The sequence below is a fragment of the Podarcis cretensis genome (genome assembly GCF_951804945.1).
Source record: "Podarcis cretensis genome assembly, chromosome: 6".
Lineage (NCBI taxonomy): Eukaryota > Metazoa > Chordata > Lepidosauria > Squamata > Lacertidae > Podarcis > Podarcis cretensis.
Genome location: NC_137175.1, coordinates 47,327,297 through 47,399,385, shown reverse-complemented (window position 1 = coordinate 47,399,385; position 72,089 = coordinate 47,327,297). Strand labels below are relative to the sequence as shown.

At 43.8% G+C, this 72,089-nt stretch overlaps 1 protein-coding gene and 1 long non-coding RNA gene across 2 annotated transcripts; one reads left to right on the top strand and one right to left on the bottom strand.

The window, feature by feature from the left end:
• Positions 1–17,296: 17,296 nt before the first annotated feature.
• Positions 17,297–30,467, top strand: LOC307218440 (green-sensitive opsin). Its single transcript, XM_079980701.1, has 5 exons — positions 17,297–17,821; positions 23,472–23,640; positions 27,961–28,126; positions 29,254–29,493; positions 30,016–30,467. The coding sequence occupies exons 1-5, from the start codon at positions 17,461–17,463 to the stop codon at positions 30,145–30,147; spliced, it is 1,068 nt and encodes a 355-aa protein (XP_079836827.1). The 5' UTR covers positions 17,297–17,460; the 3' UTR covers positions 30,148–30,467.
• LOC307218441 lies at positions 28,210–35,713 on the bottom strand. The gene is made up of 3 exons (XR_013839974.1): positions 35,603–35,713; positions 28,896–29,014; positions 28,210–28,298 (listed from the first exon to the last, which is right to left on the bottom strand). It is a non-coding gene; the product is annotated as an uncharacterized lncRNA (long non-coding RNA).
• Between the last annotated feature and the right edge of the window lie 36,376 nt (positions 35,714–72,089).

Below are 72,089 nucleotides of genomic sequence, written 5' to 3'. Positions count from 1 at the left end.
GGCATTTCCATTCAATGCTGACTGCAAGCCCCACTTTGGGCAGGGATCGGCTGCATTCTGGAGCTCCTGATCACAGCTGACCCAAGCAGGTTCCACTTTGGGAAAGAATCCTCTTCACTTGGAACTCCTGAGCGGAGCTAAACCCAGCTGCAGCTGTTCCTGGACTGGGAGAGTCTGACCACAGTAGTTCTGGCACTGGTAACTTCAAGACTGAACTAACAGAATGCACTCTATGCGGGGTTTCCTTTGCAATCAATCTGGAAACTCCCATTAATACAGAATGCTATAGCACGATTGCTGACAGGAGTTAGTTCCTACCAGCATATTGCACATCTGCTCAAAGATCTGTACTGGCTGCCAATTTGTTACTGGTTCAGGGTTTTACTGTTAGTACACAAGGCCCTTAACAGCTTGGGGCCAGCTTACTTGAAGGATTGCCTTGCCCCTTATGTACCAAATCGACAGCTTCCATCTGCAAAATTTGCACTTTTACAAGTGCCATAAAATGTCAGTTCCACATTTTGCTAGGAGCTAGTTTTTCATTGTAGCAGCGCTGTTGCTTTGGAACTCCCTGCTGATTAATATTAGGCAGGTGCCCTGTTTCAGACGCCTGTTAAAAATATTTTATTTCAGGAAGCCTATTTGGACACATAATTTAGTTGTGTACACTTGTTTTTAACTTCTGCTGATTTTTATCTGTGTTTGATTGATGATTGCTTTATGCACAGCCCTTGGAGGTTTTTATTTTTAAATTAAGTGGTTTATACATCTTTTCAAATAAAGCAAAACAAACCCTAGTTTTACCATTATTTTCCTGCAAACTACAGAATGTCACTGCACCAGGTTAGCTTGTCTCCTTTCAAGCTTTCAAGCTGTTGTTTTATTTTTAGTCTTGTGTAAAATTGTCCCTTCCTGTAGCCAGCAGAGGGCTTAGGAGCACAGAGCTGGAACAGCTACCTGAGCTAGAGTTAATCTTGACTCTGAAGGGGAAAAAAACAACAGCACAACACCAACAAACCTAACTGTAAATATATCTGTGTCCTACTTCTTCCCTGTCACACATTTAAATCTATTTGATCCATACTAATGGATTGATCTACAAGTTTGTGCACACACATCCTGCTTGGGGCGGCCCAGCTGACAGCAATGCACAGATCATGACCTGTCACATCCACTCAGGCTCACCTTAGCCAGGAGCTGCTGGGAATGAATCCAATTACAGGATAAAGAGTTTTCTTCCCCTTCCATATGGTCTCTACCACTCTCCAGCTTTATCTCCATTTAACCCCTTTCCCATTGGGTGAGCTCACAAGCCACAGATAAGCAGCTCAGCTCCTCAACAATGCACAACTTGGTCTCTACTGGGGATAGAGAGGGGCAGGCAGGAGGGGTGGAAGTCTGGCTATAATAGGAGATTTCCTTTCTCCTGCTCAGCAGGAAAGCAGCAACCCTTGCCGAGAATTAGGAAACAGGTCAGGACATCATTTAGGGAACTGAGCAAATGTTTAGCCAGCCTGTGAGCTTGCTTGCCTCACTGCTGGTTTCCACTGTGACCTTGGGCAAACCTCATGGTCTTGCCAACTATTCTGTTTCCTGACTCTCCCACCTCATGCACAGGATAAAATTGCTTTTATTGCAGACGAGACAATTTTGTTCCTCTGAAGCTGCAGCCAGTGGGACCTTGTTTTGAAGGTTTTGTTTTGTTTTGAGATGTGGAAACCAACATGCCTGCATCAGTGTGTGGGGAAGTGGAGATAAGAAATGGAACCTCACCCAAGCAAGGCATTGCAAGGGGCAAAATGGTCTAGAGAACAAAATGTACTGGGGTTCAATAGACAGGAAGGATGGGCAGTGTAAGTGGAGAGATCTCATGCGCCAGGTGTCACAAGCACAGCTAATCTGTTCTTCAGGCAAAAATTGGAAAATGACCTGGAAATATTTGTAATGGCCAAGGTCAACAGGCACTAATGATCAGGGAGGGAGACGGAGTTCAAGAAGATATCTAGAGGACAGGAATGCAGTAGGTCTTCCAAGCTGAGACTATAGAGCAGCTGTCACTTATCCCAGAGTTGCTGGAACAAGCCTAACAGCTCCAAGTCTAACATTTATTCTGTACTGCTCATTTTTACATTGATGGTTGTTAACACATGGTATACCTACTATCAAGGCTGGCTCAAGAAATTTTGCTTCCTGAGGTGGAATAGTGAATAGACAGCCCCCACAGAAGCTAAGGAGCATAAGACCCAAGCCCTGATGTCATCATGGCGCACATATCTCCACCCACATCTACGGCACCCTGATGAAGTTGAAAGGGGTGAGAGTAAAGTGAACAGTGTAGTGACTCCTGGGTAACTTGAACTAAATATTACAAGAGAGAAGGAAGGTACTTGGCATGAAGCTGAGTACAACCCATGTTCTTTGTAATGTGTAGTTTTGCCCCCGTCTGGACTAGATTTCTAAGCAAACTGTATTTCACACCTTCAGCTGGCCAGAGGCATTCTTTTCATACCAATATTCCCTCTTTTCCCACTAGCTTTGCTGAGAGTAAGTGTATCATAGCATACAAATGCTGAGTGCTTAATGCCTGTTGCATTATTTATCCCCTGGCACTCTGATCCACAGCCCCTCTTTAATGAAGTACCAGGATTTAACCCAAAGAGATCATTAGTGATTATTTCTAAGGTGAGCACAGGAAGTGACTCTGGTTTTATCCTGTTGAATAAAAATAAGGTTTCCATAGTGTCCCCGTTCCAGAATGAGTAGCTGTGAATTTGAAGCTCTTTGGGACACAGTATATTAATATTGGGGTTTGTTTTCTTTGGAAAGTTGCTTTGAGTTGCCTGTGGCAAGAATACGCACCTAGTAAATTTAACAAATAATAATTCAGATTTTAAAGTGTATATATAATATTGGAGGTCATGGAGAAGCTACCAGGTCCGGTCATCCCCCTTAGTCAGGAAGGAGTGATTCTCTCTTTCAAATGGTGAAAAGAATCTTAATGGGGCTACTAAATCCCCTGCACAGTCTGACAAACTCTCCTCCTTCTCATTTACTGCAACTGAAGGACAGGTCCAATTTGTATAGAAAGCAGGCTCAGGGGAATGGCTGGGAAGTGTTAACAAATCACACTTTTTGTTATTTAAACCCCAGCGCATCTTCTTCAAGTGACTCAGGCCCAGGCCAAAAATAGCATTGTTTTATCACCCCCAGTGAGCGTCCTTGCCAAGAAGCTTTCTGCTTTTCAAACTGTATTGTGCAATCAAAGCTGTCCATTCCCTTCTTGTTCATCCATCCCCCTTCCCTAAGCCATTTCCTCCTTTTTTGCTTCCATCTCCTGGCCTGGGGTTATGCACTGGAGGGAGCATAACCACTGAGCTTGGCAGGCAAACACACTCACCTCCTAAATGAGTATACCAGAACTTGTCACAAAGGTGCATAGATGGCTCAGAGCGATTGCCTTACAGACTGGGAACACAGAGAATCAGAGCTATTTCAGGCCAGGAAGGGGATTCATTCAAGGGTGCTGATTGTAACACTGCAAAGACATCGAAAGTCGTCTCCTTACAATGCTCCTGACCTTTGAAGAAATAAATTGACCCCAATCTCAACAGATCTGTTGTATGTGAGGCTAGGATTTAACAAACTTTAATACTATGAGGTATAATAACTTGTATGTCTAACCCCCACCCCCTTGGGCTTCATTCATGACTGGGCTTGGTAAGCCAACCTATTTTCCCCAAAGACGGGAACAATAGGATGTTTTCAGAGCCCAGTTTCAACTCTAAAAACCCTCTTCCACTCCTGATAACATACGAATGCCCTTGCATCAGGAGCTCCTGATCCCTTTCACTTATCTGTGTCTGCAGCAACACCAGAGAGAGCAGCAGAATGCACCTATAGGGAAAACTCCATCTTTCAAGGCCCTTGGCATGCTGTTTCAGGCACCTGGGAGGTGAGAGGAAGGCCTCCAGGTCTTCCTGTCCACTGTTGCTGCAGTCACCACTTCTGCCATATTTCAAGCTGTGGAAATCTGGACAGAAAAGCTGTCCAAAAGTTGGGCAAAATGGCAAAAAATGCAGTTTTTGAGCTATTTTTATGGGAAAACAACTGCCATGCGTCTGGATTTTCCCTGACATTTCCCAAATTTCCACCTGGACACTGCTCCACTGATGGAAGGCTCCTTTGGATTAAAGATCTTTTCATCAATGGAGGAGCACCAATTGGATGTAATCACAGAGAGCAAGATGCTACCTTGCTTTGAGTTTCCTGCTGCCTTGTTGCCCTGAATCCTTCCTACTTTTCTTGGAGTGTGAAGGCTTAAAGAAAAAGGCGTCATGCAAGTGTGCTTATGTCCAATATTGCACAAGAGGGCAAGGGACAAGGGGCACATTCTGCACCAGTATCATAATAATGGTGGCATCTCATTCAGTATTATAACTGACGTTCATTGAGGCCGAAGTTCACGGTGGTTAAACTCCTTGGAAAATATAACCCAGACAGACGTGAGATTCTAAATGGGAGATAAAGTTCTTTGAAACCTTGGCTGAAAAGTATAGGTTGTAAATTACCAGCATCCAAATTGAGTGCTTGTCATTTATGTTTATGAAATTATTAAGGCTGTATATTTTTCACAGTAAGCAATTGCTTATTTCACGGTACAAGGGGTATTTTTCATGGTATGTTATCCCCTCCTCAAGATTTGTTTCTGAAAATCTTAATACAGGAAAATAAACTGTCTGACATTAGGTGGATTTTAACAGTTAAGCTCTGGTGGTTTCTTTCTTTTAAATGAGATGTAGAAATTCAGGTGGCATGCTTTTGCTCATTGTAACATTTGAAAAGCCAGAAGAAGAAAGACTGGGAGTGACAGGACCATAAAGATCAAAACAGAATGTTCCTTGTTTGAGAGGAATCCTTTAGCTCAATGCAGGTGGTTATCTTGGCCTTTTTTGACCAATGATGGATATTTACACACCATATGGATAGATCTTTCCCATCCCTTCTAAGGCAGAATCCCATGTAGGTTGCCTGAATGGAATCCAAAGATCTTGCTCATGCATTTTAATGCACTAAGGATTTTCACAGAAAATAATAAGGTATACACATATAATAGCCCATAATTAGAATAACAGCATTAGATTTCTGAGGCTTGAGAAAGACTTCCTGGATTTCAGCATGGCACACAGAAATATTATTAGATCTTAATACTTTAATGTGTTTTTAATTGCAATGGCTTATACAACTCTAAGACCCAACTGAAAAGATTGCTGTGAAAGAACTCAGATGAATGAATAAACAAGCATTATTTCAGATTGCTTTTTCTTAACAAGATATAGGGGTGCTATTCTATCTGATATTGGGTCCCCTCCACTATTTTTAATTTTTTTCCTGTTACTGGATTTTATTACTTTAATGATGGTTTGATGTATATATGTTTGATTATGTATATTATATTGTTTTATGGAAGCTTCCAAGGATGTTTTCCATGAAAGATGGTTTCTAGGGACTGCACAGCCTCTCCTGATTCAGATGGAATAGAGGGAGAGAGAGAGAGAGAGAGAGAGAGAGACTGATGACACTGTGCCACAACCCCCTGGATGATTGCTCCCAATGGCTTCATATAGAAGAGCATAGGAGACAGAATGGACCCCACTGCCCAAAAGCCACGAAGCTTTGCAACTGTCTCCTAGTGTTACTTCCTGGTAGTAATACTGCAGGTAGGAGCAGAGCTACTGCAATACAACACCTCCAACTCCCACTTCCCTGGGTCATTCTAGGCTGACACCATGCAGGGCCAATGGTGCCGAAAGCCACTGACAGATCAAGAAGAACCAAAAGAGTTGCCTTCCCATTGTCCCTCTTCCAATGAAGGTCATCAATCAGGGCAACAAAGGCTGTTTCAGGGCTAAACCTGGTCTGAAGCTATTTTGAAATACGAAACCTAGATGATTTGCTTCCTCCAAACATACATGCAGCTGGTTGGCCACCTCTTTATAATCTTACCCATGAAGGGAATATTAGAAACTGGGTGGTAATTTTATACAGGCTTTGGATCTAGGGAGGGCCTTTTCAAGAGGCATTAACCACTTCATGGACCCAGCCAACCAATCACCTCCTACTAGATTTTACCAACCATAGTGGGCAGGGATTGAGACTCCACATATTCAGCCTTAAGGCTGCAAGTGTCTTGTCCACATTATCAGGCTGCAGCAACTGAAACTGATCCCATGGCAGTGCTTCAGGGACTTCCAACAAGCCTGAACTAATTGTGGCATTAAATTTGGCACAGTTCCAAGCAATTTTGTCCTCAAAGTGCTTCTCAAAATCTCTTGCAGCAGGCTATTGAATGGTCCATTGTTAATGATACTGTACTGGTTTGTACTCGAGGCAGTTTACAACCAGTTTTAAAAATAAATAAATGAATGTTTTAATAAGAACCTTCAACATGCAGTTTTTCAAAGTGTTTGTAGTTCTCTCCCTTTTATAGGCAAAGAGGTGTACAGGGTTTGAGTGGGGAGGCAGCAGTTTCAGGCATCTGGATATACCCTAACGAGCTTTGGATTAAATATATCACTTCCCAACTCTATTACTAGTGAAGAGAAAGTTGGGGAGAACCTAGTTCATGTCCAAATATGCACTGGAAAGCCAGTCAATTGACCTGTATCATTTTCCTCCCCTGAGTTTAGCTGAGGTCTTCAGCTGTTGACTGCCTATTGCTGACCTGATGCTAACTCTAAATCCATGTCAAGTAAGGACTTCAGCATCTATCTATTATTCTTCAGTGAAGATCGGGCACATAGAAAGACACTGGAATGCAATATCTAGCAGACACAGTGGAAGAAGCACAGAGCCAAATAAGAAATCTGACATATCTGTATTAGCAAAGAAGAGATCTATCTGTCTATCTATCTATCTATCTATCTATCTATCTATCTATCATCTATCTATCTATCTATCTATCATCTGTCCAACGGAATATCCATTTAGGTATGACATGGATTCCAAAGAATTACCGGTATTTGATCAGTGGATCCTAAAAATTCAGAATTGCATAACTGTGAGTCAAACACTAACTCACATAGAGAGAGGATGAGATGATCATGGATTCTGTGGTTAGTTAAGGATAACATTTTGATGTTTTGATTTGGATTTCCCTGCTGAAAATGTGAACATACAAAGTAGAAGTGGCATTTTCCTTTGAAATAAATATTTGCCTTGGAGGCAGCCCACACTGTTGCTAGCAAAGAAGCACTTGGGACCATCTAATGAAATGAAATTGATTGACAGTTGGTTCAGGATAAGCAAAAGGAAATGTTTCTTCACATAATACATAATTAACATATGGATTCAATTGCCACCAGATGATGGCCAGTAGTTTTAGATGATTTTTTTGAAGGATTAGACAAATCAATGGGGCATGATTCAGTTAATGGCTCTTAGCATGGTAGTTACTCATGAAACCTCTGAATTACGAGCAATGCAATCCTCACATTGTAATGCCAACCCAAGAAGCAGAACCTTCCCATGTGGTGCCCATAGATCACCAGGTGCAGCCTGATGCTTGAGCGCCATGGCCTGATCGTTCTGTGCTTTATCAGAGGTGTTCTAGTTCTCTGTCCTTTTAAAACCACGGCTAAAGGATCAGAACATGCAGGTGATGCTGATATTGTTCCTGCTCTCTGGCCTTCTGTTCTTTCCTGGAAGCCTCTGCTACAAAACCTCCCCCCACCTTTGCTCAGTGCTCACAGAGCTTTGGGGACAATCCAGTTCCTTCATCTACATGACGTTGACTTTTTCCATCTCTCTCATCCTGGCAGAGGGGAGGGGAAAAGGAATGAGAGATTACAGAATTGGATTAGGGCAATGAAACCCGGCAAATGCCATAAATTAGACAGAGAGCTCTCCTTACAAGGTTTGGATCCTTTGCTCATTTCAGGAAGGCCTCCAATTAAAGAAAACAGGCTGTGAGAAGGCAAGCAGTAGACGATTTGGAGGGTTTTGGTTTGGAGTTACTTATTATCCTTGTTCTTTTATCTATCCATGGTTTGAAGTTCCATGCAAGTTAGGGTTGAGCCCCAGGCAGCATGGCCAATGATCAGGGTGATGAGTGGGCCACAAGTTCCACATCCCTGAAATGGTTCCTAGGCTTTCCAAATGTCCCTTTTTACTAGGAACATCTTCTTTGTGGTTGATCTCCTTCCCCAGAGTTTCTAGAAGTTAACAGTGCTCTCTTAATCCTGCTCAGAAGCAAATCTCATTAAGTTCCATGAGGCTTACTCCCAGTAACTGTCTATAGAAATTCAGCCGAAGAGCACAATACTATTCTTATTTACCTAGGAATAAGTCCCAGTAGACATGGATATAGATGGGATTGCACTCTGTATCTGGTGAACGGTGAGTGGTCACAACTTGTCTTGCACGCATATAGTGTGCACGCATATAGTTCAGGAGGTACAGGGCTCCTCCTGAACTTTTCATAGCTGTGTAGAAGAGGGGCGTTTCAGCAGGTGGAGTTTGCATGACAGCCCCTTCATCTACACAATGGTCCTCTTTTGTATCTGTCCACCCTAAGCATGTGCCTATAAATCCATGTACATGAGTGATAAGCTACTTGTGATGCACAGCCTACCATATTACACACTGTAGCTGCTGCTGAGACATATGTAATACATATAAATTAACCTATTTTAGGACAATTATGTTTTATAGTATATCTGTAGCCTAAGGAGCAAACACACGCTTGGTTTTTAATCAGCTGGGCAGGTTGCTGCAAAGTAACGGAAAAGATCACCCACAGCAGGTCATTAAGAGCCTTCAGTGAGGTGTCATAATGGAGGAGGTGGGGCTATGGGAGTCATCCTTCAAATGGACAACTGACGTGTTGCATGCCTGTTACTGTTTACAACTGTGAAATGTCGTAGGGTGATGGCTTCAAGTTTCTGGGACAAAATGGCTTCACATTTGTAGAGAGGCTGTTCCATGTTGCAGGCCATTCCTCTGAAGCAGTTTGCACATGATACTAACTTTATATACCTTAAAGTAGTGAAAAGATATGGTTAAACCTTGAGATGTAACCGCTCAGATTTCCCGGGCCATAAGGAATGATGACTGTTGTGTCTCTTAAATGGAAGAGTGTGTGTGTGTGTGTGTGTGTGTGTGTGTGTGTGTGTGTGTAATGTTCATTCCTCATATTTTGGCTCTCAAAGGGCTGGCTAAAACACCATTAAAAAACTGTATGTGGGAAAATCTCTGCCAGGCATATTTTCCCTCTCTTCTCTAAAGCAGATCACCTACTCTATGAGTCCACATTTGCTCAGCACATCTTAGAAGTAAAAACCCCCAACTATGTTTATCTTTTGCTTCGAGAAATTATTTGCAGGCTTGAAAACTAAAATTGCATAGGACTGGGACATCTCACTGTATTTGCACAGTAGCAATAAGGCAAGTCCTGATAACGGGATTCATACTTCCTTAGAACCCTTGGAGTTCAATTTACTGCAGGAACTGCTGCAGGCATGGGCTATGTTTGTTTGAGAGAAAGTATTGCCAACTTTCTTTTGTCACCCTACAGCTGACAGATCCAACACAGCTGTATGTCTTTAAGGCTACAACCCTACTGTATGTACACATACCTGGAAATAAGCCTCATTGAACCCAACTGATTCATAGGATTGCATTACAAGCCCAGTTGCTTTCTGTGGATTGTGTATGCATATTAGGGCTGGTACATTAATTTATTGATCAGCTTACTCAGTTATATGTCTTGGGGAGTTTGCAAAATGAAAGTCATATTAAAAATATACACAAAAGAGAAGCATTAGCAAAATTCCCATAAATTGCATAATAAACAGCATCATGAAAATGACTTACAGAGTAAGCTGAAGTCCCTCTGCACTAGGTTGTCTGGGTGTGTGTGTGTTGGACTGGGTAGAGGTGTCACTCTACTCAGCCCTATCAGCCTCCATCAGTCTCCCATTGGATGCTGCCTACAGAGGGAAACAGGACTGCCCCTTCCATTGAAAATGGCAGGGAGACATCAGGGCAGGCTGGAGTTGCTGGAGGAGAAATTAGATTTGGTCCACACTGAAATGTAAGCCTATTTAATCTTTCCAAAACAATGTGCAAAGTGAAACACAGACATCCTTAATGGACCTTTGAAGCAAAACTGAGAACCCAAAGTTGGACTGGAAGCAGAAAACCTGGAGAGAAGTCCAGTTAGGAGAACAAGAGTCTAAGTGGGGGACAGCTGGCCATCGCTTAGGAGCAGAAGGGCAGAGAAGTCCCTGAGGAAATACTCCAAGCCTGAGCCAAGGAGTAGGAAAATATTGCTTGCTACTCCAACATTCAGTAAAGCTAGAAAGGTCAACCTGCCTCATTCAAAGGTCAACCTGCCTCATTCACACTTCCTGAAACAACATGAGGACTAAAACACAGCCATCCTTTGAATTTCACACATCTCCAAATTTTGCAATGCCATTCTCCAGCTAAGTAATGTATACAAAAACGCATACATTCAAATGTGAATTCAAATGAATATATTAATGAAAACATTAAAAATGTGCTATGTTAGAAAAAAAATTGCATGTGAAAATGAAATTTGCAGTAAAATGCTGGTGAATTTTACGGAGGACTTTTAAAAAACAATTTGCAAACAGATGCGAAAAGGTGAGGAACTGAATGTAAGGCTGGGAAAACTAGAAACTAGGAGAAATCAGAATGGACAGATTTGCCCAGCCCTGTGTAGCAATTTGGGTCCTTCTCCCCCATCTTCCACCCGAGCCATTACACACAGGGCTGGCTTACCCATAGGCGTTAGGAGTGTGGGGCACCCGGGAGCCGGGCTCTCAGGGGCGCCAGGACGAGAGTCCAGGGCCAAGATTTGGAGTCTGGGGATTTGAAAAGCCAGGCCAGCCGACAGCCGCTGCTGAGCGGAGCAGAGCCCGTCGGAGCACTGCAGGCATTTTGGCTGCGGGCGCTGAGGCAGCCAGCTGGATCCACCCTCCTGTGTGCCTGGGATTGGTGGGCCTTTGAGAGGCACGCCCAGTGCACACATGGTGCTCACACAAGGCGTGCAGCTTCCCTCCCAAACCTCTGCGGGAATTGTTCTCCTCCTGCAGTGGCATTGTGCGCTGGCCACCCATATGGCTGGCAGGTGCACAGCTTCCCTCCCAAGCTTCTGCAGGGATTGCTCTCCCCCTCCACCCGCAGTGGCATGGGAGAGAGTTGCGCGTCCCCCCCAAAAAGCTCAACAACTTTGGGCTCCTCCCCCAAACTGGGGGCGTTGGGCAGTTTTTTGCACCCCGGCACTGCATATGCTAAAGACGGCCTTGATTACACCTGGCAGGGCTTTCGATGTACTGGCACCCCTTCCCTTCCTGTTATGCCTCACTTGGCAGGGGGTTAGAATTGTTCCTTTCACCCACCAGACTCTAAAACAGTGGTGTGCCTTGGGTCTTAAAGATTGGGGCACAATCAGTAACAGCTGGTGGGGCAGCACAGGCAGGGCTACATTGTTCATCTGGCTTCCCAATGCCACATGTTGCCACAGGTTACTAAGAGGGAAACTGGCAAGGCAGCCAGAAGCTCAGTGTGGTTTTGGGGCAGCGCTACAAGTATCAAAATGGCTCTGCTTCTATACCTGCACCACACCAAGCTCCCTGCTGCTTTGCCCGCTCCTCCTGTTGGCAAATAGCAGTGATACAGATCACTGGAAAGCCAAGTCAGCAATGCAGTGCCCCCTGCCACGTTCCACCAGAAATACATATTTCAGTGAGGAAATGAGATCGTTCGTCGGAACATTTGTTATTTTGCTGCATCTTGCAGTATTTTAAGCACTCACCAGAGTAAGAACTGCAACCCTTCTACTTTTTCATACCCTCCCACATGTCAAAGGCAGAAACCAGGATTCCATCTTCTGGGATGCCATTTTTTCCTCATGAGAGCATGGCAACCATTTTGGGCGCCATGATCTCACACAATTTTGGGCCACCCCCGAAAAAGCGGGTTTTTTTGGGAGCACAGTGCCCTAAAAGACGTGTTTTGGTGTGCCACATGAGATCACAAGAAAACCACTTTTTTTTGGGGGGGGGGGACTCACATGAGATCACAACACCCAAAATGGCCACTGTGCTGTTGTGAGAAAAAATTGAGATGTCTTGGTTTTTCCAGGACATTTGATGGGTACACATTTTTAGCTGGCTGGAGCCATTGCAGGACAATCTAACACTGAGGATCTCTGTCTGTGGCTTCATATGCACACAGTAGTAGCAGCATGAAGCCACAGGACTTGGGCAAACATTCATATGATGAGTTCTTTTTAAAGCTATTTTATTGGGGCTCAGCTTTTCAGTCTGCTGTGAATATTAGCAAGTCATCTGCAGGGGGCTGTGACTGTCTGATGTCATATATCAGTGACAGCCCACATTGACAAATTATGAGACTAAATTGGATTTCTATAAAAAGCTGGTGGCATGAAGTCCCATGACAGATCCTTCCTGATGAGAAACGCAGAACGGATACATAAGAACATAAAAAGCGAGCTTCTCTACTACCATTTTTCTGAGTTAAACTGTGATCAGTTTGTGGCTGAAATCCTGAAACTGAATTAGAGAGCCAGGAAAGGCTCGCTGGGGTTAATTACATCTGTTTATTTCTTTTCAATTGCACAGATGTGAATTTACCAGGCTTTTATGGGGTAGACTGAAGTAGCAAGTAGAAATGAAGCCCCTGAGACTTAGGGAATCCTAACTTTGCAACACATACTTAGGAATTTTATAGAGCATCTCATGTTTTTCCTTTCCTCTCATATCTTTCAGTACCCTGGGAAAAGAAATTGTAAAAAGAACATTACGGTTTAAAAATCTGGGTTGTGAAACAGGCAGAGGCATTCCAGCCCAGTCAATTAAGATTTTGTGCCTGCCAAAGGTGGGCCTGGATGTGGTGGACTCATTAAAGAACTGCATTTGGAACCTGACGATTTCTATTGGATTGCAGATCCATACTTTAGGTATATTGGTACCTAATATTAATGGGATGAGGGCATTGCCTTCTTTTATCCATGCACACAGCCTGGTCACCCAGCCAACACCAGGCCTCATTCACTGTGAGAAGCCATGGATGTCATCAATCCCTGAATGTGCTAGACCACGGATGTCCAACAGGTCGATCGCGATCTACTAGTAGATCCCTGCGAGGTTTTGGTAGATCGTGGTCAATCTCTGGCTCCCTTTCCTTAGTGCTGCTAAAACTGACTCCTTCCCACCCTCTTGCCCTGCTCTCCATTGTTGTTTGATCTCTGGAAGGGAAGACGGAGCTTTCTCTGCGCTGCTGTCTTCTTCCATAGCTATCTTTTTGTAAGTGACTTTTTGTAAGTGATACTTTTGTCCTTCACCTTTAACCCCCCAAAACAGAAGTCCAGCCTCCAAAGCTTTCCTCCTCACTAAGAAAAGCTCAACAACTTTGAGCTGAATCCCCGAAAAATGCGGGTAGATCACTGCCAGTTTTTAATTCTGAAAGAAGTCTTTGGAGAGTTGGCCACCCCTGTGCTAGACATATTAGTGAAGATAATTTCAGAGCCTATCATAGACAAAATATATTGCTAAATCCACTAAATCCATAGATTCTTTAGATTGTATATAATGCTCTCTATGTGTAGTTTTGCAGGTGCAATGGGACCTCCATTTCCTATCATCCCCAAAAATCTGCTCTAAAGTATTCCATAACTCTCCAGTACTGGTTTTGAGGGTGCCTGGGTGTGAGTAGAAGAGGCAGGAGAGGAAGAGGATTCTCAGTTGCACACATAGAAGCCTGTTGTGCCAGTGGAGCTGCAGAGATGGATATAGCCCCATATTTTGCTTCAAGGTTTTGGAGAGACTGAAACTGCCAAGGCGTGTGGTGGAGTCTCCTTCTTTGGAGGTCTTTAAGCAGAGGCTTGACAACCATATGTCAGGAGTGCTCTGATGGTGTTTCCTGCTTGGCAGGGGGTTGGACTCAATGGCCCTTGTGGTCTCTTCCAACTCTATGATTCTATGATTCTATGATTCAATTTTTATGGAGTCCACCAAATTTTTTCAGTATAGAAGCTGACACTTCCACAACACTTCAAAATGATGCTTAAAATGAAGAGGTTTATTGGGAAACCCAGAATGTCTAAGATGTATCCATGTTTGGTAATCACCGGAAGGAAAAAGATTCTGTTCAATTTATTGCAGTAGTTACTTGAAAACATGTTTCTTCCCCCCCCTCCCATAGAAGGTGAAACACCAGGACGCACATGGCCACTATATTGCCCAATAAATTTCTCGATTTCAAAACCTTCCCTTGTTTTGGGGAGTTTCGTGTCTTCTTGATGCTACTCTCCCTCCCCAGTCTATTGGTGTGAGTGCCCATCTGAATAATGAATAGTATATCTGCACCACTATTTGGGTTAAGTTTCCTGCTTTCTTGAAATCTGGCACAATCTAATGGAAAGGTCCGTATAGTTAAAGCTATGGTTTTCCCAGTAGTGATGTACTGCAAGAAGATCAAACCTATCAATTCTTAAGGAAATCAGCCCTGAGTGCTCACTGGGAGGACAGATCCTGAAGCTGAGATGCCAATACTTTGGCCACCTCATGAGAAGAGAAGACTCCCTGGAAAAGAACCTGATGTTGGGAAAGATGGAGGGCACAAGGAGAAGGGGACAACAGAGGACAAGATGGTTGGATAGTGTTCTCGAAGCTACCAGCATGAGTTTGACCAAACTGCGGGAGGCAGTGGAAGACAGGAGTGCCTGGCGTGCTCTGGTCCATGGGGTCATGAAGAGTCAGACATGACTAAACAACTAAACAACAACAAACGGAAAGGTTGAGCCACAGGTTTCTGGATAATTGGGAAGGTAATCAACTTGAAAGGTGTGGACTGCTCAGACACCAGTTCCTTAGATGCATGTTCCATAGATGCTTATGGCAGATAAAAGAGGACGTGTGGCACACATATAGCCGTTGGATAACTTTCCTTCTTGCACATTTAAGGGCAACCTGTCAAGAGGATATTAGAAGCAACAGCCAAAGAGCTTCTAAAACCCTCCAATCCCTGCAAAGCTGCATGGTGATGGATTGGCACCTCATTTCCTGAGGAGGAGTTTTGTCAGGGCAGGGAAGGTGAGCGGCAGGGGAAGAACCCAGTGACCTTCTTCAAGCTTCCAGAGAGATGGCCAGAATACCAAATGGAGCCCTGCCTCTATGTTGGGACATAAAGCAAACTTCCTTGTTACTTTCATTCAGAGTGTATGACTGAGACTGCATTGGGGAAAAATACTACCTGTAAATCAGTGAAGGGTGCCCCAGAATGCCATCATGTGTGAGAGATTGGAGTAGGGCTTCTGTTTTCTGATTCCAGGGATTGGTGCTTAGGGTCTTTTCTGGAAAAGCTCCATAGGCTGCTTGGTTGGGTACCCCAGAGCTCACAGAAAAGAAAAGGAAAAAATTAATGAACTAGACCAAGGAAAGGAAATCTTAACATTCTAGTGCTATCCTTTTTTAAAAAAAACAGTGCAATCCCGGTGAGGACAGTGTGAAACCGAATGATTAATATAGTACCAGAAATGTCAGATTCCATGTAATGAAGTTTTGCACCTTTGAACAGCTACAGCATGGCAGATGGCCTGTCCCTGTGCTTCAAGCACCTGTACCACGGCCCATCTCTGACATACTTTCCATAGTCTTCCATCTAAGATTCAACTTCTGCTAAATTAGGCTAAGGTATTACACTAAGTGGCAAAGCGTAAGATTACAAAGTGCAAAGAAGATCCCCAATAAGAAAATAGATGACCCTTCCCAGCTACACTTTGTGAAGTGCTGAAGTAGGTCATGAGGAAAGCTCATCTACAGAGGTGAAGAACAAATAAACACAAAGTATTGGCACAAACAAAGTCAAAAACTGGAGAGCTAGGGTGGATAGGGTGTTGGACTGGTAGATTCAGGTTCAAATCCCCATTTGACTGTGAAACTCACTGAGTGACCTTAGGCCATTCTCACTCTCAGACTAACCCACACCACAGTGTCATTAGGAGGACAGAATGCAAAGAACCATGTATGACACCCAGAACTCATTGGAGGAAAGTTGGGAGATACATGTAACCAAACAGCAGCAGCAGCAGCAGCAGCAGCAGCATAGTGTATGTGAGAAAAGGTTGGTGTACCAACATATTCTGGTTTCTGATTTTCTACCAGAGATATATTCCTTTGAAGATACAGAATAATTACCATGTTTGCCCTAAATCAGGGTTTCAAAACCATTTGGCAGCCTCAGCACTTCCCACCACACCCTCCGTGTTATCAAATTTATTTATTTATACTTCTAGCTTTCCCTCCACCAAATGGCACCAGGGTGGGTTACAAAAATATCCCAATTGAAGTTAGTCCAAGGAACAATAAAAACCATAAAATAAAACCACAAAGCAGCCAATATCAGAAGAACAAAACAGCAACACAGAGCAGAGGTGCAGAGCAGTGTACAGAAATGTGGGAAGACATACACTCAACCAAAGACCTGGGTAAAGAAGTGCATTGTGACCCATCATCAAAAAGTATATATTGGTGGTGCAAGACACACCTCGGGGCAGAAGCCATTCCACAGCCTGGGGACCACCAACAAGAAGGTTCTCTTTCAGGCGATGCCATTATTTGAACCTGTTTTGTTTCTAGATAGCATACTCTATCAAGATACTCTAAGAACACTGTCTTGTTATGAACATGTCTAAACTTTGAGGTCCACATTAGAAGTTCTCTTCTGTGTTCCTCAGCTGTCAAAGTTGAGGGAATGATGAAAGTGGTAGTCCAATAACATCTGAAGGCACCTTGTTGACTATCTCTAGAGTTCTCTCTCTCTCTCGATTTGCAAGTTTGCAACCAGTTTGATTTTCATAAGGAAGGAATTGTATATCCTTTCATACAGGTGTATTTTTTCTTTTCTTTTCTGTATTTTGGTACAAATATAACATTCTTCTATGACAACTACCTGCCAGTCTAGCTGCCCCCCTCATCTCTAAATAAAACAAACCCTTTAAATAATATTAAACACTTAGTAGAAACTAATACGCCTTAGGGCAGGTTTTGGGGCCAACTAGCTGCTTAGAGGGTGCTTAAAGCATCAGCCCCTCTCAATCCCATTGCCCTTGTCATATAAAGTTAGCCTAGACCCTAATCCTCCCTTCCCCTCCCTGCTCCTTCCTCTCCCTCCAGCAGGACTGGGCAGAGGGTATAAAAACCCCCTTTGGATCCTGGCTGCGCCAGCCCCAGGACATAGATGACGGCAGACGCACCAGCCCTGCATTCCCTTAGGGGATTTGCTATTTTTTTTAGAGTTCGTAGAAAAATAATCAAAGTTGGGGGGCGGGAACCCCAAATCGATTTGACTTAAAAACAAAACAAAAAAGACAACCGCAAAACCAAAAGAAGCAGCTGATTAAATAAGTGAATCATGAATGGAACAGAAGGTATCAATTTTTATGTGCCTCTTTCCAACAAGACAGGGCTGGTGCGGAGCCCCTTTGAATATCCCCAGTATTACCTAGCGGAGCCCTGGAAGTACAAAATGGTGTGCTGCTACATCTTCTTCCTCATCTCCACTGGGCTGCCCATCAACCTCCTCACCCTCCTTGTGACCTTCAAACATAAGAAGCTACGACAGCCGCTCAACTATATCCTGGTTAACCTGGCAGTAGCAGACCTCTTCATGGCCTGCTTTGGCTTCACGGTCACTTTCTACACAGCCTGGAATGGCTACTTCATATTTGGTCCCATCGGCTGTGCCATTGAGGGCTTCTTTGCAACACTGGGAGGTAAGATCCACGAGGGGAGTAGTCAGCACTACTTTGTACCGAGTTAAAGGAGTGGTCCTCTTAACTCAGTATTGTCTTCATTGTCTGTCAGTGGTTCTCTGGGATTTCAGACTCAAAATTCCCTGCCATACTGGGAGATGTCAGGGGATTGAACCTAGGATCTTTTGCAGATGCTCTAGCAATGAGCTATGGAAACATTGCAAGGAAGGCACATGACTAGCCAAGCGGTGGGGAGAAGCGGCATGGCTGGCTCAGCTTCTGCTGCCTACGTTGGGTTCATTTATCATCAGACATCTTGAATATGTGAACCAAACACAGCTATCCTTTGAAATTTGTGCGTCTCTGAATTTTGCAGTGCAGTTCTCCAACCAACCAAAATGTACAAAAATGTGTATGTTAGGGAGAAATGCCTATAAAATGCATATATTGGTGAAAATAATTATATTGGGGAAATTGCTTGCAAAAATGTGTACATTAGTCAAATACATACAAAAATGTGTTTATTAGAAGTTCTTCGTGAATTTTCATGAAGATTTTTAAAAGAAAAGCTTATCGCTCCAAAAATGTACCGAACTCATTTTAAGACTGAGAAACTTAGGCAACCAAAATGGACAGTTTTGTCCATCCTGACCCATTTATGTATTATTTTTTTATTTGAATTAGTGGCCAACTTTATGAAGATATGAATCCCCCTTCATTTGCTTCAACTATAATTACTAAAAATATATATGAAATATTTCATTATTCATTGTATCTACTGGTTCAAAGACTTGTGGTTGCTCATTTGACAAAATTCCTACCTAAAAAGCATTGTACACACTGCGACACATATCTGTGTGCAGTCATTGTGTACGGTAATCAACACATGATTTTTCCTATATGGAGACAGTTTCCATGTAGGTTGTGTCTCAAATGATGGAAATTTGGTAGAGGCTGGTTTGTGTATGTCAGTGTAACATCCTCAGGGAAATATGAAATTCCATCTGTAGTAAGAAAGGCACAGTTCCAGTGAATGAATAGAAAATGTTGTGCCCCCTAGATCCTTTCTGTTTGTAAGGAACGTTTTACTTAAGCATTCCTACTGACAGGAGATTATTGTTTCACATGGGAAGAGAAGCGGTCCAACAAATAAATTCCAGTGCACTAAACTTGCAGTAGGAGATGTTGCCATATGCGGACAGGAGACTCTATCCCATAGGCTTCCAACAGCATAAAATTGAATTGGGTATCTCTTCTGGCAAACCTATTGGAGTTCATTTAAGAACTGCTTTTCTGCATTGCAAGTTGCAAGAGAACATTATTACCCTATGGAAACCATTTCCCTATGGAGTCTATGTGCTCTGTTGTTTCTCTGCCATCTGGAGAGAACACAAACTAAGCAATGCTGAATCTTTGGCCCTTGCTCTCTGGAATGAATATTTCAGGGATAAAACAGCTCCTACTTGGGCACATGGAACAAAGCCCATGCCTAGTTCAACCACACTGACATCACTCCAGGGCTAAAGCAAGCCAAGTTTTAATATAGTTAACATATACTAGGGTTGCCATATTTCAAAAAGTGAAAATACAACTTCAAACACTGACAGCATGAGTTGCCGTACATCCTGATCTCCCCAGACATTTTATCAATTTTTGCCTGGACACTGCAGTATTCCAGGTATGTCTGGGAAATTCTGGATGTATGGCAACCCTATAAGGGTGAGGAAATCTCTATGATCTTTATTATTATGTCAAGCCTGTGTGCGCGCAAAAAAATAAAAACACACATTTATTTTCAATGTGCATGCCATAAAATATATACAATTCTTTATGTTTGGAGATGCAGGTAGACAACGGGGAGGTACTCAACTGAAGGCAAATTTACCATTGATAAATGAAAACCTATGCCCTAACTAGATTATGAATCAAGTCAGTGTTGTTATTTCCTCTGCTTGAGAAGTATCTCATGTCCTGCAAATTTCTCACATTTTGTCTAATGCTCAAATAGATGAAAAATGTCACTTCTTATTCCACTGGACACATCTCCAAAAGAGGCTCTGAAAGGACACAGCTGGTGCCGCATTATTCTCTGCACTGCCAAAGAAAATGCTCAGCGCACATCTGCATGATGCTCCTTATGGGAATTGGAGGCAATCATGTAGAACACAGTCCTTAAAATCCACATAGTCTGGGCGGCTTTTCCTGGCATTGGTTTCCATCTATATAACTTAAAAGGGCAATTGCAGGACCAAACTGGACTGTGCCATGTACTTCACTTCTTGCTGTGGTCCTGAGAGGGAAACACCAGCCTGCTAATCATATGTTGCTTTTTCAGAATATTAAGGCTAATACTTGAACACACAATTCTCTCTAAGTTTTGGCTTGAAAACGGAAGGTTCTGATTGTTTTCTACATAGACAAAAAATCTAGTTACAAGTAGGAACTTGTAAATTTCACTGATTTCAATGCGAAGAAGTGAAATCTGTGCTTAATCTATATTACTGTAAAGCTGGAGCACAACCAGCCGATACAAAATAACTAACATGGACATACCATAAGATAAGCTATACATGCCAGCCTTTTTTTAAATAAACAGTCCAAACCATGATTATGGTTTTGGAATGAGATAAGGCAGTTGACATTTGGAGAAAAATTGGTGCTGTGCCAGAGAAGAGGATGTTTTGTGTGTTTCAGAGGGACTGAGTTTCAGGGGGAAAGCCAGGACATAGGTAGCATAATAGGTACAGACGGAAGCTAACAGTAAACAGGCAGAGAGCAGGGAAGAGATGTGGCAAGATACAGAGAGAGTCAAGGAAAAGCATGGCAAGAGTAAGAGAAGAATGAGCAAATGGATTCAAGGCACAGCCAAGGTGCTCCAGTTGGGAGCCATTGAACAACCTGCCAGTAGCATCTTCCTGCTTCCTGGAGTCAAAGGGAAGCCCAAGCGCTCTCAGGTGAGCTCACATTCCAAGATGGGGTGAGGCCATGGAGTAATTCCTGTGGACACAACTAAACATGACATGAGAGAGCCATGATCAAGGCTTCATGCGAACCTTTGAAAAAAGTGAATACCTCCCTAGTGAGAACATTCAGATTGGGGCTGCAGTACTGGCATTGAGGCTTGCAACCCAATTCCATGTGGTTTTTCTGAACTAAAAATCAGCACCCTCTATCCAACATGCTATTTGCTCTCTGAGAGAAAAAACATACTACCCCACATCTTTCTTATTTATTTGTATTCAAAATGTTTATTCCATGTTCTTTATACAGAAACACTCCCAGACGCTGATAAAAATAACATTTGAAACACGTGTGATTTCCACCACAGGAAAAATAGCTTAGGGGAAGGGAGCAATTTTATTGGGGAATCTGCATGGAGGCAAAAATATACCAGATCACCATCCTCCAGCTGCTATTAGTTCTTTAAAAAATCTGTGGGAGATCCCAATCTTGGATCTCCTGGTGGGTCAAACCTAATTGTGTCTAAAGATGGTAGAACTCCATCTGGTTCGTGCTGATTTGGTTTGGAAATAACCTAAATGATTCTCTCTGTAATCAGGAAACAGATCACCTAATTTCAGATCCAATCTGAATTTGCTATTTCCCCCACAGCTGCAATCTTTGAAAGTAGTTTCTGTGCAAACAGATGGAGATAAGGGTTTCCATCTATTTGCATATTGGCTGCTTGCAAAGACTGCACCTGGAAAAACTGCTGCTTTGGGGATAAAAGCCCTCTCTCTTTAGGAGATCCATGGGGCAAGAGGGTTCCTTGAAGGGGATAGATGTTTATGTCACACCAGCAATTTTCCAAGATGCAGCCCTTCTAAGCAGGGTTAAGCCAGGAAGTCCTCTCAGCTAATAGTTTAATCCAAGCCAGAGAAGATTCACCTCTTCTTTGTGCTACTGAAGTCCTTTTTTGGGCCCAAGTTTGGCAAAGTTTATTGGCATCTTTAGTTGTGCTGTGAGAATGGTGAAACAGTTAGAAGTCATCTTCAAAGCTCTGCACAAACCACCCCCAAAAAAACAGAAAAGGGGAAATAAGATAATATAGCCTGGGGCTTCTATAAGTATCTTTGTGATGAAGAATCGGCTCAAAGAGACACCTAGTAGGAGCTCTGAGACTAAAGAAGTCATTAAGAGCATCAAGAAAAGAAAAGTCACTTGTTTCTAGCTTGAGCTGGGTAAAAAAATCTCTGCAAGAATAAATGTGCAACTTCAAAGGGTTCCATGTGTTTCTTTAGGAGCACATCCGATGACAGCTCTCCTCCTTTGTCCATGTAGTGAACAGGAGTGATTGCAAGGCTGCTACTGGCTACACAGATGGGTTTTCTCTTTCAGTACTGCAGGATTCCAAGGCAAAAGTAATTCCCTTTCACAACATGTCAGCATTTGTTGCGCTTCTGGCTATGTGCTCTAGTAGCCAAACTGGAATCTGGAGCAGATTCACGAGTCCCAGAAATGTAACTGAGATTTGAGGGAGCCCCCCTGCCTCCCTCAGTGCTTTTCAAGGCAGAATCAGTGCATGTTGTCTTTATTCACCCACTAAACGAGCAACCTTTTCATGTAATTTAGTTGGCTAATCCAAACCAGCCAAGCTTGAACCCTAGCGAAATCTTCACTATCAGTTGGTAATGGTTGTGGTGTGCCTTGTTTGTTGGTCAGTAGATGTGGGACATCTCATCACACAAGGAGGGATAAACCAAAATAAAAAGAGCTGGAGTCAAAGAGCTGGAGCAGACTAAATCCTTAGTAAGAAATGAGAAAGCTCCCATTTTAGTGCTGCAGTTAAGCCACAATTTTTGACCAAATTCTACACTTCTGTTTAATGCATCAAACTTGCCCCAGAATTTCCTGATGTGCACCTGCCCTCACATTTTCTCTTGCTTTGAAATAAATGAGTTGTTTATAAATGAGCATTGACAAGCATTCCCTACAACAAGAGAATAATCCAAATGGTGATTATAAGGTCCCAATAGGATTATATGAAAAGGATGTGCGTATCTTCAAATAATTACAAAACAAGGCACATGCATGTTCATGACGTAACAGGAAAATGTGAAGCATCACTTTACACTTTACACTTAAGACAAAAACTTGTCCTAGGTCCACAGGAAAACAACACTGTAAGTGAGATACCATCTCGGGGGGGGGGGGGGGGGAGAATCATGTTATATTTCAAATGGAGAGTGAAAAGAACAGTCTAGATATAAAAGCGGCAGCTGCCTTTCCAACATGAAACCCTGCATACTTATCACTGGATAATCACATGCTGAGGGCATTAATAGGCTTAAGGCACAGCCTAGGCTCAGATAATCCCCTGAGTTTTGATTACATTTGATAAAGAGATTAATAGGCCCATATGCTCATGTACACAATCAAAGGATGATAATACTTATACCACTGTTGGCATTTTGTCAGGAGCTTTTGCATCGCCATGCCATGCACCACAGGTCTTGCAGACCATCTTCCATTAAATGTGGACTCAGATGATGTAATGTAAACTACGAGGCTCCTGATTCCCCATCCTTCGCTGAAACCAGCACATCATGCTTCTGTGCTGTCTTAAAAAGACCTGAATTAGGCAAACCCCCACAAAGGGCATCCAACCAACCTATATACATTAATTGCATTTCATTGCTTTGTGTTTTTCTCTCCCCCTTATTACTTGCAGGTCAGGTTGCTCTCTGGTCACTGGTTGTTCTTGCCATAGAGCGCTATATCGTGGTCTGTAAACCAATGGGAAACTTCCGCTTCTCTTCCTCCCATGCCTTGATGGGCATTGCTTTTACTTGGGTTATGTCCCTATCCTGTGCATGTCCACCCCTTTTTGGTTGGTCCAGGTAAGTAAAAATGATAGTTTTGCATTATATACAACACTGGGGTACTATGTTGCACTGACTAAATACTGAAATCCAATTACCGGTAGTTAGGAACTGACTAGCTAAGAAGTAATTATGGGAACAGCTATAGACTTGATCTCTTTTCATAGGCATCAATCCCATTTACTTACCAAGGCTGGCACTTGGAGTACTGTACAATATCAGATATGGAAGCAGAATTGAACAGAAATTTTGGGAATGCCTGCACATCCAAGCCTGTATGTGCAATTTCCTTATATTCACATAAGAATGAGTAAATTTGAATGCATTTCTATGCATTTTGGCAAAAGTTCATCATAGAGATTAAATCACCCTGTTCCAGATTAATCTGGGTACCTGTTGTATGATGATTCTGTCAATTTCTGACATCAACTTCTAAATATTTCCCTCCCTGTGGAATGCCCTCCCATCAGATGTCAAGGAGATAAAGAACTACAAACTTTTAGAAGATATCTGAAGGCAGCCCTGTATCAGGAAGTTTTTAATGTTTGACTTTTATTATGTTTTTATATGCGTTGGAAGCCACCCAGAGTGGCTGGGGCAACCCAGCCATATGGGTGGGGTATAAATAATAAAATTATTATTATTATTAAATATCTCCATGGGGTCTCACTCGTGGCAGACAACTGAGGCATCTCAGTTTGAGGCATCATTCTCAGTAGAACCATTAATTCTCTAATTTCAGGCCCACTCACTCATGCAGTGAGAATGTGGGTGAGTTGAGTGGATAAGGGCAAAGTCAGTTTGGCATGCCGTAAAATTGGTTATATGAGGTCTTCACAAGTCACCCAGAGTCTTCTAAACTTTCCACTATTTAGTCTGAGAAGCCCAAGCCCTTAAGTGAAGGGGGTGAAGCGCCCGGGAGAGGAGAGATTCTCTGTACTAAGCTGAGAGTTTAGTGGAAGTGCTGGCTGCTTGTAATGCAATTGTCTAATGCCATGTCCCACCTGCTGTGCTCCATTTAACAGCTGCTTTCTCTTCTGGAGTGCCCGAGGCATATTTGTGCATGCATGCTTGCACATGTGCCCGGGCACACACACAGCATCTCTTTTAAGCACACGTGCACACAGAGACAATCTATTTCTACTCCAGCAGCTGCTACAAATTAACCTTAGCTTTAACGAAAAGATGGTGAGTCCCATTTTAACAGCCTTGAACCATTCAGTAGATCCGTATGCATTTGTGTCATTCTCAGAGTCTGTGGGTTTCCTCGTGCAAGTAAGGAAAGCTGAGGTCATGCTTTTCAGATGTGGTGCTTAATCAATTGCCATTTACTTCTGAACAGCAATAATGGGAAGGAGCTGGGTGATAATCTGCATTGGGTCACCATGCCGGGCATCGTGAATTGCCTTAGTATTTGCTTACAGTTCAATGGAAAGACAAGGGATTTCTCTATCATAGAAGGCTGTCTATTCAGTATCTCCATTTCCAGCCTTCCAACACAGAAATATTCCCCACAGCTTCCATTTAGCTTCCCAAATCCAAGGTTTGCACCAGCAAAGTAAAAGCAGTGACTCACACACCTAATCTTTTTCTTCACACACAATGGCCAAGATCCACAGAGCCCATGGGGTGCCCAGCAAGATGCTTGACTTTTTTTTCTTTGAAAAGCAGCCTTTATGCTGCATCACAAACACCTTTGGAATTTCATCTCCATTTCAAAAGCAGTTTGCCATGGGGCATTGGAGGCCTGCTGTTCGAGAAACACAAATTCAAGCCCTTTTTGGAAAAAAGGCAATAGTTTGTGTGCCCCCCCCCCCATATAAGCTGAACAGTTTTCTTCTACATCTGACAGTTTCTGGTCCTTAGTATATGGAAACACAAAATCAGTAGCCATTACCGAAAAACCTCACCATTGGTTGCAGTGGCCTAGTGTGGGTTGCAACGGGACCTGGCAGAATATGCATGTGTTCATCTGCCTAATGGCATCTGCACCACCCAGGAGATTGCCCACCCAGGAGATAAGAAAAGAGAAGTTGTCCAGTTGTCTGGAGAGGTCACTTCTTGGTTCCCATGGAGAAGCCATTTTCAACGGACCCCAGCGATGGAAGCACGTAGCTGTATTGAGGCAACAGTGGGTGTTGAAATTTTGTGCCTCTAAGAATTTTTCGCCTGGTGGAACTGCCCCTTTGTCCCCCCATTGGTGGTAAATCTTAACTGCAGTCCTGGACATACTGGTGAATTTTCATGGAGTGCTAATGGTGTTCAGGTCAACAGACCTCACCCATATGTACAAGTGGAAAGTATCAGTATTTAATATATTAGTGCCTTATCAAGCAGTAATGCTCTAGCATGCTCTCTTATTATTACACACTATGTTACTTGCAGCTCAAGTGAACATTTAAGACTAGGCTTCCACAGCTCTGCTTCTAAAACATTGTTTATAATTCTATTTACAACTTAGCTGTGTGCTACTTAGGTATAAGGACCTGGCAAATGGGCACTTCGATACTCCCCTGCTCCACTTCCTTTGGCAGCTGCAAATTACAGACTCCTTAGAGTTAGCAGTGCCCTCAAGGACCCACATAATCTCTGTTCCCTTCCTCATCTGCTTGCCACAACGTGATCAGGTGTCTGACAAGTTCAACCACACGCACTCAGCTGCGCAGAGATTAGACTAAATCGATAGTTCCCCGTGGGAGGCAGCGAGCGTCACAACAAACTGATGTTATACATCCAACTGCAACATGCCGGCTTGGAGCGCATTGGGAATGTGTTCAACTCATTTGTTGCCTCCTTCCAAGTGAATATACATGATGGCATGGCATTGTCCCTGTGAGACTGGGAGCAGGAGGCACCGGGTCCCCCAGAGAATAAAGCCGGTGATCCCTGCATGTGGTGTCGTTGCTTGAATATGACAGTGTTCCCTAGACATTTTAATTAATCATAAGACTTTCAGTTGATGACTAGATCAGATTTGCCTGTTTTCTATTCTTTTTCTATTCTTTTCATTCATTCAATGTATTTATTTAGCAAATTTTTGTATACCACTTGATTGTACCACCCTATAAATGAAACATAAAAATTCTTGATAAAAACAGTTAAAAGAAGGCATTTAAAAACATTCAAAGATGTTTAAAATCAACACTAGCTAGAAAGAGAGGAATTTCCCTCCTCTCTTTTCCTCTGTGCTCCCTAAACCTGTTTCAGTTCTGACTCTGCCGGCTACTGGTTTTGGTTTCACCTACCAATAGCATGTGGACCTCCACAGATCACCGTCAAGGGAATGTGGTTTTTGACAGAAAATGGTTGCCCACTCTTGCGTTAGAGTAAGCAGGAGGTGGTTATATATCACTGGATGTACAGTGGTACCTCAGGTTACAGACACTTCAGGTTATAGACGCTTCAGGTTACAGACTCTGCTAACCCAGAAATAATACCTCTGGTTAAGAACTTTACCTCAGGATGAGAACAGAAATCACACGGTGGCAGCGGGAGGCCCCATTAGCTAAAGTGGTGTCTCAGGTTAAGAACAGTTTCAGGTTAAGAACGGACCTCTGGAACGAATTGAGTTCTTACCCCGAGGTACCACTGTACCTCCTTTGTCAAATCATCTCCTGCCCAAAAATTCTGGAGACACAACTGATCTCGGAGAGAGGCACCAGGTGAGCAATCTTCCAGAAAAACACTATGGTCCCTTATTAGCCTAGGATGAATATAGCCCAGGACTTCTCTGGATTGGATGGAAGTGCCTGGAAAGAACTGTGTGCTGAAAGTGGAAGTCAAAGTTCACACTAAAGGATAGTGGATGAACATGTCTGAGACCAGGTCAAAAGCGACTATGGAATGCTGCAAGAATCTCTGGTGCATCTCTGAACTGTTGAAGGGAAATGTAGAAGGGAGTGCAAAGACAGGAAACTGCTAGAGAAACTTCACAGAAAGATATTCTGGAATTATAATGACTTCAGTTAATGCTATCAACTGGGAATCAGTGGAATCATCCTGAAACAATTTGCAGGCTTTCTTGCTTCCCTCATAACTTCTTAGAGGCTGCAGATAAGTGAGCGCCTCCACATTAATGTTGAAATTTAGTTAATGGCTACTTAGGGAGGTGTGCAGTTGCTCTGAGAAAAGTTGTTAGTTTTAACTACATTCTTCGCGCTTCCTTTGAAACCCTCAGAAGTTTCACCTCAGAAAGAACCTCCAAATTTAGCTGACAATTTGACTTATAGGTGAAATTTGGTGGCAACAACTCTACTTGAGCCAGTGACTCTTGTACTGATCCAAAGGCTTTGTGTAAGATAAACATCTTTACTGACTTGTTTTTGTTGTTGTTCACAGATATATACCTGAGGGGATGCAGTGTTCCTGTGGCCCAGACTACTACACCCTCAACCCTGATTACCACAACGAGTCCTACGTTGTCTATATGTTTGCCATCCACTTTGTTATCCCTGTGGTGGTCATCTTCTTTTCCTATGGGCGGCTCATATGCAAAGTCCGAGAGGTAGTGTATCTCCCTCCACACTCAAGGTATGAGGAGGCAGAGGCCAAGAGCAATGAGGTGTACACTGGACTGTCTCAGGGATGCTGCAGGCTGGTTCCACCTTGATGGGCGGTCATAGAGATAGCTGGGCATGACTTCACTGTTATATATGCATCTAGGTTTTATGGAGGCTCTATAAGGGAGACAAATGGGAAGGCTACACACTTTGAATAGGCAAGATCACAAGTCATTTGTAATATGTAATAGTGGAATTTGTATATCCACAAGGGTCTCCGAATTGGGGACAACTTTATAGGTGCACCTGGTCTGTTTTGTTGCTTCTCAGGCCACATTCACACCATACATATAAAGCAATATCATACCACTTTAGACACCCATGGCTTCCCCCAGAGAATTATGGGAGAGTTGTTAGGAGACCCTGATTTCTCCCCACAGAGCTACAGTTCCCAGAATTCCCTGTGAAACAGGATTTACTGTTAAACCATTCTGGGAATTGTAGTTTTGTGAGGAGAATAGGGGTCTTCAAACAACACTCAGAACCCTTAGCAGACAACAGCTCCCAAAATTCTTTGGGAAGCCAGGACTGTTTAAAGTGGTATCATAAAGTGTGGTGTGAATGTGATCTGAGCCCCAAATATTCTAGGCCTCTGGTCTCATGGAAGGGCCAATTCAGACATTAGCCTCTTACATGAGGAAATGTTTGAAACTCATTTTCCCACCACTTGTTTTGACCACTGGAAGAATATAGGAGATATCTCAGAGAACTTACCTCCCACAACCCAAAGGAAGTGGGGACTGTGACCAATTCACAGCCACAGCTTCAACTTGCTTTAACCAAAGGGAGAAACCAGCAGATAGACTTCTTCTGGTTGCCTGGACAAATGGAATCTGGAGTGGGGAAAGAGAAGATATGAGCACCAACATCCACTTCCCTGCAGGGAAGGACAAATGATGGAACAGCTTTCAGTTGCCAGTCCTGTTTTGGCTACTGGAGGACAACAGTCTACTGCCTTCTTCTGATGTTCAAGGCAACTGCAACTCAACTCTGAGGGTGATGTTGAAATAGCTCCATAGCTGCTTGGCTGGAAAGAGCCCTTTTGAGTCACTGTCTTCTCTTGCACCCCCAGGCAGCTGCTCAGCAGCAAGAGTCTGCAAGCACCCAGAAGGCAGAGAAAGAAGTTACCCGCATGGTGATCTTGATGGTGCTAGGGTTTATGCTTGCCTGGACCCCCTATGCTGTGGTGGCATTCTGGATCTTCACCAACAAAGGGGCAGACTTTTCTGCTACACTCATGTCAGTGCCTGCCTTCTTCTCAAAGAGCTCGTCCCTCTACAATCCCATCATCTATGTCCTCATGAACAAACAGGTGAGATTCCCCCCGAATTGGGAAATGAACGCGACTTCCCCTCCAATAGACTCCATTGCCAACTTCTCTGCACTTAAAACATTGCATATTCCTCTCTTAAATAATAACCTCAACCCCAGGTGGTGTTAGAAGTCTTCATTTGCAGGTTTCGGACAATACAGTTCTGAATGTTAATATAGCTCTCTTGATAAATGTCTTTGTCAAAGGGGGAACATAAAAACAATTAAATCTCAGTGGCTATTAGTTAATGTCAATTCCTGCTAACCAAGTCCAAAGTCCAAGTGGATGCAATAGTGTATCTTATTCTGCTACATGAGTTACTTGGAATGTCATACTGCCATTGAGTTGCTACTCTGAAAACACATATTTGTGATGACAGTTAATATGCCTAGAGTTGACAGCCCAACGAGGCATGCAGAGACCCTCTGCTTTCTACCAGAATATCTCCCTTGCAGCTGAGCTTCTCTGTGTGGTACACATTAATTGTTCCAGAGCATCTCTGTTCTCTTTTTCTCTTTCCAGTTCCGTAATTGCATGATCACCACAATCTGCTGTGGCAAGAACCCCTTTGGGGACGATGATGTCTCATCAACTGTATCCCAAAGCAAAACTGAGGTATCCTCTATCTCCTCCAGCCAAGTGTCACCTGCATAGGCTATGGACAGTTTGACCTTTGGTGACCAGCCACACTTTGGACCAGGAAATGGAAATGGGCTCACTCAACTGAGCTCTGGTTTATGAGTTCCTCTCACCCAATTTTTCTTTTATGCACAAATGTTGTATGCCATACACGTACAGGAGTGCACAGTCTAGCATAACCCTTTTGATGGTATCTACTTGTAATCTACATAATTCCCTCTCTGCAATTGTTGTGTGCATCCTATAACCATTTATGCAAGCATTCCTCTGGGCAAATACCTGCCCATGACACCTGGGATAGCTCAGTCGGTACAGCATGAGATTCTAATCTCAGGGTCCTGGGTTCCACGTTGGGCAAAATATTCCAGCATTGCAGGGAGGGGGGGCACACTAGATGACTCTGTAGATGGACCCTTCCAACTTTACGATTCTATGATTCTATGTATTCAGCACACATTTGTGGAAATGGGTCTGCTCCTCATCACATTTATTTGTGTTGTTTGTACATGAGAACTCCAGTTTGTACAAAGGCCCTGTCGACTCACACCTCCCCGCTTGACACACAGTCAAAACAAAGCTTGTCTGCTCACTTGCACAGACAAAGAAAAGGAAATAAAATGTTCTCCATGTCATTGGATGCTGATGATTGTTGGTGGTGTGTGTGTGTGTGTGCGGGGGGAACTGACTTGTTAGGTCAAGGCACACTGGGGTCAAACTTGGTCAAACAAATGTGCATTACAGTGCAGGGGTGTGGTATTTGGCCAAAATGGTGAAGCTTGGCATGCAGCTCAGCTCTGCCTTCTTAGCAATGCTTAATGCTTTAAGTGCTGTGTGCAACTGCCTCCATTTGAAACAAAGCCAGAGAAGATGTCCGTATTGAGACTGACATTAGGAATCAGCAGCTCCCGGCTACTGTTCTTATAGGAAGATTGCTAGATCACTTAAGGGGCCACACAGGTTCATTTCTAGGTACTGAGTTTTTTTTAAATGAACAAATGCAGTAAGCCCACAACTTATGTACATGTAACTTGTGTGCATTTAACTTTGCACAGTTGGCATTTTTGAATAAATAAATAAGGGTTGGAAAGGAAGCCAGTGACTGGGAAAAAAAGCCTTTGGCATTCTACCTGCCATTGCACCCAATGTGTTTTGACTATATGCGATGCTGACTTTAGGTGCTATTCCCCAAATGCAACCCCCATGTAAGTTGTGGGCTTACTGTAATCGCTTCTGCTTACAGAATGCAGTTATTCTTAGGTTTTAACACTTCTCCAGATTTTGAGATGCAGTTGTTCACTAAAAAAGAAACCCAGAGAAAAATATATACCAGAATGTGTTTAAAAATGCCTATTTAAGGTTGAAATGTATCCAGAAATGTGTGTCTTGTGAAAAAAAGGTTATATGTGAACTTTCGTGCAGGTTTTTAAAAATGCAAATTGATGCAGAAATGGATCACATGTGATTTATGAATGAATTTATGAAGGAATGCATGTGTTACTAACATGGAGCAGAAACAGACTTATCCATCCATACTTTTTACCACTTCACCATGGAACTAAACTATGTAGCACAAGGGAAGGCTAGGATATCAGATCAAGAAGCAATCTCTGCATTTCATTCAACAGTGGTTACAGCTAAGGAATGGTATGATTTGCTTTCTGTGTGCTTTGAGGACAAAGATTGGAACAACCACCTGAGCTGTAGGTTCAGCTTTCCACATTTTCACTATATAATAATAATAATAATAATTTATTATTTATACCCCGCCCATCTGGCTGAGTTTCCCCAGCCACTCTGGGCGGCTGGAAGGGAGGAAAGGAGGGGAAAGGGTGAATTATCACAGTGGTTGCTTTTAACCCAATGGAACAACGCTTTGTTCCTGGATAGTTGCTTTTAGTTCAGGGTCTCCCAACCTTTCTGGGACAAAAGGCACATGTGGCAATCCGATAAAGTCATGGATACCATGACAAAATGGCTGTTTTGGGAACCAGCCTGGTTATAATAATTTGTGTGAGAAACTAAAAAAAGGCAAAGTATCTAGCCCGAACAAACAAAAAACAGGCAGCCCCCCCAATAAACAGACAAATTCCCCACACCCCAAAACAGGTAACACACATACACACTAAAGCACAACAACAACAGGCAGGACACCTCTGCCTCAAAACAAACACACCCAATCCCTCACAACACGCAGACAAGGTACCCCCAAAGAAAACAAAAACAAGCATCCTACAACAAATTACACAACACATAGACATGGTAGCATCACCCAAGCTTACCAGGCCAGGTCCCTCCTACAGAGTTTTAGACAAGAGAGGCTGGAAAGCAAAGTACTGGCCTCCAGCTACTTCACCTTATTTTACTATAAAAATGGGGAAAGGAAAGGAAGGGAAGGTGGCAGGGTTGCTGGAGGCCTACACGTCTCTTTCTAGCCAGCCTAGCTGCCACCGAAGGTAACAGAAAAGAAAACAACAACAAAGTAAAAATATTGCCATAAAAACCAAGAAGACAGGTAGCTTTGCCCTTTGTCACTATCCGTGCTTAACTTGCTTTATTGACTGATTAAAGACATCATCTTCACTCAAACTGTTTGTTACTCACTGAATCCTATTAGAAGGCACAAACACATTGTTTCTAGGAGGAAGAAACACACTTCATGTTTGTATTTTCCTTGTGGCGGTGGGCAGGTTCCAGAGTCCATTCCAGCTGGACCCAAAGATGACAAGCCTAGCTTCTTTGTATTCTGAATCCTCTTGAAGGCACACGTAGTATGCAAATTATGAAAGCCTCAAAGGATTATTGAACTGAATTTTTCTCTTTCTGGAAGGTATTCAGTGTTTCAAGGCATTCAGGGCTATTTTCAAGGCATCCATTTGTATCGATAAAACATGGAGCCATGAATCCAGAACTGTCTCTTTCACTCCTTTCTAAGTACAAGAAAATGAATGCAAAGTCATCTGAGTTGTGCATTCTTGCTGTAAGTGTATGGATGATGGAAATCAATATACATATCACTGATAAATCATTATAACAAATGGAACTGTACAGAGTTCTGAGTCTTGCACAAACCTCTATATCCTCAAAATGGCACCATAGATAGCTTTTTGTCTTGAAACCTGTAAATATTTGCTTGAAGGCTTTGAAATCTTTCTGGTTTTTTTGTTTGACAACAAGCTCTTTATCCCTCTCTCCCACCCCCAAGGCAGAGGAAGCGTCTTTTGCTATGACATTTGGTTTATGAGCCGAACGGACTATAAAGGGCGGAATGACTACTGTGGCAATTTTCTGTACATATTTTATAAATAACTTATATCAGTGATGACTTTGTAAAGTTGGAAAGTAGAGATTGGAAAAAGAGAGAGGAAAGAATAAACAGCAGCAGTACAAAGGAAGAGAATGTTTGCCTCTTTTCTATGCATCTCAAGAAATAACATTTTTTTTTCTGTATTGTGTTGAGTTTGTTTTTTATACCCCTCTCTAGACAATTATTGTCTTGCAAAGCAGCTCATGCCAGTAAAGAAAGAGGCCCCATATGCTGTACACATTTCAAGCAGTACCATAACATTCTAAACAGATAATCCCAGAAACTGTAGTTTGTTAAGGATGCTGGGAGTTGTTAGGAAACTCTTATTTGCCCTACAGAGCTACAATTTCCAGAGTCGTTTAACAACCAATCTATCTTTCCAGGGTGCTCTGAGAATTGTAGCTCTGTGAGGAGAATTGGAATCTCCTGGCAATTCTCAGCATCCTTAACAAACTACTCTTCTCAGGATTATTTGGCGGGGGGGGGGGGGGGGAGCCATGACTGTTTAAAGATGGTGCCTGTCATCAGACTTACAACAAAAAAAAAAAAAAGGGGGGGGGAATCACACACGGTAAAGGAAAAGTATCTCCAAGGCCAGAATGAAGATGTAAGCTTCAAGTGGGCATCTATATCCAGTTTGGGACAGACTGATCTTTCCTTGCTGGTGTTTTTGCTTGAAAAGCAGTTGGTTCCAATGGTTCCTTGGGCTGATGAGTGAGGTCCTATTGTCCTTTCTCCTTGTTTCTGCAATTTGAATCCTTCAGCTGTTCAATCCCTGGACAACATCTGGTGGGCAAGACACTTTTGTGGATGAGCTGAATGAATCCATACTAGGAATATATTTCCAAAGCTTGAGTTTTCAGATCTTCTGCAGAGTATGTATGATGTGAACAAATATACTACATAAACATGCACTATAAATATATTGCTTGATTTTTGGTTGAGAAAAAACACCTATTTGAGCCGCTTTTACTGCAACCAGCTAAAAAAGGGTCTCTCAAAGAGGAGCACACACACACACACACACACACACACACACCCTTCTTATTGGGGGTTGAAGAGACTGGAGGAAATTGGTTTTAAGTCTGTCATTGCAATTGTGGATTAAAGGATTAGCCTGTCACAAGTATTTTGGAGACAGAAAGAAGGGGGCACCATCACAATACTTGAATAGATTTGGCCTGTACCACCCTCAGATTGCATCAGAGGAAGAGGTCGCACAGTTTCACCATCCAGGTGATGGGCAAATCAGAGCTTGCTTGGAACTTTAACCACTAATGGACAGTTTCAGCAAGGACAGTGCGTTCATTGGATATGTGGAGTGTTCGCCTTTCCCAAAGGAAACAGCCAATTTGTGAAGGAGGCTGTGCTGTTATGTATAAGATATTGGAGGATTGCACTGGAAAGAAAATGGCAGTGGATGGACCAGAATTGGGAACAAGGTGAGGAGCCATGGAGCCAGGCTCTTATCTACAGTGTATCCACCCTGATCTCAGTGGAAAATGTGGGTACAACTGCAGTAATTAAATTACTCCATCTTAAAAGGACTTGTAATCTGAATATCTGCTAGTTTCTTCAGTGTGCATATGAGGTGGCCTTTTGTGTTGTGTCAGTGCTAGGATCTCATCATCTTTATTATCTCAAGAGGAGGAAGATGGATATCCATACACAGTTGGGGGGCACTCTAATTCACTTAAAGGTCAATCCTTTTTTCCCCACCCCCTAGATAATCTTTACTGGAATCAAGTAATTAAGAGCTAACGATAGTATTGGGGGTACAGTGGTACCTTGGGTGAAGTACTTAATTCGTTCTGGAGGTCCGTTCTTAACCTGAAACTGTTCTTAACCTGAAACACCACTTTAGCTAATGGGGCCTCCCACTGCCGCCGCGCTGCCAGAGCACGATTTCTGTTCTCATCCTGAAGCAAAGTTCTTAACTCGAGGTACTTTTTCTGGGTTAGTGGAGTCTGTAACCTGAAGCGTATGTAACCTGAAGCGTATGTAACCCGAGGTACCACAGTATATTCCTCACTGGCTCTTCTCTTTGATTTTAAGTGTCCCACTGCATTTTTCCCCCAGTGAGAAGAGGATATTAAAAATAGATCATGCAGCAGCATAATTGCAGCACGAGCTTTACAAACCCAGCCTCATGCCCATCTAACTCACTCTTCAGTCTTCAACCATAGTTCGTCAGCAGCACCAGAAGCTTCAAGGACATGTGGCATAAGGAGTTCTCTTGTCTTGATTCCCCCAGCTTTTGTTGTAGGTACGGGTCTTCGCTTGCAGCTTCGAAATGGATCTCTCCTCTTTCCCTTATCATGCAGTACTTTTATATTTCCAGGAAAGCTGGCTTTGCACAGCATTCAGCAACAGCTAATTCTGGTCTCATTGCTACAGCAGCATATTTACAATATTATGACACACGCATACAATGTGTGCTTTATTTTGCTTCCCCCCTTCCTTGTAATCTTCCTTCATAGAGCTAAATTAACTATTATGCTATGCATGCTACAGTACAGTGTAAGATCCCAGTTGAAAAGAGAACTCTGTTGTGGTGTAATTATTAGGGGAAGGTCCTTATTTACTTATATTTTACATTTCTATCTCCTCCTTTCTCCAAAGAGCATAGAGGACACGGTTCTTCCCTTTCACTTGTTCCTTATATCACACTAGCTACATGTCTGAAAGTGGGGGGAGGGGAAGCAAAGAACTCCAGTCCTTCCCAACTCTCAAAAATGCCAAGCTCGCTTACAGTTAAACCCCATAATGTCTCAAGTTAGCATAAGAAATAGAATGGGTAGGTCCCATTGGCAGACTAACACTGCTTTACAAAGATGTCTGGTTACATGATACAAAGTCTGGCAACACTAACTCCGCTGTGTGTGAACCCTTTGCAGACAACCACAGGGCCTGGAGACAGGCAGTCACAGCAGTGACCAGAGGAGGAATGACTGCTGGGAGGAGCGCTGAAAGAAGATACACCATGGTGCATCTGCAGCAGTGTAACTAGATGCCTGAATTAACAGTTATTCTTCTAGTTGGTTAACTGGTTTGACAACTTCCATGCACATGACTGTGTGATGCTAATTATTTCCCCCAAGAGTTAAATGATAACTAATCAGAGGCAGCTACAGGAGAGCTATGAGATTCAGGTGAGGGTCAGATGCCTTGTCAATCCCAGCAGGTATATAAGAGGATGACCCGGCCTGGGCAGGCTGTAAGCACCTAGCATGGAATATAGTGTGCAGATCTGAAAGGGCCACAAATAGTAAACCACCCAAAAGGTATGCCGAAGAGTTTGCTAAAATAGTCATAGCAGAAACAGCTGTTATTAGTAACTCAGAGAAAGTTTGGGAACCTTCAAGCTTCCAAGAGGTCCAAAGTTTAACCTCAGAGGATGCTGAGCTGTGGTTAAATGCCATGAAGGCTGAACTTGATTCCTTAGAGAGGAACAAGACATGGGAACGTGTTCCAAGCCTTCCCAGGCCACAAAAGGTTTACAAAGTTCAATTATTGCAAAAGTTTTTCAGTGTTAATTTCATGCATTTTTAAAAATCACCATGGTAATTAACAATAATATCTTATGTCCTTTAGGGGAGAAATTGTAAATTGTAGAATTTTAAATACCTGTCATCATCCTTGGCTTCACTCAATTTTGTTTATAACACTTTTCCATTTTCTTCTAGTTGTGAGGGTGGGGGGTGGGGAGGGGCCTCACAAATGGAGTAGCCTAGGGCCTCTCTTCATCTGAATCCGGCTCTGTCCCCATCCCTGGTATAAATGATGAAAGGGAAGGTGCAGAGTGGCCTAGTCTGTTGCAGTCATTGCTACATGCAACATCAAGTTTTTTTGCGCAATGTTGCAAGGGTTCAAAAAACATTTGGAGATGATTCACACCTGGCGTGTTCTGGCAGCACCTTCTGAACCACAGCAAAAAAACCCAAAATCTGCAGACTCCCTGTAGTGAGAATTTGCAGCAGGGTTATAAAAAAAAGGTAAAGGTACCCCTGCCCGTACGGGCCAGTCTTGCCAGACTCTAGGGTTGTGCGCTCATCTCACTCTATTGGTCGGGAGCCAGCGCTGTCCGCAGACACTTCCGGGTCACGTGGCCAGTGTGACAAGCTGCATCTGGCGAGCCAGCGCAGCACACGGAACGCTGTTTACCTTCCCGCTAGTAAGCGGTCCCTATTTATCTACTTGCACCTGGAGGTGCTTTTGAACTGCTAGGTTGGCAGGCGCTGGGACCGAACGACGGGAGCGCACCCCGCCGCGGGGATTCGAACCGCCAACCATGCGATCGGCAAGTCCTAGGCGCTGAGGTTTTACCCACAGCGCCACCCGCATCCCTGTAGTGAGAATTTGCAGCAGGGTTATACTGGCTTCCATTAGTAATACTTGGCTCTGTGTACATTTTACATCAGCGCTTGACATTAGGATGATCCCTTTTAGAATACATTACCTCCCTTGTCTTGAAGTTCTGAGTGCACTGGCAAAATGGAATGTCCTCCAGCCCCTCTCCTGGGCCATCTTCAAATGACCAGAGAGCCTGTCACTGCGATTTCTGCTTGCACAAACCCCTTGGAGAAACTAAACAAAGAGAAAGAAAGCAGGCCAAGCACCACCAAAAAAGAGGGAATTTGCAAGTTTGCAGGTTTTGCTCTCCAAAAGGAGCTGTGGGCAGGGTGGGGGTGGGGACTGCTGATAGAACCTAAAACAGCAGCTCAGCCTTTGTTGTTTGTGAGTATCCTAAGCAATGTCTCTTTCTGTATTGATACTAATTCTTAACTGAAGAATTCTAGGGTAAATTCCGTTTTCTCTTACCACAGTGTAAATTCACTGATTCCAATCAGATGACAGATGACTAAACCAGAACTTCAGAAGTAAAATGCACTGTGATAGTTCTTGTGATAGGGCTCTAGAATTTGATGGAAGTGACATCCTTTAAAAAAGAAGTAGAAAAGTGATATCTGGCATAGCTCTGAAAGGAAACTGAGAGCAGAATAAACTGTTTGGTTTCCCTATCCTCTGAAAAACCTCTTAAACACACACACACACACACACACACACACACACACTTTCTCTCTACCGTCAGTCTTTGGTGAATGTGGGCTCTGGGAGGTGGCTTCTCCTCTTCTGTCTAAACTAACACCATCCATTATTGCTCAGCCTTTAATATTTAAACATGGCCAACATAGCCTTAAATAAAGCAATTCTGTTGCAGTAAAGGGTTTTTTGTGGAGTTAAAGTTCCTCTCCCTCTGGAGCCCTTAGAGTCAGCATCGTTAAAGGAATTGGCAGCGTCGGGGGGAAGGGAGACGGTTCTCTGTGTCAGTGAATTTGTTATCAAACCAGTTAGTCGTGGCACTCCTTCCCTCCTGCTTTCTGCTTTGCTTTCCCCTTCTCCCGCCCCTCGCCAGCAGCTTCTGCCTTGCCACCTTCTAGCTTGAAACAGCCGACAATATACGGCATCACCCAGAGCAGAGAGCTGTAATGTCATTTGAAAAGGAACAATGGACTGTTCTCTGCTCCCTTTAAAAAACTAAACCCCAACCTTTCCCAAGAATCTGAGCCAGCACTGCCAACCCAGCTTGAGAGGGGTCTTCTGGAAACGCTATCCATGTGGGGGCGTCCTTGCCCCATCTGTGCACATTCCATGGCTGGGCTGACATTGCATGACATCAGAGTTCCTCTCCCATCTCTGTCTTTCTGTCTGGCTTTGGAAGCGATGCTTTTCAAAATCCTCTTTGCTGTTTTAACCTTTTCAAGGCTGGATCAAAAAAGAGCAAGCCAAAAGAGTTGGAGGTAGGTCTGCCTGGAAGGGAGCCCCAGCGAGTTCAGCGGGACACACTCCCAGATGGTTACCTTACAATACTAAATACTTGAAAGTCAGCTCCATTGATTTCAATATGGTTTCCTTTCAAGTAACTGTGTGCACAGGACTGGGACATGGGCTACAAAACATAGGGATTGTTCTGGAAGGCTGAGATTGCTTCTATACTGACCAGATTTGCTACCCTTCATTTCCACTTTAGAGAGAATCCAGATGTCACTGCTATTCTGTTGCATTCCAGAGTTTTCTGTGATATCCTCCCATCTTTTTTCAGACTTGATTTGTGGCAATCCACAAAGTCCCCATCTTAAAGCACAGTTGCAATGCTAGACAATCCAGGGCTAATGTACTTTTACTTAGAAGCTTCCTTCTTGTTGCATCTAATTGCTTCCTGTTCAGTGTAGCTGGGACATGGCTGATAAACTACCCCTTACTGTTCTGCTTCTTCTCTCACAAAAGGGTTTCTTTTCATTTGTTTTTTTTTAATTGTGAAATTATGCTATTTTCCAATAAGAAGAAAATAATACCCACCCCCAGCCATTAAAGCCGCTCCCCAACATCAGGTTCAAATAGGAATTGATCAGTTATGGTGACTTCATTAGTGATGTGCCGAACAGGAAGCAATTACAGATGGAAGTTATGTCTGGGAGAAAGATGTACTAGTGGAGAAGCAGAAACCTGGGGAAGAGTTAAGCACATCTTCCTTGTCTACTGGTTCTTCAGTTCAGATTGTGCGTTTCCCCTCTGCTTTTAAGATTTTCCATGGGGAATCAGGGTGCCATCATTCTGTCGCAATCTTGGGCAGGAGTCAATAATATAATGGCAAATTCAAGTCATGCAATTATAGCTGATGGGGGAGGTCTCATGCAACAAACCCACTTCCTCTAAAGTTCAGCCTTTTGTGAAAAGGAAAGTGATGGGACAAAGCATTGGGAAGTGTGGGATGACACTTATTTTGACGCAGCATTATCTCCCTGCAGGCAAATCAGAGTGAATGCCCAGTAAACAGACCTTCTGGAAGTGTCAACAGGTATCAGAACCTGAGTCTACTGAATGTCCACTAGCAGCCTTAGTCCATGTAACAAATTGTAGGGTCATTAAAATGCCAATAAAACTAGGTTAGACCTTTCTTCTTAAGATTTTGAGGAGCAGGAAGTGTTCTTGCTGCTTTGTGGATGAGCACTGAAACTTGCAAACCTCTCATTTATAGTCCAAAGCTGGGGAATTCCTGACTCTACTGAGAATCCAAGCTGTCTTAGTGAGTCCTAGATGCACTTCTTTGAGGAAAATGTGTATGCCAGTGCTTCAGATGTTGGATGTACACGTCACTTTTACACATTTGCTGGGTGCTTCCTCATAATGCATAAAGCCACCCTGAGAAGATGGTTCTCTCCCTGCTTAGAATGGCCAGACCTAACCGGATGTGAAAGGTGATTGTTGCAATCTCTAGGATGTTCACCAGCTAACAGGGCCGCAAATTCATTAGCAAGGTGAAACAAGATGTTGGGTCCTTGCTTCCTTGTAGCAAAGCGTCCTTAATTAATTGACTTTATTCTCCATGCTGTTAAACAAAAGAGGGGATAAGAACAGCCATAGGTGCCTTGAAAGACACTGTGCCTGGACTCATTAGTGTGTAATTAACCTTTGAGCCTGTTGCTTGGCAGGCTTGTGGCTGAGAATGCTTGTCAGCCCAAAGTGATTCTAGGTTGGCAGAAGGACTCGTGAGGCATTCAGGATTCCCAAGTTTGCCTTAGTATTTGTGGGGTGGAGATGCATTCAGGTTCAGGAGCTTAACTCTGCACAATCACAACATACAGGTCTTCACTCCAAAGCAGACATATTCACATACTGGTACTGTCTCTTCATGTACTATCTGTGGACCTGTTTTCCTATGAATGAGTGGTATCAAGTGCTTCCAAGATGCTTCAGACCAAGGACTGAAGTGATCTATCAAGGGCCACATGCTAACTGTGGACAGGGCTGAAGCTAGTGGTGGGCAGGGTCAGAGCCCAAAGCAGGTGGAGTCCCCACTTCTCTCTGTCTCTCTCACTTCCATTTGTCCCAAGATTTCTCGGCATGGTTTGTCTCAGAGGTTTCACTTTTGTTCCACCACTTTCTCCAGGAAAACCCTCTGTTTACTGCTGAATCAGAGAAAACATCAACTGGGCAGCAGTATTAGACTGGCTCAGCTGGTGAATTTGCATCATGCCAATCTCCCTCTCTGTAGGCAACAGTGACCCACCTTCCAGGAAGCTAGTGTAGCAGCTCCGCCGCACCTGGTGAGCCACTTCTGGTAACATCTATTTGCATTGGTCCATTATATCCCCACCTTGCTGAAGCAAGCTAGCTCTGGGTCTGGTTAGCACCCAGATGAGTAATCCCATGTATCCCTTGAACTCCTGGGAGGATATATATATATATATATATATATATATATATATATATATATGTGTGTGTGTGTGTGTGTGTGTGTGTCCATGCCCAGGCTCAGGCCCAGGCCTAGGCCTATGCCTATGTATGTATATGGGTTTGCTTCACAGTGTACAACTAAAAATGTGATGTAGGAATGTTATGGACATATCTCACATGAGTACACTCGTCTGGAAGCTCTGATTGACTGAGTGATTTATCCTTGGTATCCTTCAATCCCATGCATCTCCAGGTAGGGCTGGGATAAGCCCCTGCCTGAAACCTTTGAGAGCCACTGCCAGTCACTATGGACAGTACTGAGTTAGTTGGAGAAATTGTCTCAATCTGCATAGGACAGCTTCCTAAGACCCTTTTGTAGGAGATCCTGAAAATGACTGCATAATGTTGCAAAGGTAAGTGCAGATTTGGAACCTAAAGGACACCAGATATTACATAGGAAAGATGCTCCAACAGCTTTTTTCTTTCTTTCTTAAGTCTTGGGAGGCTGCAACTTTGAGCAAGAGAAGCAGCTATTAAAAGGGTACCAAACTTTCCCTCTGTCAGCTATTCTTCTGTTCAAAACTGCCACAGCTTTGCTTCCCACCCTGAGGGGTTCTAGATGTGTTTATTTAACCTTGTAAAGATGCGTCCTGAGTCAATAGAGGGCAATTGGTAACAGGGACAGAATTCCTCCATGGCTGTCTTTGGAGTTCTTGTTTGAATACAACCCCCTCCCTCCCCTTCCCTCTTCTCTTGGCTAAAAAGAAACTTCTAACTCTGCCTACAAAGGGAAAAACATATTTTCTTCTGGTCTTTGAAGTCAGGGACAAACAAAGCAATGGAAGCACCACCAGGCTATTTTATGTCTCATGACTGAAAATGCAGCATTCAAAGGAGACCTTGTCGGTATTGTTTATCTTGCCCTATAGACTTTTCAGGGTAATAGATTATCTGCATTCAGATCCTGCAACCTGCAAATCTCTCCCTCTGTTGCTGGGTGGGTTCCCTCTCAATTTTCTTTAAACACTGCAGCTGTTTCAGGTGAGAGCCACTGTTCAACTTCCTGCTGAACAATGTATTCCAGTGAAATTCGTAATGGGGAAAACAGATACTGCAGGAAGATAATAACCAGATCTGAGAAGGTGCAGGGTGAACAAGAGCCCTTGGGTATGCTGAGATCTGTGACACCCACACACATAAACACAGGGGTCAAGGGCAGAGGCACATTCTGGGTGGGAGCCCCCTTGCATTTTTCTACTGCAACTCTGAACTCTGAGGACCCCCTAAGTTCTATGACATTTTTTTAAAAATCGCAAAGCTTACACATTTCTTTTTGGTAAGTCTGCAAAGAAGATATACCATGTTTTCCAAGGAGAACAACAATTCAGCTAATCCAGACATTATATCAAAAGAGACTAATACTAATTATACAGTCAACTGAATGTTGTTACTCTATATCACCCCATCTTCATACGTCCTCATGCAGATTAATTCTAGATCAGTTTGTATTAAAATTCCAAACAACAGCATTGATAGCTTTGTTGTAACAAAGCACAGCACTGATAATATAAATATAACCATGTTCAGTACAGCTCAAGATTATAAAATACAGCCATTGACAACAATGTCATATAATCTCATGATTACTATTTGAAATGAGTTTGAATAAATTACACATTTCTCTTCTCTTCCAAGTGTTCTGATGAAACACTTGCCTGCTGTGCAGGAGGCTCCCCCTTCAGTTTTATGGCCAAGAAAACTGTAAATGACTTTGACAATGAACTCCACAAATTGTGGACCACATCAATGTAAAGGAAATAGCAGCCTTAGTAGCACACAGCCAAGACCTAGGGCAGGGCAGGGGAACCCATGACTGCCTGGTTACCGTTAAATAACAACTCCCAGAATCCCTGACCATTGGCCATGCTGGCTGGGGCTGATGGGAATTGGAGTCCATCAGCAGCTGGAGGGCCAATAGCAGGATTGCTTCCACCCTGACATTTCCAGTGCTTCCCGCTGCCCTCTCTGAATGGCCAGAAACTACCCAGAAGCCCTTCCAACTCTACAAGTCTATGAATCTATGATAATGATGAAATAGTCTCCAAATACTTACTCCTTCACTAAGACTGCTATTTTCTACAAGTTGTGTGATGCTGATCTAGCCAGCTGCCCCTACTGCACGTCCTTTCTCTGCAGTAGCTTCCTTTGTTTGGAGTTTCCTTAATCAGACCTCTTCTGTACCAAGTTTTGCTGCATTCCCCTGACATTAAGAGAGAGAACACGACAACATGAAGAGCCCTACTGGATCAAACCTGATGCCTATCTACTCCAGAACCCTATTAGATGCCTGGGGGTGGGGCAGCCCTCAAGCAGGATATGGGCACAGCAGTCCTCTCTCACTGTTCTCTGGCAACTGGCATTTGGAGGCATGCTGACTCTGATAGTGGAGGAATTATATAGCTGACATGATTAGTAACCCACTGATCTCAAGCTGCATCACTACCTTGGCAACAAAGCAAGGTTTCAGACACCATACCTGCAGTCTTTAATCTCCCCTCGCATTCCTCTTGATCTGCCATTCTGAAAAACAAAGGGCCTTCCTGCTTCACAGCCTGCCTTGTGCTCCCAAGTTACACCACCAGCCACCTACCTGCCAAGTGCACACCAGCATCCCCCATCCCCACCCTGACAAATGGGTAGCTGCTAGCAGTGATTTGTTTCCATAAAGCAGAGCACAAGGAGGATGCCGGTGGAAAGTCTAAGATAAATCAATTAGGCATTTGTGAAGCAGGCAGAGGTCACAATTATCCTGTCCATTACCATCACGGTTTCAAATGCATCCAGCTGACCTCAAGTGATTCATGTTGGGCTGGAGAGGGAATCCCCCTGATAAGGATCTACACTTACTCCCTGTGATCTGATGGGCCAACAGACATCTCTCCCACTTCCCTCTGCTGTATTCAGCCGTGATGAATGGCTCACCAGGGTGCTATAGCCTCCCCACTGATAAACGCTCTGAATAGGTATGACTCTGCTGGGAGCCTTTAAACACTGAACTACTTTGTTGGCATAAACAGATGCAGCCTCAAAAATCCTCCTGACCATGAAGCAAACATCTTGTGGTGCACAACTGGCCCTGATATTAAGGAGGCAAAGCATTAGATGCTGCTACTGAAGGGAAGCCAATTGGAATCACAGAACTAGAAGATCATCTAGCCCAACTCCTTACTGCAATACAGGACCTGCGGTTCAGGATTCTGGTACCGTATCCCTGGGAGATGGCCAGTCATCCTTCTGCTCCACTGAAGGGCAGTGCACTCATTGCTGAACATCTCTAACCATTTGAAAGTTTCTCCTAATGTTTAGCTGAAATCCACTTCCCTGCAATTTCCACCCATTGCCCACTAAACGGTCAATTCTAAAATTTAATGTCAATTTTTTAAAGCCAGGTGTGTGTGTGTTTCATGATACAGTGGAGCCTCGGGTTATGTTGCCTCTGGCTTACATCACCCTCAGCTTGTGACCAGAATGGGTTACTTCTGGGTTCGCTCCGCTAAATCGCACCTGTGCATGCACAGAAGCGCTAAATTGCGCCCTGCGCATGCGCAGACATGTCACTTTCAGTTGCATCATTTTCGGGTTGCGGCTGGGCCTCTGGAACGGATCCCTGCCGTAACCCGAGGTTCCACTGTATTGTTACAAAAGTTGTGACCACCTCAATCTCTGCTGAGTGGCAGCAGGATTCCAGGTGGTTCCAAGCATGTACCGAGGGTCGCGGTTCTGTTGGGAATCAAGACACGATGTAGACTGTCATGTCTTTAAGAAATATAGTTTATTTTACACATATTCACAAACTGGGTGCATATGGAGGGACTGCAACCTTTACAGTATTTGCATAGCAAGAGGGGCTTGTTCTCCACAGCAGTGCAGCACTGAAGTCCAAGCCATCTCTGTGCCTCTGTCTCAGTCTGCCAACATGGTTCTGGCCTTCAGTTCCCACATGAAGTTCTGCCAATGTCCACCTCCTTCCCAGAGAAAAAAACTCCTCTCCTCCCACTTCCCGCATCCCTGCTATCTCTCCATCACCTCCATTCAAAAGTCCCCTGCAAAAGGCACTTTTCCCTGTGATGACATCACATCTGTAATATTTGCAGCCTCCCCCTTTCTTGTCTGATACTGAATGTCTCACCTTTTGTCTGAATAATTACTCTATCGCTTGTCTCTGTTCTTGGAAGGCACCTAAGATCAGATCCTGAGGGTGCTGGCTTGACTTCAAGTCCACACTTACTAATTTCAGAAATTATGGGGAGAACCTGGTAGCTAGGAATTTTAGGGAATCCTTGGCCCCTACAAACCCATAACAATATGATGCTTTAATCTGTTTTAGCATTTCCTAATGTAATCATTCAGATGAAAACATCACTTTGATTACAATGCATTTTCATTGAAACTGGAGCTCCTCTGCTTTCTGTCCCACAACCCAATCTGGATACAAATTATCTGAATAAGGCCCTGTGGTACTATTAGATGTGTCACGTGTAAATAATACGCTCTTTATATTAACCATTCCTGCATCACCATTTCATTGGACATACAGCACCTGTTGAGATTTTGCCCATTGCAACCTTTTAAAGACATCAAGTCAAGGTGATATACATCCAAATTCAGCTGTCATTCTCAGTTAAGTACACAATGATGCCTATGATTGCCACTGATGTGATGCCTTTAGTGTCAAAGAACATTTAATATACTTCCCCCTTTTTAAAATGCTGCACTGGAGACTCGAAACCATAATTTTCTTGCACCTATCTGTAGGCTTCACACACCTCATTTTTCACAAGTAGGTGCTTTTAAAGATGCTCTTTATTGATCACACGCTTATTTATATGTGAACAATGAGAGAAGACAGTTAGTTCAGTTATTAAATTTAGAGCTCTGACAAAAGCAATCAGAAGATATATGGTTTAATAGGAGATTAAAAAGCTGGCTGCAAGAGTCCAGATACCCGACCTGTCATCACAGAGATTTCATATATGTGTGTGTGTGTGTTTGCTGAAGGGTTTCATTAATTGATTCTGCTGCAGACTTCCTGGTTTGTCTCTGGCTCAGAATAATTAATTTGAGAGCTTCTCAATTTGGCAGGTTGCTGAGGAGAGGAGAACAACTGCCGTTCCCTAGCAGGAGATCTGAGTTTTGAAAACCAGGTATAGTGACTTGCATGCTCTGTGACTATATAGGATTCCGACACACACCTAGGCTACAAATATATCCCTTCTAGTGCAGAGCAGGATAGATGAGGTTCCAAGCATGTGCATAAGTCAAATCCTGAATTGTGCCATAGCGCTCAGTTTCAAATCAAAGATGCTTCTGATATTCAGAGGATGTCCCTATAGAATTCTTGGGTGGGGTGGTAGTTCCACATTGAATGGTTGCGTGTAGCCCCACTTTGCAAGATTCATTAGCAGCAACATCAACAGGTGTGGTGGTTACTTCATCCTGATGATTACCTGGGAGTAAGCCCCATTAAACTCATTGGAGCAGGACCATAGCTTGGTGGTAGGACGCATACTTTGCATGCAGAAAGTTCAGGCAGGAGATGATGTGAAAGAGCCTCATGAGCTCCTTACTGATTCTTTGGGAGAACATCAACTTCTATACTTATTTTTGGCACATACATTCACACAGAAACATTAGCACTCCTCTCCTCTGTTGCATTTAGATAGACACTGTCTTATCTAACACTGTCTCTTCTTCAGTGTTCATGGAGATGCAGCCATTCCAGGCAAATCACTCACACGCAAAACAAAATGGAGACTGTAATAAGATACCTCCCATGTGACCAAAGTTAACCAATCACACAAGAGTTACTGGGGAACATTCCAGAATTAAACAAACAGTAATGCATTTAAGCACTCCCAATTTCAGTAAATTAAATCACTCTACTTAACAAGAGATCTGCAGAGGGCACACACTGAGACACCATCCCTTGCAGCAGCCTGAATAGCTTATGTACATTGTTAGTCTCAATGGCATCAGTGTGTACCAATTGGCATTGCAGATAAGCACTGATTTGTTTGAGCAATGTGCAATTTCCCCCTTTCTTGCTACTTCTGTATTTGGCATGGATGGGTCATTGAGCCCCAGGGCAACCGCTCCTCATCTCTGCTATATCCATTACTCTCACCCACTGACACAGCATTGGTTCTTGAGCCGAATGGAATGTGAGAGCTGGGAGTCAGATCAGAGCAAGGGTGAGGTTGAGGAAGTTTGCTAGAGCTGCTGGCATGACATAAATTATGGGAGCCCTCCCCTCTGCTGTAGTCCCAAGAGGGGGATGGTTAGAGGGTGGCAGTGGCAGCAGCTTCATATTAGCATGATGAATGGCTGTTCCACAGGGAGTCAGAGTTTTCCAATTTGCTGCCCATTTGGAGTACAGTTTACCCACAATTCAAACTGTCAGGGTCACAAATCACTCAGGAGAGTCTGCAACAGCTAATCCACAAAGTGCCCAGGGACATCACCCACACAAATAGGAAGTGACTCAAGCCCAGGACTAAGCCATACTAACATAACACGAATCAGACATTTTAGAACATATACAAAAGATACACAACTGGGGCAGTGAAGAAAGAGCATCAACATCTGGCTATCTGAAAAGTAGCATCTGAAAAGGAAGCCCCTTTCCCAGGACTATCCATTCTGACTTTTCTACCATGAAGGTATGTATGCATGGTAAAGTGATTGTCTGCATGCTCTCTGATGTGCAAAGTCCTCCATTTAATGCGGTGCATTGTGAACACCTGAAAGAATGTTTGCAGCAGCACCATAAGCCTGGATTTCTGCAGGGAGAGGCGTACTCAAATGGCCACACTGTTTTTCTGATCTTTTGTTTTCACTTTTCTACATGATGCAGCTCTCCCTAAATTAGCAAGATCTGCCCAGGATTCCAAGAAATGAGGGATTTAGGCACCATATGGGGATTGGCTGTACAATTCTTTAACTAGACTGGCAAGTGAACATAACTGACAGTTCATCTTGAATGCTTTTAAGATTAATAAAGAAGCAATCATCTCCCCATGGCCCTTATTTGACTTGACACTAAATTTGATGTGACATGACACATGGCCCTTAGTTCTTTTTCCAATCAGCACTCCTAAGTTTGAGGATAGGGAACAGATGATATACTTCTTCTAGGCTACATTTGCTACAAATTTCTCATCTCTCTAGGACTCCAAAGGATTGAGTGAAAATGGCCTCCTGAAAATCATCACTCGATGGAGGTCATCTCATTGATGAAGACTTGCACCTCTTTTAATTCACCATTGTCAATCTTGCTCTTTGTGTAATCATTATATCTGGGACTTCAAATCATAGCAGGGTCCATGAGCACTTTTTATCAACCCAAAACAATGAGAAGAAGTTGACTTTGAAATGAAATCTGGCAACCCTTCACCTGAATATCTAAGAACATATAACACTAGTGTTCTGGTGAGCTGTCTTGGCTTCTGATTGTGTTCCAGCTGTAAGCCTAGATCCCGGCTTTGACCTATGAAACTTCCTCTCCTTACGACATTTCATCGCAATTTGTACAATCTGCTCAAGCATCCTCCAGATGATGTCTAAGCAGCCTCTAATTCAGGTGTGGGGAATTTTTTTGGCTGTCTAGATGTTTCTGAACTACAACTGCTATCAACCATGGCTATTGGCCATGCTTGGTAGGGCTGATGGAAGTTGTAGTTCAACAACCAGGCAGAGGGCCTTCACGGTAGTGGTGCCCACCCAGTGGAACTGTCAGTGTTTGTAAAAAGCAAAAAAAAGAAGGAAAGGGTTCTGACCTCCCTTTGTCTCTTCAGCCTGGTCCTCGGACCCTTGTCTGCATAAAAGAGTCCACGAGAATATCCTTGCAGAGTTTTATTCTTAAAAGTCTTTGTGCAAAACACAACTGAATAACTATACACACCAGCACTAACCAACCAACCAACCCAAACACCAGCCTCAGCACAAACTAACATTTCTCACTTATATATACAACTTGGTGCAGACCGCTGAGTCATGCTGACCCAGCTTTATTCGCATTAAAGAAACAGTGGCCATTTTAGCCATGACACCCCTTCTGTTTCTTAAATGCGAAAAACCCCAACAGAAACAATACATACATACATACATACATACATACATACATACATACATACACTATATACATAAACCCAGTTTTGTCATCAATTCATTATGGCATGTTGCTGGCAAAGGCTTGGTAAACAAATCAGCAATATTATCTTGTGATTGACAATACTCCAGTTTGATCACCCCATTCTGTACACAATCTCTCACATTCGCATGACGGATAGCAATATGTTTTGATGCGGATTTCATTATTTCCGAGCCCGCTAATGCAATGCACGATCTTCATACACTTGGATAGGCAAATCTACTTTACAATCTAGATCTTTTAGTATCTGTATAAACCACAAGATTTCGTTGCATGCTAGCGATAGGCTCCCATATTCTGCCTCACAGGATGAGGTCACAACAAATCCTTGTTTCTTTGACCTCCATCCAATTATGGAATTGGCAAACATCATAACCATTCCACTTGTAGATTTTCTAGTAGCTACACAGCTTCCCCAGTCCGCATCAACAAATACTTCTAGTTTTTCGTCTTTTGTACTAGATATCTTTAAACATACATTTAATGTCCCCTTTAGATATCTGATAAGCCTTTTCAAAGCACACCAATTGGCAGTACTGGGTTTAGATACACGTTGGCTCAGAACATTTGTAGCACATGCAATGTCTGGCCTTGACCACTGGCTTAAGTACAACAGTGATCCTATTTTTGAGTGATACAACTCAGATTGATCAAATTCATCATCACACACTGTCTTTGGGAAATCTGGTGTCATGGGAGTCTGAACTGGCTTGCAGTTTTCCATGCCAAACTGCTCTATCAAATGAAGAATTTTCTCTTTCTGGCTCAATAGGAAGCTTCCATCTGCTTCCTGCCTTACTTCTACTCCCAAGTAATTACTTACAGGCCCTAAGGCTTTAAGCTTAAACCTCTTTTCCAGTTGGCTTGTGAACTTCTGGATCTCATCTGTGGAACTCCCTGCTACAAGCAAATCATCAACAAAGACTAAGAGCATTAGATATTTGTTGCCTGTCCCCTTGGTGTACAGGCATGGATCAGCCACACTCCTTTTAAATCCAAGTTTTACAAGGGCTTCATTTAAACACTGGTTCCAACACCTTCCACTTTGTTTGAGGCCATAAACAGCTTTTTTCAAACGCCAGACTGTACCATTCTCCTCTTCAAACCCAGGGGGTTGTCTCATTAACACTTCATGGTCTAAAGTTGCATGCAGATATGCAGCATCAACATCAAAATGGTAGGCTAATTGTCTTACAGCAGCAATGGAAAGCATTAAACGAAAAGTTTCACTCTTTACAGTGGGAGAAAACACTTCATCATAACTCTCCCCTTTAATCTGAGTGAACCCTCTGGCTACTAATCTGGCTCGAAAACGTGGTTCCCCAGATGCAAGGGTTTTCCTTTTGTAAACCCACTTGCATGACACCACTCTGCCACCAGGTGGCGGCATTATGACCTCAAACACTTTGTTACGTTTAAAAGAGTCCATTTCTTCTTTCATGGCTTGTTCCCACAAAGCACGTTCTCCAGGGGGTAAGTCTAAGACTTCATTATAACTTTGTGGTTCCACACAACTCACACTGCATACTCTCACTCCTCCTAGGGTCAAACGCTGAGGAGGTACACCCTTGTTTGAACGCTGGGAGCGCCTAGGCACAACTACTTCTTCTCCCCCCCTTATCTCTGGCTCTTCTTCCACTTCTTCTAGAGAAGTAGTATTATCTATTGCCACATCTTTTGGGGAAATCTGTGCCTCCTCCTCATCTTGCTCCTGTGTTGCCAGTGGCTGAGAAGAAGCCTCTTCTCTTACTTGCAGGGGCAGTAGGCAATCTGGGTTGGCATGGATCACAGTCCATCTGTCCTGGTCAGCAAAGTCTGCACTTCGTGACAGAACCATGCGTCCTGGGCGTAAATTGAAATGCCACCCTTTGCCATAGGACTGATATCCCACAAACCACAGTTTCTGTGCTCTAGCGCCCCCTTTCTGGCGCTGAGCTTTGGGAATGTTTACATTTGCCCAAGAACCCCAATTATGGAGCACTCTGGTTCTTTCCCAAACAACACACAATAAGGAATATCTTTTATAGAGCTAGACCAGGTTCTATTAATCAAAAAGTTCACTGTCAGAAAAGCCTCGCCCCACAGCCTATGGTTGTGGTCCAATCCTGCATCCACTAGCAGGCAGTCCTTTACTGACTGTATTACAGCCCCACGTCTTTCACACAGACCATTTTCAGCAGGGCTAGAGGGGTTAGTCAAACGGTGAGTGATCCCCTTACGTCGCAACCATGCCCCAAATTGTTTGTTCAGAAATTCTCCGCCCCTATCTGTTTGCAACTGCACAACAGGGCGAGCGAAGAGCTTTTCAGCTTGGGCAACCCATTCTCTGAATGTGGGGAAACACTCAGATTTCTGCTTTAACAAAAACAACCAACTAAAACGTGATTTATCATCTATTACCAGAAAAGCATATCTGGTGCCCCCTTTAGTCTTCTTTGGAAAAGGGCCTATCACGTCACAATGGACAAGTTCTAAAACCTCTTTAGATACTCTGTCGCTTTTTGAAGCCACAGGTTTCCTCTTAGATTTGGCCATTTTACATACATTGCAATCTAGGAAACAGTTACAGCTATTTACTTTTAGGTTCTTGCACACCTTTTGCATCTCTGCAAGCACACGGAAATTGGCGTGACCCAGTTTCCTGTGCAGTTCATGTACACACCCCTTATGAACTGGCAAATTATCCTGAACCACCTGGGCTGCTTTAACAGGCTTGTCCTGCATTACATATAACCCATTTTCCATCTTTGCATGGCCACATACCTGAGTTCCATTCTTTATCAGACAGCCATCCCATGTGAAGTTAACACTATACCCTGCATTAATCAAACAGATAACAGACAGCAAACAATAGTCCAAACTGCTGACAAACAGAGTCTCTGGTAGAGTAGTGTTCAAGCACTGCAGGAAACATGTTCCCTGGCCATCAATCTTGCTTCTATGACCATCAGCAAGATAGACTGAGTCTTTTCCATCAGCTGGCTTCCCCAGGGTCTTAAAGTCCTCCCGACTGTTGCAGATAATCCTGCTGCTGCCAGAGTCCAGCAACCATGTTCCTCGAGGTATCTTTCTCTCCTCTCGAGAAAATGCAGACACAAACTGAGCAGAACGCGTGTTCTTCCCTGAAGAGAACCCCTTCTGCTTACGTTTCTGTGTCGATTGCTGTCTCTGCTCCACGTTGTCTCCTGGAATTCTTGCCCTGCATTGATGTTGGAGATGCCCGGGTTGGTTGCATCTATAGCACCTCCTCACCGCCATGGCCAAGTCCAAACCTTGGCGTTGCTCCATTGGCAGATTCTGCTGCTGGCCCTCTTTGCTGTAACTCCTCCGCTCTTGGAGTTCAGCCTGTCTATCTGACCTTCTTTCTGCTTCTTCGGTCAATCTTCCAACCACATACTCAAGGGTCAGATCTCGGGGACGCATACTCTCCATGCTGTTAATCACAGGCAACCAGCTTTCAGGCAAACTTGAAAGGATAATGTAGGTTTGGTCAGTCTCATCATAACGCTTACCTCTCTGCTGTAGTTGAAGAAACAGAGATTTCAGCGTTTGAAGATGAGTTGCCAAACTCTCACCTTCTTTCATAACAGTCCTGAACAGCCTTCTGGTCAGAGAAATTATAGTTCCAGCAGTTTCTCTGACATGCATTTCCCTTAACAAATTCCAGCACTCAAACGCTGTGCTGGCATTTGCTACATGCAATAAATGAGAGTTGCTCAAACACAGCATAATTTGGGCACGAGCCCTTTCATCTAGCCATTTTTTCTCAGCAGAGTCCCGTCTCAAAACCTGTTTCAACACAGTCCCATTGTCCATCTCTCCTTAACAACTGCTGCATTTTAATTGACCAACTCAGCCAGTTGCTCTCTGAGAGAAGTTCAAAAGGGATGCCTCCCCCAATAGTCACAACTTGGGAAGACTGGAAATCTGCCATCTCTGCTGGTGCTTGCTGAGCCCCTTCTGTGGGGCCTCCAGCAATCTTTCCAGACTCTCTCTTTAGAGTCCCACTGGATGGTCCTGGCTGGCACTCACCGGCTTCTAGCAGCTGCTTCTGTTGACCCTCGGGTCCCGCCTGGCCTTGCAACTGGTGTAGCCGCTCTGTGAGTCGCCTGCTGTGGTCCTCTAGCAGTTCAAACTGTTCCAGTAGCTGACGCTGAGTGCTTTGCTGATCCTCAGATCCTAGCCGCTCCAGCGTCACTGCAGACAGTTACAGCTTGCCACCAACTGCTCCAATGCACAGCCACTGGCTTCATACACCACCAGGACTCACCAGCTCCCTGCTCAGATGCTGTCAGTCATTTTGCACTCTGCACATGCTCAGAAACACTGGGCCCATAACCTGTCAGTGTTTGTAAAAAGCAAAAAAAAAGAAGGAAAGGGTTCTGACCTCCCTTTGTCTCTTCAGCCTGGTCCTCGGACCCTTGTCTGCATAAAAGAGTCCACGAGAATATCCTTGCAGAGTTTTATTCTTAAAAGTCTTTGTGCAAAACACAACTGAATAACTATACACACCAGCACTAACCAACCAACCAACCCAAACACCAGCCTCAGCACAAACTAACATTTCTCACTTATATATACAACTTGGTGCAGACCGCTGAGTCATGCTAACCCAGCTTTATTCGCATTAAAGAAACAGCGGCCATTTTAGCCGTGACATGAACACCCTCCCATCAGATTTCAAGGAAATAAACAACTACCTGACTTTTAGAAGACATCTGAAGGCATCCCTGTTTAGAGAAGTTTTTAATGTTTGATGTTTTATCATGTTTTTAATATTCTATTGGGAGCTGCCTAGAGTAGCTAGGGAAACCCAGCCAGATGGGCGGGGTATGAATAAATTATTATTATTATTTATTTAACAACATCTGGAGGACCAAAGGTTTCCCACTCCTGTGCTAGAGGATGTCCTGCAAGCATTGGGTATGAATACAAAGGATATATAGAGAGAGGTATTCTTGGCATGCCACCCTTTGAAATGCCATTTCCCTGATGTGTGACAAAAATGTAATAAAAAGCAGGAGCAAAAAAAGAAAAAGAATGAAAAAAGAGGAACTGATCCTCACAAGTGCCAGTTGTTAAAGTTTTAGTGTTTGTAGTTCAGTGTGTGTTTCAAAACTAAAGTTTCTTCTTCAGAAGCAAGACATTTCCTAACTGTGTCAGATAGGGAGGAGTGTCTGTGTGAGCTGCTCCAGAAAGGCTAAATATTATCCTCTAATAGCAGTTCTACTCAAAGTAGACCCACTGAAATTAATGGACACGACTAACATTAATTTCAGTGGGTCTACTTTGAGCAGAATAAATGTTGGATACAACTTTAATATTGTTTCTGAAGGAGGAACTTCTGAAAAGTGCTGAGATACAGCAAATAACCCTCTAGAGAACAAAGATCTCAAAATGTAACTCTGCGTACTTGAGCCATAGCTTAACTCTTAAAATCTGTGTTGAATGCTACTCTTGGAATATGAGTCATAGTAAAAATAATAAGAATTAATTGACTTCAAATATATCCAGAGTGCTTTCCCCGAGTAACCTAAGCTCACCCTTACATATCTGGAGTGTGTGTCATGTTTTCCAGGTCCAGGCATACTCGACTAGTGGTGCCTCTCATTTTACAAATTAATCATCATTTCATCCAGTGTTAAACTATTTTTAAACTGAAGGCACCACCAAATGCTCAAGTATTAATCTGAAGCTATTTTAGTGGGATATTTTACAATATATTGGTATTATGTTTACATTTTTTTATACCATGCATTATAGCTGCTTTTAAAATCATGAAGTTAAGAGCTCTCTGACTTAGTTTAGGAAATAAAAAAGAAGCAAATCATGCAGATCATGAACTATGATTAACCACTCAACAGCCTTTAAGGAAATTGAGACACCCACTGGGGCAGGGATTTTAAATCTTCATAATGTTCCTACTGACTTGCTTGCTGAGGAACTCCTGCAATATGCCTTCCACAGAATCCCTGCAGAGAAGATTCTGGGGTGCATTTTAGGACATACTGGCAGTGGCAGATTTGGGGTTTTCAAATTTCAGCAGCGTCCTGTGCAACGCCAAAATTCGGTGCCCCCCTGCCTCTCACCTTCCATTCTAAGTTATTGTGGTGGCACCCTTGTGGCACCTTCTTGTCAAAGCACCCCCTAAATCCACCTCTGACACTGACCAGGCTTGCTTGACTTCAGCATCCACTCATCTGAACTACAAAGCACACCAGAACAAATTCAATTCTTTGCCGCAGTTATTAATTGCAGGAGAAGTTCATTAGCAATGAGCAGGCTGCCTCTCAGGGCATCTTCTCTGACATGGCTGATTTTATCACTGATAAACCTCAGGGTTTCCCAGAACCATTTGAAAACCACTGCCCTAGGTGAATATCAGAGAATGGTTCTGACCATTAATGCCTTCTCATTAACGTCTCCACAGGCAGAGCTGAACTGAAATCCGATGCGTAGAGCAGGATGCTGAAGATTATTCTGCTGTTTACTTCCCCTGCTTTTCTCTGACCATTTGTTCAGCACCTGAGAGTGGCTCTTCTCACTTCTCCTGCCTGCCTCCCTCTCTTCTCACCTCCTTGCCCCCCTTCATCCTCCTCTTTACTAATACTTGCGTGTAGAGGTGCCTGTCTCAGTGCCAGCAGACCCCCCTCTGTCCCTGGCCAGATGATGGATAATTCTGGATTGGGATGTTATTTTCTCAAATTGCCCACAAAGTCCCAGTATTTATCTTGTTTGAAGGCAGAAGAGGTATCATCTTTGCAAGGCTGGAAGGTTAGCAATGTGTCTGGCACAGTCCTATTTATCTTTCCCTGCCTGGTAATTCTCCCCTCAGAAGGCCAATCTGGCAGCACCTTCAAGGCAGCGAGAAGACAATGATGAAATTCTCCTGGGATGACAGTTTGTATATCAACAGCTGGCAGCTGCAGGGAATCCAATGTACTCATTGGACCTCAGACAACCTCCTACCTATCACACAAGACAGATGGAGAAGAGTCAGTCTTCCTCCCCACCATGCACCTTGCTTCATCCTACCCAGTGCTACGATCTTTCTTGATTGATACCCCAAGGGAAGAGGGTGCCTTGTTTGGTCCAACCATGGGGAAAAGCTAATATTTGATATTAGATTCAACAATTGCTGCAGCGAATCCTCCTGAGTACATATGATATTTTCCTTCCTATGCTGAGATAACTCAGGATTCTTTTCGAGTGAAATCAACGATACAGTGGCAACTAAAGTGAGAAAACAACTTGGTCTAGGTGTTTATTCCACAAACTTAGTAAATGCCTCCACTGAAAATGCAATCTCGTTTTATTCCAGTTTGACTAGCATGAATGGCAACTCTGGAAATGGTTGCTTCGGGGTGGGAATCCCTGTTCTCAGGACTTCAAGGGAAGCCATGAAGATGAAGAAGGTTTAAAACTGGTTTAACACATATGATGCCCATAGAGTCATAGAATGAACACAATAGATGATTTTACTATTATCTCCTGAACATTTTCTTGAAAAACCCTGGCAGACTATCTCATAGCCTCCCCAAGAGCAGCTTGCCGTTATAGTTAGGATGCTTTTCCTAAGGTAACAACGGACTGGTCCCAGACCAGAGAAAGAAGAAACAGGTCTTGCTGGCCAAGGTGACCTTTCTTCTTCCCTTGTGAGCAAAGTGTGGTGCAGGACACACAAACAGGAGTGGGAACAGCAGGAGAATACAGTTTGTAGCTTCCCTGTCCTGTAGCCTTGGCTCTTAGAAATTGCACAGGAGGTCTGACATGCATCAGATGAAACTCAACTGTAAACCTCTTTCTATGAGGCTCATAATAATAAAAATCAACAGAAACGAGGACATGGATTATTGGATTTGGAATATATATGGAGAGTCCTCTGAATGAACATGGAGCACACAAATAGATCAAGCCAGCAGTGACAGAACTGGTCACAAGGAGCCATCCATCCATCACTATATCGCATGGTCGGACCAATTACCCAATAATCATAACACAGCAAATCAGGCTGAGCTTGGCCATTTTTTAAAGACACATCACCAGCACAGGATATGCTCCTTCCACCTGAAGCCCCTCCCCCCACCCCTTTTTAAGAAAAAACTTCCATTTGGCATGCTTCATTTCTTCTTATTGCCTATCAAAATAAAGAGATACTGTAAATGCTTTTGTCTGTGCTGATTAGGGATAGCAGCAGGTTGTAATTGATTGGGGGGAAACAAGGAACCAAAAGGGATGTACACCATTCTCTCCCAGTTCCTATTTTATCTCACAACAGCAACTGTCAGGTAGGTTAGGCTGAGGCAGTGACTGGTTCAAGTGGGATCTGAACCCTGGTCTCCCAGGTTCTGGTCAGACACTCTAGCCACTATACCACACTGATATAGCACACCCATATGTGCTTATATGACAGGCATAGCTGAATAAACATAGTTCTGTCCTCCCCCATCCCCCCAGTGGAAAAAACCACTTTGAGACTAAGGAAAAGGAAGTTGTGTGAAACCCACCACACCTGGATTGGTTGTAAGTAAGAAGGCAAACAGGTGTAGGTTGACTGAAGACGGACTGAGACTGGAGGGGCAGTCCAAATGGACAAGTTTACAGTGTTGGACTCAGCATAAGGCAGTTTATTAGTTTCCTTTTTCTCCCCCGTTTCCCCCCTCATTATTATTGCTTTGTTTTCTGTGATCTAATCCTTTTGGCAGGACCTCTCTCTATCCTCTCTTTTAAGTCCTTTGTACTACCTTCAACTCAAGAGGCCCTGGTTTTGAGTGGATTAATCAAACTAGTCTCCCAAGGCCTCTAATGGCAAAGGGTCTCCAACTTCGGCCTTGTAACCACATTAAACATCACAGTGTATACGATGCGCAGATATTCTCAGCCATCGTCAGATATGTCTGTCTTTGTTCTTCATGTTACATCTATGCCAACAGCAAGATTAAAGAGGCAATTCTGCACTTTTATTAGCTAAACACCCCAAATAAATGATCTGAGCAATGCCTGATTCCCAGAAGCAGAGTGTCAGCAAACTCCCCCCCCCCTCTTTCATCTGCGTAGATAAGTGCAAATAAAAGCAAAGGATGATTGGTGCTTAATACTCTCCCACTGTCTGTATCACATTGTGGGGGGTCCTTCTAAGATCCATTAATGAAGCTGGGTGCAGCTCTGTTTTTGCCCTTGATGACTGGAGGGAGGCTGTGGGGTGTTTGTGGTTCAAGCACTCAGCTGCTTGCTTGTTGATTTGTCACTTGGTCTGTAACTAGCAGGGAACTAAACAGGAATGTATTGCAATGGCTTTGGTGAACAGCGCTGGGGCAGCACCTTTAAGTTAAATTGCTTACTTTTTAGGGGAGGGGAACACACATTAATGGGGTGAATGAAAGGGGCATTCAATGGAAGAAAGGAGCCATTGGCTCATGCAACTTCTTACTCTTGCCATTCTCTTCATTGACTGCATTCAATTTGCCTGTACTCTCTCTCTCTCTCTCTCTCTCTCTCTCTCTCTCTCACACACACACACACACACACACACACACACTTGTACAAACAGCAGCATCGGGAATCAGTTATGTTCTGATTCTGGAACTAGATTTTACAAGAGACACAACTAAGGCAAGAGTGGGAAACTTTTTTTTCAGCCCAATGACCACATTCCCTTCTGGGGGCCACATGAGAGTGGTGGGTGGGGCCAGAGGCAAAAGTGGGCAGAGCAATGACTAGAAAATTCACCTTTGTACAGTAGGGTAGTTTTTGCACAGATTCCCACACCCTTCTCCATCCGGGGAAGCAGGAGGCATTATCAGCGCTCAAGGAGATGTTCCAGCCAACATAGGGTTGCCATATGTCTGGGGAAACCCGGACATGTCCTCTTTTGGGAGAAGGCAACCTGTCCATCTGGGCAGATTTTTATATTTTAAAGGTTCAGTTTTTTTGGCTGGCAGCGGCTTGGACTCAGGTGACTTGGGTTCAGTTTGCTCTGCATGCTGCAGCCATTGTCAGCCTGAGCTGGGGAAAGAGGTGTGCAGGTGTGGTGGTGGCGGCGGCTCAGTCTGTCCTCTTTTTTGCTCTTCAAGACATGGCAGCCCTAAGCCAACAACATCTGCATAGCCCCAGGATGGGGAAGGCTGCCTGATACTGTCTTCAGATGTTTCACAGATGTTTTACAAATCTGTGAAAAGTTCACTAAGTTAGGTCTCCAATCTTACAGTGAGACCTGTATCCTTCGGACAACTATTCTGTTTGTATTGGTCATTTTTGTTACATGAGCACAACCCCAATGTTCTTGTATCAACTTTATCCTGCTGCCTTGTCATTTCACAGTACCAAAAGATATATAGCTTTTAACATTTTCATCCTTGCTGAGCCTTTGCATGGACTTACTAGGGAACTAGCCAGGGCCACAGGACAATGCTTTGGTTCAATGATTTCCCTGCCCCTTCCCATTCTAATTATCTTTGTTTCCTCATCCTACACTCTACTTTTCTTCACCAAGTTTCAAAGCAGACCACAGAAAAACTATTCCCCTTCAGTAGGTTCCTCCCTTGTGATGCTACCATCTTCAAGAGACCCATGCAGACTGGGGATCTTGACACGGAAAGTTTGCAGCAGACTATTCAGTTCCCAGGAAGCTCCCTTGTACTGACCACTGACCCACCCAGCACACCACCAGAATCCCATTCCCCATCCCTAGTCTACACTGATTGACAGTGGCTCTCCAGGGTTTTAGGCGGGAGTCTTTCTCAGTCTTACCTGGAGCTGTCAGAGACAGGATCTGGGGTTTTCTGCATGCAACATGAGTTGACTGCTGCTGAGCTATGGCCCTATACATCCCAGAATAGCACTTTAGCAAGTGGGCCAAGTTTTCCCTGGGTTCCAAGCATTCCTTTAATTCCTTTGCCTTCACCACATTATTCCCCCCTCTTGCCCTTGTTGTTTTAGATCGTTTCTCTTTGTTTTTCTCCTGTCTATTCCACCCCCTGCTAGCTTTTCCTCCTCTTTAATTCCCCATTCTCTTCCTGCTGCCAATTCCCTGCTTACCCATCAGGTGTATTGATCCTGGTATATAAAAACTTGCTTTTTATATGTGCTTTCAAGAACAACCTGTTTCTTCTTCCTTGTTTTATTCATCAAAGTCAAGTGGCTGCAGAGAGCAGTCTAAGTGAACTCTCCCACCCAGCCTTCTGCCCCATACCAAAGAGTTCTTGCTTTATTCTCTAAACTATCAGTTTATTGCACAGTGTGCCAGCCACTAGGAGCACTTGATTCTGTTATGCTTTCAAGGCTTGGAGAAGAGAGAGACTGAAATCTCCCATTTCTGCCCCTGAATGAGTTGCACTGTGGCGTGTTTTGGGTTGAAGGTGCTGCCCAAAAAATATTTCCTACCCAGCCAACCATTTAACATTCCAGTCAAATGCCAAGGGTTCATATATTGCAGATCTACAACTCTGAAAGCTGACACTATTGACTATGATGTAGTTGAATAGTAATCTGTATTCTTGCGGCAGCTTGAGACAGACCATGATTGTACCAAAATAATATACTTCCCCTAAATATACTTCATTATCCATGTCCAGAGATCTGTTGTTGTTTTTTGGCCTCCGTTCTGAGGTGGGCTCAACACATGGCAACTGGGAGTGTGGAAAATCCCTTCTGTTGAGCATAGTCCAGCTGAAAAAAAGCACTAGTGAGTCTCGTTTATTGAACTTGGAAGTTTAAGGAAGTGCTTCAGTCTCTCCCATTGAAGACAGTGAGACTTAAGAATGCTTAGCTTTAGATGGATTGCAGCCTTGTGTGGTGATGTCTCAATGAAGTAAAAACCAGAAGTATGGCAAGTGTGTGTGTGTTCGTGCGCATGTGTGTATGATGTACTACAAATAATGCTGATCATTATTCACCTTTTAGTGCATATATTTGATCTGCTTATTTCAGGAAGGTGGGCAGCAATTTATGTGAGTTTTGAAACAGCCTTGGAACTATGTCAGTAGCGTCAGCATTTTACCATGCACCAGGAAATGCATCCTCTGACTTTCAGGACTCTAGATATCAACGTGCTGTTATTCCATGAGATCAACAGCTTTAACTTTAACCTTAGCATTTCCTCTTAATCTGTATTCATCTTTAGCTCTTCTTTCCAGTGAGTTACTTGTTAGTAGGCAGTAGTAGTAGGCATTTACCTTATGTAGAAGTGCCACGAGAGGGCAGCAAAGATTCACCCTCTCCAAGTGATGAAAGTTCTCTCAGTATAACTTTTATTAGAGTCTAGGCCAGGTTAGCTCCCTCCTCACTTGACGCTGAGCTACACTTTTATGAAAGCCCTTGATAAAAAGTAACACAGAGTGACTAATTGATTGGCCCTGGACAGTCACTCCACGTGTTTTAAAATTATCCTCCCAGGGCCAAGGCAATAGATGCTCCACACTTGCTCAGAGTGGCCTTGGATGTGTGTGTTTAGCAAGAAGCTAGTTCACCTGGGCTGATAATATGTCAACTGAAATTACCCTTGAGTGGCATTGTCATTATCAGAGGTATGGATCCAACATGGCCTTCAGCTGAGCACTCCACCAATGAAAAACATCTTAGGTCTGCCATGATGATACCACATTAGCTAAACAAGATCTGTTTTCTTCTGTCATTTTGCAAACCTCAGTGAAATTGCTAAATCGACTAAACACATATTTATATCAAGATGTGAATCAGCTACCAGCTTATATTAAATCCCTGTACTGTCCACCATAAGGTCAGCCTGAACAACTACAATTTCCAGGCCCACTGGTCAACTGAGTTAATTAAACCATAACTCTTTTGGGTCATTAAGTATCCATATATTTCTTGACCCTCAGGGGAAAACTAAAATATTGTACGCGGCTGATCATTCACAAAACCTTCCCCGAACCAACTAGATCTGTATATGAAGAAACTGAGGAATGCATTGACACATATGTTCAGTCACAGGAGATGTTCAGTCACACCTGCTGCCTGGGGCTGATGGGAGTTGTCATCAGAAACATCTGGAGGGCACCAGGTTGGAGAGGGGTGGAGTTGACACTGTCATGAGACAGAGGAGGGGACGATCGCCTACCAAGAGGACCTGACTTCCTTGCAGTGGTGGCAACTACTTCTCCTCAGTAGTGAAGGGATGGTGTGAAGGGCCTTCATTATGAACAGGTCCTGGACAGATACCTGATGAGGCTGATTCCTGAAGCCAGTCCTGGTTCCAGAATAAGGATCACAATGGAAAGAATTCCAAAAGAGAGCATGCGAGAAGGGAACAAGCCTATGAGACAGCCTCTACTGAGACAAACACACAACCCTTCCAATTCCTTTATTCTTGAAATAATAGATTCCATCCCCCACCCCCACGTTCTGCAGCAGCTGAAGCAGCAGGAGCAGCTTATAAATTTCCCCTCTCCTGTAATAAATACATCTATTACCACCGCAACGCTTCTTACTCTCCCTGCCTGGCTGGGACCATCCCTCGCTCTTGCTTTGGCAGCTCTTTGCCTGGCAGGCGGACTTGATAAACTGCAGTCTTCACTTCCAGGAGGAAACAAACAGCTCGCCTTGCCGTACCATGCTACCCACCTTGACTTAGTATCATAGGATTGTAGAGATGGAAGAGACTCCGAGGGTCATCTAGTCCAACCCCCCTGCAAAGCACTGGACAAAGGAAGGATACCAACCAAGTTCATTTGCAGCAGCAGAGCCTGAAGATCCACCAGTGTGGAGGAACCACACGGGTTGAGAAGCTGAACTGAGGGTCAGAGCTGGTCAGATCTCAGCCCTGTCACCCCTTCCCTGTTCCCTGGTGACAGCATTCTTTCCAGAAAATGAGAGAAACTTATACATTGCTACAGAAGTCAGTGGAGAGCCTCAAGTGACTACTGCTCCCACTTCACTTCCAGTCAGCAGTACCACCAGAAAAATAAATAAATGGTGGGGGGCACAAAAAGGGCAAAGTATATTTCTAGGTGTGCATGCTGTATCCCCTATTTTAAGATCACTGAAAGAAATAAGAACTGTATGTGTTAACGACAGGAATCCAGTAGTGGCAGGACAAGTGGGGGTGAGCCCTTTATTTGGGGGGGCACTTGACCTCCTCGATTCTCTCCCTAGGCACTGCCCATGTCTCCAGTGCCCCAACACAGGCCAGGGGGATAATAACTCTGCAGCTAATCACAACACGCCACCAGCAGCATATTGAAAAACCCAATCCAGGAGCATGCATCTCAAATAACATCACTGCTGCCTCATACCCTGAGGGCTTGAAACATATGTGGGAACTTGTATATTCGGCAATCCAGTTTTCTGTCTGATCCTGTCCTCTAGCTCTTGTTTCATCTCTTAAGTGCTGCCTTGATGATGTAACTTCCCAAGCCACAGTGCACCTTTTACCCTTCTGATTACATAATGTGGTATCACTAATTATTTACTCTAATCCTTAATCAACTACCTTGCACACACACACAGCCTATTGCTCTCCTTGATAAATGCCAGAGGGTTAGACCTTCTCAGATTGGACTTAATGAATAAATGCGCACGACTAACTCAGGTTCATTCATTTCAGTGGGTCTACCCTGAGTAGGATTTGGTTAAACATAACCTCACAGTCAGTTGAAAATCACTACAAATATTGTACAGAATTTTGTCCTTTGAGGCTTTCCTTTTATTTATAAAATGTATCAATATATATTGATACATATGCTATTATTATTATTATTATTATTATTATTATTATTATTATCATCTCTGGTACTTTTGGTGTTTCTGTTGTTTACCGCTTTAAAACATCTGTTGGGAAAAGGTTTAGAAATATATATATATATCAAAACCAAATCAGACCACCACCACACTCATTTACCGAGAAAAGCTTTTGGCACCCCTCCTCTGTTCAGAATAGATGGGAGGGTGGGCATCTCATCCTGATATCTGAGGAAATGGATGTATGTTTAAGGTCGTGTGGTGAGTGTAAGAGAGGCTGAGTGAGCAGAGCTTATCTTTCGTAAATCGCTTTGAAGTTGTTGCATTTTACAATCAACTGGTGAATAAATTTTATGAAATAAACAGGAAAACAAACAAACAAACAAACAAACAGGAACTGAACATGCAGAAGAGTCTCTTCTGTATTGTGAATCTTTGAGAGAATATTTGCTGAGACCCTTCATGGGCACCATAGGAAGTATTGGCAGCCACACTGGTGCTTGAAGGTGTCATGCTGGTGACCCCTCTCAGAAGGGATGGAGAACCTGTGGTTGGAGCAGCGATGCTGGTCTGAGAGAGATTCCTGCCTTGTAGAGGCTAGGCACGCCTATTTGGGCATGTAGTGAAATCCCTCTTGCTGCTGTTGCGGTATGTTCTCCTCTTACCTCAACTTCAAGGAAGTTGCTCTCATTAGTGATAATGAGTTTTGTGCTCTCCTGCTGAAGGGGGATTTAACATAAAGCTTCCCCATCAAAGGCTTGCCTATCAAACTGTGGCAGAGTTACAAGGAGGCCACCCACCGGGACAAGGCTATCAAGGTGTAGGTAGAAGGAAATGGATGTGCCTCCTGCCGTAATCCAAGTCCCCCTGAAGCTGAATTATTAATTCCATTTTCTTTGGGCAATAGTGCAGCTGTGGAGGGATGATACTTGCTAACGTCGGCTCATAAGGACAGGATGATGGCAAAAGCAGAAAGCCTCATTTACGGCTAAGCAGAATATTCTCAGTGACCTGCAAATTCCATGAATGTCATGAATACACAAGGGGTCCATTCAAATGCAGAGCATTCTTCTAATGCACAAACTCTCCCAGAGGTGTTCACTGCTAGGCCACTCGGAGGTCCACAGGTCATCCATCAGTATTTGTGCATTCAGGGTTACATAACTTGTGATTGGCTAGACGGCTTGTCACATGTGCTGCCCTTGCAGATTGAAGCGTATGGAGAGCCAGCTTCCATTTTTAGTAGGAATTGGCAAAGCGAATTGAAAGATGACAACATTGTGAGGCAATTTATTCAAGGGTGCAGAGGCGGGACAGGTTCAAGTATTTGTTGAAGGAAATTGCTACTCAAATTTGATTCACACAGCCAAAAAAAACATTTGTTCCAGGTCCATTCTCCCCCCACATCTCATATTCATTTTGCCCTCACAATATTTGAAGCTGCTACATGGAGGCCAAATACAAGAAATAGTGTCATTCCAAGAAGCCAGAGGCCCAGGCCACTGATCTAGGGAAATAACTTTAATAGGAGCATCAAGTGATAATGGACCTCAAACAATAATCCACTTTAGTTTGGGAAAGAGAAGTACCCTCAACTATTCTGCCTCTTTCTTAACATACCATCCAACCAACCACTTGGTTGGATGGTCCTGCCTCAGACCCTGCCCACTCTATACTTCCTGTTCATCTCTATTGCCTTTGTCTTTTCACTAGTCAAGTACACCTACACACTACTACCACCTTTACCAGGGAGACATCTGTATCCCGGTCTTCATGTTTATAGATTGTCTTTCTGCTGTTGATCCTGGTTTCAGCAAAGTAGAACCATTTCTGCTGTCCCAGTAAATATTTAGAATGGCTAGCCAATGTTCTCCATATGTTGGACTCCACCTCCCAACAGCCTTGATCAATATTGCCAATAATGAGAGTTAAAGGAGTCATAGTCCAACAGCACTGGGAGGGCACCACATTGACTTAGAAGATACAATGCTCAGAGCTACACACCAACCTTTGATATACATTCCCCTCCCTCCCAATTCTGACTCAAGCAAACCTCCCCTGAAAGTTAGTTTTTTGGATTGTGGAGGAAGAGATTTTGTCAGGAGAAAGATGCAGGGGTGTAGGAAGGGGTGTGTGTGTGGGGGGGTGCGGTCCACCCCGGGTGTTATCCCTGAGGGGGTGACAAAATGGCACACTGTGGGGGGTGGCCCTTACCACGGGGCCTGGCCTGCAGCGCGCCCGAACCACGCATCTCTCCTGCCACCCCCGTGTGCGGATCACCCTGCCCCCGTTGCTCCGGGTGTCGGAGCAGCTAGCTACGCCCCTGGAAAGATGAATGCATTTTAAGTTTGGAACATTTTGTTTTGCACTTTAACGTGAGCTGTATTATCAAGACATGATTCCCCTTCCCTTTAAAGAAAAAAGAAGGCAAAATTGTGGACCTGAAAGACTTCCACCCTCTGAATGTTCCACTTACTTATACCTAGGGATCTTCTTAGCAGTGCTCTTCCCAAGTGAGGCATTGTGGGTGGCTGTGTGGGGAGAGGGGGTCTTTTCAGTGCTGGCATCCAGTTATGGAACGGCTTTCCGAGAAAGGGTCTCCAGGCACCTAATCTCCCTTGTCATTCCAGCACCAGGCAAATACATTTTTAATTCCCCAGACTGTTTAATTTATTTCCCCCCCCAAACTTGTTCTTACTCTATGGTATTTAATCTTTTATGCTGCACTGCATTATTGGGTTAAGTAGTCATTAAATTTTAATTTCTTTTTACTCCTCTTTTGTCATAGGGTGGTGTCAGATAGCCATCTCTAACAGGACTGGAAGTTGTCAGAGCGTCTTTCTTTCAGAGCAGCCATGGTGAGTCTCCTCTTCCTGAACAGGAGATCATCACAGGTTTCCCTCTAGTGCACTGGTCTTCAGCTGGTTAGTCATGGCCTGAGCCAAGGTGGTCACAATATGAGCACTACCATCATGCAAATATATGGAACAAGGTTAAGAAACGGGTCCCCAAATGCATGTATGGGTTAAAAGTTAGTCCTGGGTCTGAAAAGATTGAATATACTTGCTCTAGTAGATCATGATTTTATAGATATGCCCCCACACCTGGAAGTCTCCCCCCTTTCTTCTCATAACTCCTTCAATAAATTCATTCCCCCCTTTTGCCATTCGGTAACTAGGACCAGGTAACTCACAGTCTAGTATGCTGTTAACTGGGCTCTTTCCTTCCTTGTTTTGTTCCCTGCCAGGGGAGAGTCTCTCAAGTTTCAGTCCTTCTGCTGGTCTTGGCATCCCACACGGGACACACCTTCTCTTTATGCAGTCATGGTGGGGGGCTGCTGGAAGACACCAGACACCCAGTTGTTGCTGTGTCACTTGTGTTTCAGCAGATCCCCCCCTCCCCCAGTTTTGGTCAGTTGGTCATGGGATCATGTGGCAGCAAGCAGGCATGGGGGAGAAACTCAGTTGGCTCACATTGGTAATTCATGAACAACAAGAAGAAATGTACTCTTTTCTCTTCTGGCTCTTGAGAAAAGCCCCTGGACCTGACTGACAAGGAAGGAAAGTGGCAAAGTGTCCTTCTATCCCATGATAGGGAGAGCCAGGACTTCTCTGCTCCTCAATCTTAGCAGTGGTTTTGCTCTCATTGGAAAATGGAGCAAACTTATTTATGGAAACTACATGTGCACTGGCTAATGCTTCGTGGGTTCCTTCCTGATTGAACATTTCCCTGAGAGCAGCAGCACGAGGTAGGAGGCTACCTACTGTGAAGATGCTATGCTTGCTTGAATGGAGGGCTTAACCTTTGACGCCAAGAGGGACACAGAAGAAATTGCTAGTCTGGATGGGGAAAATTGGTTGCTTTAATAAAACCTGGCAGGGGACCACAGGGGGAGCAGGCCAACCCACCGCTCTGGCAAGAGCGAATCCACAGCTGGGAGAGGAGCAGCACCCTCGATATGGGGAGTCTGACTGTCTAGAAATGGCTCACAAATGCTCACAGCAGGAAATCGAAGAGCATCACAAACCACACACTTTTGTTGTGCGAGTGTGACCCCCCTGCTGCCCTTCAAGTCTTTTGTTTCTTCAGAGTAACAGAGTTGCAACTGGGAGTGTGTGGGGAATGATGTGCCCTTGCCCACTGAAACCACGGCATTGATACATGGGGCAGCAATCACTCTTAATTCCCTCATGGGAGGAATCCAGCATAGCCAAGCAGAGACACATTCACACACAACTCAGGGGAGAGTTAGGCATACCATTTCAGCCACACTGAGACTGGACCCAGAAGTACTAATGGGATTGTGTGGTTGCTGCTGCTGAGCCCAACTAAGCTCTCAAGGTTGTTGGGGATTAAATGAGGCAGGGGAGAACCACACGAGCCACCTTAAACTCATTGGAGAAATAGGTGGGCTATAAATGTCACTGGAGAAGGAACCAGCAGGCCACTCCAGTATCCCTGCCAAGAAAACTCCATGGACAATAACAGGCATATAAAAGTTATGATGCTGGAAGATGAGCCCCCTCAGGTCTGAAGGCTTCCAACATGCTACTGAGGAAGAGTGGAGGACAAGTACAAGTAGATCCAGAGCTGATGAAGCGGATGGGACAAAGCCAAAAGGACGCTCATTTGCCGATGTGCCTGGAAGTGAAAGGAAAGTCCAATGCTGTAAAGAAAAATATTGCATAGGAACCTAGGTCCTAGAATGTAAGATGGTAAGCAGGATGTGGTAAACGTGAGGTGGCAAGAATAAATATGTGGTGCTGGAGGAGACTCTTGAGAGTCCCATGGACTGCAAGAAGATCAAACCTATCCATTCTGAAGGAAATCAGCTCTGAGTGCTCACTGGAAGGATCCTGAAGCTGAGGCTCCAATACTTTGGCCACCTCATGAGAAGAGAAGACTCTCTGGAAAAGACCCTGATGCTGGGAAAGATTGAGGGCACAAGGAGAAGGGGACGACAGAGGACGAGATGGTTGGACAGTGTTCTCGAAACTACCAGCATGAGTTTGACCAAACTGCGGGAGGCAGTGGAAGACAGGAGTGCCTGGTGTGCTCTGGTCTATGGGGTCAAGAAGAGTTGGACACGACTAAATGACTAAACAACAACAACGTAAATGTCACAAAATAAATAAATAAATGACTCTTTCAATGTGGGCTTGACACTTTTCATAAGCCAAAAATCCCTATATTGGTTTTATATGGATTGCTCCAGTGCTTCTTTCTTCCAGAGTGCTCAGAACTGTAGAGCTGGAAGGGACCACAAGTGCCATCTGGTCCAACCCTCTACAATGCAGGAATCTTTTACCCAACATGGGGCTCAAACCTACAACTCTGAGATTGAGAGACTCACGCTCTAGCGACTGAGCTATCCCAGCAGGATGCTCTTCTTATCTTGATACCTTTCTTATTACATTTTATTCACTTTGGTGGTACCCTTAAAAGACATGCCATTTCATTAATATGGATATGGTACAGTATTTCGAAGAGAAACCAGAGGATGACATGGTATAGTATCCCATGCTGTGGTTAGTTCAAGCTTCATCACTACATTGAAGCTGGATAGCTTAGCAGTGGACCTAAGTCCAGTTTGGCTGTTCACTGCCATAGACAGATGGAGTCTGTGCAACCGAAGCTATCATGGAACTGATGCTACTATTCCATGTTCAGCTCTGACATTACCTTGAAGCAGACTCAAGGAACGCCTCCTGGGTGAAGCTCATCTTATATCTTTGACTGATTTGTCACTTTTTGTATTGCATCCTTGTAAAGTGCTTAGAGACAATTGTATTTAAGTGCTACATAAATTGTTTAAACAAATACACATAAATAAAAATCCTTAAATGATTAGAGAGTTTAATCCAAGGGATGGGATCTTGGGGGTCTGTTTTGCTACTGCTTCTTAAATGTCATTGGGCAGGTCATTTAATCCATGCATCACTTCTCACTTCTTGCCTTTCCTAATTAGAATGAAAAGGCCCTGGAATACGTACTGTCCTTTGCTACATGCTTGTCTTACCAAGACCATCATGTTTTGGCCTTGCTGCTTCAAGAGGCCCCTTGGCACCTCTTGCAATAGTGCACTTTTAGCATTAGGTGCCACATGCCTGGATGCTGTTCCTATTTTTCTTTGCCTGTGCCTCCATGCAGGGGGATAGTAGGACAAATGACTCCAGAGCTGCACAGAATCTCATCAAACCAAAGCAGGTGGAAACACTCAAATGTGGTGCAAAATCCGTCATAGAAATAGCATTTGCATTCGTTGGCAGTGGAAGCAGTCTCTGGAGGCAGCAAGGGATGAACGAATGATACAGATGGCTCTGCTGGAAAACTGGGGATGGCCGGGGAAATAATGATCTATTGGTAAAGAGAGATACTAGTTAAGCCAGCAAGAAGGGGGAATGGAAAGACACTTGGAAACGGGCTGCACCACCTGCAGAAGGAATGGGATATTGTGAGATAGGATGGAGATAGAAAAGATCAAAATATTGCTACAAAAGATGGGTGCCTCCGCCTCTCTCTGCTGAGCAGTGGCATGAGCCCCTGGGGTCCCAGGCCCTCACCCTGTGTCTGTGTTCCTTTGAAGGATGGAGACACGACTGAGACTGTTGTAGCTTTAAGAAACACAGTTTATTTACCTATTTACACCTTCAGCCTGCATGGAGAGGGTCCAGCATGGCCATTTCAAGAGGGGCTTGTCCTCCATAGCAGTTCAGCCCTGGAGTTCAAAGCATCTCTCCCAGCCAGCCCTCCCAAGATGGATCCCAGTCTTTCTTCCTCCTCCTTCTTCCTAGCTCTCCTTGCTCAAAAACTGTCCTTTCCTGTCACGTCAAACAACCTCCCCATCACCTTTGCAACACCTGTCTCCCTAGGCCAAAGGATTCCTCTCGGATGGCTCATCAACCCCTTTTGTCATATCAACAGATTTTCTGCTCTTCACTAGGCCAGCCAGGCTGTTTTGCATAAGCCACCATAGGGATTCCTTGTCTGGTACTGTTCTGCAGCTTGTACTTTCATCCATATCCCAATTAATCAAAATCCTACCATTTATCAATTTCTAGGGTTTAGCAGGGTCCCTCCCAATCTATTAACAGTATGATGCTCTGAAATGTCACAGTGGGAGGAAAACAGGGGCACAATAACTATCGATTCAGGACAGGGAGGAGTGGCTCTTGAGGCAGAGTTTAAGCAGAACTAAGGTGGGCTGTTAATTGCCGACCATTTCTTAGTGTTCAAGGGTGTGGTTTATCCACAGCATATTATGAGGTCTTCACAGGTGCCAAGCGGGAGAGGGCATGCTTGAGGCAATTCATGTGGGTAGAGGTAAATGAAGCACAGCCTTATCTTCCGATACCAGATGCAGGGAAGATGCTTCTTGCCCTTGCAAGCCCAGCAGACCATGATTTTACAGCGGGCCGCCTACTTCAGTCTTCCTCCATTAACTGCCTTCGAAGTCAGGTACCTCATTTCACACTGTGGAATAAAGCCAGTTGGATTTTAGCAATTTAA

What these genes read in the sequence shown, in the direction of transcription:
- LOC307218440 (XM_079980701.1), top strand. Translation starts at nt 17,461, where the DNA reads ATGAATGGAACAGAAGGTATCAATTTTTATGTGCCTCTTTCCAACAAG. An exon ending in CTTCTTTGCAACACTGGGAG is followed by an intron (nt 17,822 to 23,471) that starts GTAAGATCCACG and finishes TATTACTTGCAG; the next exon opens with GTCAGGTTGCTCTCTGGTCA. An exon ending in CCCCTTTTTGGTTGGTCCAG is followed by an intron (nt 23,641 to 27,960) that starts GTAAGTAAAAAT and finishes TGTTGTTCACAG; the next exon opens with ATATATACCTGAGGGGATGC.